We start from the raw sequence: 72,089 nt of genomic DNA on the forward strand, positions 1-72,089 counted from the left end.
AGTACATGGCCAATTTTTGAGTATGTGCCATGTACTTTTGAGAAGAAAGTATATTCCTTGTTATCCCCATTCAGTTTTCTCCAGAGGTCTATCATATGTGCCTTTTCTAAAATTCTGTTTACCTCCTTAACTTTTTTCTTATTTAGTTTGAGGTTAGATTTATCAAGTTCAGAAAGGGGGAGGTTGAAGTCTCCCAATATTATAGTTTTGCTGTCTGATTCTTCCTGTAACTCCCTTAACCTCTCCTCTAAGAATTTGTATGCCTTACCACTTGGTGCATATATGTTAAGTAATGATATTGCTTCATTGTTTATGGTGCCTTTTAGCAGGATATAATGTCCTTCCTTATCTCTTTTAATTAGATCTATCTTTACTTTTGCTTTGTCTGAGATTAGGATTGCTACACCTGCTTTTTTTACTTTAGCTGAAGCACAATATATTTTACTCCAGCCTTTTACCTTAACCCTATGTGTATCCCTCTGTTTCAGATGCGTTTCTTGTAAACAGCATATTGTAGGATTATGGTTTTTAATCCATTCTGCTATCTGCTTCTGTTTTGTGAGAATGTTCATCCCCTGCACATTCAGGGTTATGATTTCTATCTGTGTCTTTTTCTCCATCCTAATTCCCCCTGTTTATGCTTTTATTTCTCCCTTTCCCCTTCTCCTCCTCAACAAAGTTTTGCTTTTGACCGCAGCTTTCCTCAGTTAACCCTCCCTCTTTATTCCCCTCCATTATCTTACCGTTACCCACTTGCTGCTTCTCCTCTCCCTTCTGACCACCCCCCTCCCTTTTTCCCCCCTTACCCTCCCACTTCCCGTAGGACAAGTCAGATTTCTAAACTTATCAGAGTATGTTATTACCTTCTTGAACTAGATCAGATGACAGTAAAGCTCAAATACTGCTCTTCTCCCTCCCTTCTTTCCCTCTACTATAATATGTTTTTGTGCCACTTCATTTGGTGTAATTTACCCTTTTCTACTACCTCCTTACCACTTCCCTTATAGCCCTCCCTTTATATCTCTTATTAATATTTTATATCTTTACATCAGTTAATTTATATCGGCATTCACAACCTATGTATATACCTTTCATTTGTCATAATAGTTGTACCATTCACAAGAATGACTTATATATGTATATGTATACATATATATATATACACACACATATGTATATATATATATATATATATATATATATATATATATATATATATATATATATATATATATATATATATATATATACATAAAAAACATACATAAGATGATATAATCCCACATAAAGATGTAAACAACCTGCCCTTATTGGTTAATAAGGTTTGTGGGATTTTTCCCCCTGGTTACCTTTTTATGTCTTTCTTGAGTTTTGTATTTGGAGATCAAATTTTCCATTGAGTTCTGTCCTTTTCATCAGGAAGGTCTGGAATTCCCTTATGTCATTGAATGTATATCGCCTTGCCTGGAAAATTATGCTTAGTTTTTTTTTTTATTTATATAAATTTCTTTATTTATTTTTAGTTTACCACACATGGTTCTACATAGTCTTGAGTTCCAGTTTTTCTCCCCTCCCTCCCCCCTCCCTCCCCAAGATGGCATGAAGTCTCATATAACTGTCATGTATAACTTCGCATTGAATTAATTTATGCACTAGTCAAGTCGTGGAGAAGAACCTTGACTACTGGAATGAATCATGAGAAAGAAGAAACAGAACCAAAAAAAATATACAGGGAGCTGAGCCAAATATATAGGAATACAAGACATTCCCCAAATGAGAAATGGTCAAAGGATATGAACAGGCAGTTTTCAGAGGAAGAAATTAAAGCTATCTACAGGCATATGGAAAAATGCTCTGGATCACTGCTGATTAGAGAAATGCAAATCAAAACAACTCTTAGATACCACATCTCTCCTGTCAGATTGGCTAAAATAACAAATCAGGAGAATGATAAATGCTGGAAAGGATGTGGGGAAATTGGAACATTGTTACATTGCTGGTGGAGTTGTGAGCTGATCCAGCCATTTTGGGGAGCAATTTGGAACTATGCCCAAAGGGCTATAGAAATGTTCATACCCTTTGACCCAGCAATAGCACTTCTAGGGTTGTATCCCAAAGAAATCATGCAAGCGGGAAAAGGACCCATATATACAAGAATATTTATAGCAGCTCTCTTTGTGGTAGCCAAGAATTGGAAAGCAAAGGGATGCCCATCAATTGGGGAATGGCTGAACAAGCTGTGGTATATGAAGGTGATGGAATACTATTGTGCCATAAGAAATGGGGATGATGCAGACTTCATAACAACCTGGAAAAACCTACACGACATAATGCTGAGTGAGTGGAGCAGAGCCAGGAGAACGTTGTGCACAGCCACAGATATATGGATTCCGTGAGGACCAACCCTGACATACTGCACTTTTCTCAGCAACCTAAGGGACAAGGACAATTCCAGGGGACTCACGATGGAGAATACTATCTTCATCGAGACAAAGAACTGCGAAGTGTGAATACAGATTGAGGCACACTACATGCTCGCCTTTTCTGCTTCTCTTTTGTTTTTGTTTTTGTTTATGTTTTTGGGTTTTTTTTTGGTTCTGTTTCTTCTTTCTCAATTATGCTTAGTTTTGCTGGGTAGTTGATCCATGGTTGTAGTCGCAGCTCCTTTGCCCTTGGGAATACCATATTCCAATTTCTCCTGTCTTTTAATGTGGAAGCTGAGAGATCCTGCGTGATCCTGACTGTAGTTCCCCGATATTTGAATTGCTTCTTTTTGGCTGCTTGCAGTATTTTCTCCTTGAGTTTATAGCTCTGAAATTTGGCTATAATATTTCTTGGTGTTTTCAGTTTGGGATCTCTTTCAGGGGGTGATCGGTGAATTCTTTCAATGACTATTTTGCCCTCTGCTTCTAAGACCTCTGGGCAGTTGTCTTTGATAATTTCTTCGAAGATACTGTCAAGGCTCTTTTTTTCATTGTGGATTTCCGGTAGACCAATAACTCTCAAATTGTCTCTCCTGGATCTATTTTCCAGGTCAGTTGTTTTGCCAATCAGATATTTCACATTTTTTTCTATTTTTTCATTCTTTACATTTTGTTTTATTACTTCTTGGTGCCTCATAGATTCATTAGCTTCCACTTGCTCAAGTCTAATTTTGAATAAGTTAGTGTTTACATTTTACTTTTGAGTCTCCTTTTCCAATTGGTTGATTTTGCCTCTCAGGGTGTCCTTTTCTCTCTCTAGATTCTGAATCTCCGTATCGTTTTCACCAATCTTATTCTTTAGGGACTTGATTTCATCAGTGATTTTTTTTCCTTTTTTTCCATATTTTCTTTTAGCTCCCTAATTTGGTTTTTAAAATCCTCCTTTAGCTCTTCCAGCAGTGCTTTTTGGGCTGGAGACCAGTTCATATTAGCTTTTGAGGTATCAGATCTACAGTGTCATTGCTAACCTCTTCTATGTTGATATTTTGATCCTGCCTGTCTCCATAAAAAGAATCTATTGTCCTCGGTGTTTTTGTGTTCTTCTTCATGTTGGTTTGCCTTTTGCTAGCTTTACAACGAATTTCTATCTGTGGGTCTCAGGGTTTCTTATTCTGGGGGTTTGTATCAGGAGGGCAGAGTTTATAATCTCAAAGAGGATCATAAACATGTCTGAAAGGTTCGGAATCGCCGGATATAAGAAACTCTCAAAGTAGAAGGCAGAAGAATCAAAACATTTATTTAGGCTCCACAGTAACCAACCCATGAACCAGCAACCCCATTTTGATATGTTGATCCAAATCTTCCAGGCCCAATAAGTACGCCTTGCAAGAGTAACCAGGAGGCTACAGAGAAGCATGATTGCGTAAAGCAAAATCATGTTTCCCCCTCGATGGTAATAAGATTACCCACTGGCCTGAAGTCTTTGTTCAGCTTCCTCCCGTAGATCAGCTCTGCTACTGGCAGCTCCTGCCTCAGCTGTGTCTGTGTCTGTAACTGTAACTGACGTAACTGTCGTAACTGCCTCTGTAACTGACGATGTAACTGTCGCTGGCTCAAACCGGAAAAGGAAAGAGAAGAATCTTCAAGCTGTCCTCTCCCCTCTTATAGGGTTTTTGACATCATCAAGCTCCGCCCAAATGACCAGGGCCGATTGGTTCCTGAGTTGGCTCCTCCCCCTAGGGTAGACCAGGTTCTGGAGCTAACACCTCCCCTCAGCCAGCCCCATGACTCATCACACAGGAAGTTCTGGTCCTGCCCCGGAAGAGCAAGCCCCAGCGTCCAGGGAAGCTCAATGAGGTAAACTGAGTCATTCAAAGAAAACAAAGGCCATTCTGGTTACACTCCACCCCTTGTTATAGGATACATAATCTAATCAGCCATGTATCCTAGAACATACATTGTGATCCAATTACAAAGGAAACTAAAACATATCATTCATTATAAAGCAAAACATATCATTCAGTGACATTCCCAAACATTGGTTAACGATTCAAATGCGATCCACCCCTAGATCCCAGCAAAATAATCTCTTCAATCAATCATCCCCAAAATAATTATTAATAATTCAAATGTCCACCCCTAAATCCTTGTATCCATTACATAGGATCAATAATATCATAACAATAAAACAACACAGCAAGGATAACACAAAATAAGTAAACAGAACACTATCATCATTTCCACCCCCCTTGAACGATTGGGGCTCAAAATCTTGGGGTGAGGGGTGAAGGTCTCATTTTCCATAGCTTCTTCATGCTGAAATTGGATGTAGAGATGGCCCTGCCCCCAAAAAGTCCCATTCCAGAGGTCATTTCTTTAACGAGCTGGCAGGAATTCCAAGAATGCTACATGCTTAGGCAGTCACCGGAAAGTGCAGGGTGCTTAAGCCTGAAGGAAACAAAACTAGCAACAAGGTTAGCCAAAACAAAGGACAAAAAGAATAGATAAGTATGGACTATAATTCTTCAAATAAAATCATCTCAAGTTTGGTTGAGATTTCAGTTATGCAAAGATCCAACATCAGAGCCAAACTCAGGTGGGAAATGTTTCTTTTCAAAAGGAACATAATGAGGAAGCCAAGAGGATCCCACCCTAGATATAGACTAAGATTGTCCTCCCAGCCTTTCCCCAAATGTACAAGTTTTCATCCGTTGATCACACAAGGTCACCTTCACTCTGAGTGGCTTGTGGGCTTGCAGGAGCAGTTCTTATTTCCCTATTTCTCGTGTTATCAAGTCCTCTATACATTCTGTATAATTCATTGGTTGGAATTCCATCTATCATTTCAAAACCTACCCCTGCTCTCAATAAAGTAGTAAACATTTCTTTCCTTGTTACTCTCCTTTGGCGCCAAGTTTGCTGGTTATTCACCCTTCTCTCTCGAGGAGATCTATCCCTTCCCCAGTCACCTAAGTCATGTAACTGTAAAATCTTATTTATCACTGTTGTAAGACGGCTCCCTACTTCTCCAAGTAATAAATTCAAAATTAGTTGTTTATAAGCAGGGGGAGCTGTCCTAATTATTAAATTCCTATGAGGCAGTTCCATTGAATCATTGTAATATTTGTCTGCAGTTCCTGTCATAATGGCAGTCTTCATTACCTCCTCCTTTAGTCTCATGATACAATCTCTAAGTGAATACCAGGGTCTGTGCTCAGTGGGCCACATAGAATCAGTAGCATATCTCTTATTGCATCCCACAGCGGCTAATGCCAACAGAGTAGTCCTGCTATCACCATCTCCTTGCTGATGATGTTCCCTAAAAGCTTGTTGAACTAGAGGATCATGGCTGATACCTATGAATCTCATGCAGTCTGTCCCATCTACTGATATTCCACCGGCCCCTTGATCACTGAGTCTTACCATCCAAGATATCAATGGTTCTCCTATTCTTTGGCTGAATCTACTCAAAATATCTGTGACCTCTTGCGGTGAGAAATCTTCCTGAATTTCCCTTGTAACTGAATCTTCACCTCGGGTTTCTGTCTTCCTCCTTTGTATGGGTCGAGCTCTTGTCTGATCATTTAACCATCTCCTATTCTCTGTGTGAGGCACATCCTGAACCCCAGTAGTGTTTTGTGCCTCAGCCCCTAACATTGTCTCATTCTCCCCCCACTCACTTCCTCTGCCACCATGGCTAGGACGAAGCAGGCAGTCAGGCTCTTTCTGGGCTGGGTTGAAATGCACTCTGGGCTTTTTTGGTCTCCTGTTGCTCTTAGCCACATTAATAGAAAAGTTCTCATTTGAGTCAGTTTGGTCTCCTGCTATCTGAGATTCCTCTTCTTCCTGTGGGGTAGGAGTGCCCCCATGTCTTTCACTTAATCTCAATCTTTCGTATACTAGCCGGTAGGCTGATAACACTATCCAGCTTTGCCTAGATAGTGATGCCCCTGACTGAATCCCAACTTCTCGTAAACACTTTTCCAAATCCCTAGGATCTCCTCTCCGTAGCCTTGGTTCCCAGTTTTCACAGGGTCCAGCTTTTTTAGCCAATTCTTTTGCTAGGGAGGAATAAAATGGATCCTCCCATCCTGGGATATTCATCTCTTCCTCTGAAATTGTTCTGCTTCTAAATAGAGATCTTATACCTAGCGATCCTGTTCGTGACGCCAAATGTATCAGGAGGGCAGAGTTTATAATCTCAAAGAGGATCATAAACATGTCTGAAAGGTTCGGAATCGCCGGATATAAGAAACTCTCAAAGTAGAAGGCAGAAGAATCAAAACATTTATTTAGGCTCCACAGTAACCAACCCATGAACCAGCAACCCCATTTTGATATGTTGATCCAAATCTTCCAGGCCCAATAAGTACGCCTTGCAAGAGTAACCAGGAGGCTACAGAGAAGCATGATTGCGTAAAGCAAAATCATGTTTCCCCCTCGATGGTAATAAGATTACCCACTGGCCTGAAGTCTTTGTTCAGCTTCCTCCCGTAGATCAGCTCTGCTACTGGCAGCTCCTGCCTCAGCTGTGTCTGTGTCTGTAACTGTAACTGACGTAACTGTCGTAACTGCCTCTGTAACTGACGATGTAACTGTCGCTGGCTCAAACCGGAAAAGGAAAGAGAAGAATCTTCAAGCTGTCCTCTCCCCTCTTATAGGGTTTTTGACATCATCAAGCTCCGCCCAAATGACCAGGGCCGATTGGTTCCTGAGTTGGCTCCTCCCCCTAGGGTAGACCAGGTTCTGGAGCTAACACCTCCCCTCAGCCAGCCCCATGACTCATCACACAGGAAGTTCTGGTCCTGCCCCGGAAGAGCAAGCCCCAGCGTCCAGGGAAGCTCAATGAGGTAAACTGAGTCATTCAAAGAAAACAAAGGCCATTCTGGTTACAGGGTTGTGAGTCTAGAATTATAATCTTCAATTTCCTGACGTGTGGGGGAGGGGTCTGGCTCCCTGGCGTCTCACTCCCTATGGGTGCTCTCCAGCACTTGCTTTTCAGCAATGGCCTCAGCTGTTTGTTGTTTGAGCTGATGTCTGGCACTTCCCCTGGGGGAGCAAGGTTACGTCTGGGCTCCTGGCGTTGACCCCTGCCGACTCTTCCCCTCTGGGACTAATGAACTTCTGCTATTTAACCACTGAAGCCCCACTACTTTCTGCTGTTCTTTTTTTCCCCCCGAGGGATTCTCTGGGTGGGGAGGGGAGGGATTAGAGCTGTTTACCTGGACATTAAGAACTCCTGGAAGTTCAAGAAGTGGCGTTTATTACGTTTGGGCTGCAAACTTCTGGAGACGGTGTGTCATGGGTGGCTGCCTCTCATCGCTTCCACAGACTGCCGTCCTGTGTTGGGAGTCCTGGGGATCTCCACCAGTTTCGGGTGCCCAGCTTTCTCCCAGCCCGTCTCCCACGTGGATTTCCCGGCCAGTCGCTTCCGCCTTGGTCTGGAGCGGCTCTGCACCGAGCACTCTCCGAGCCTACAGGTTCGTGCCTCCGGCCTTTCAGACTCTCCCGGCTCGGAACTTTGCCCCACGCAGACTGCTCACTTTTTCTGACTCTCTCAAATCTGCTCAAATTCACTTTTTTATAGGAATCTGACATACCTTGTGAGAGAGCTCCGGTAAGACGCTGCCTTCACGTGGCCATCTTGGCTCCGCCCCAAGATATTTGACATTGTCTTCCATTTTTTCATTCCTTTGGTTCTCTTTTATAATATCTCAATTTCTCATCAAGTCACTAGCTTCCACTTGCTCCAATCTCATTTTTAAGGTAGTATTTTCTTCAGTGGTCCGTTGGACCTCCTTTTCCATTTGGCTAATTCTACCTTTCAAGGCATTCTTCTCCTCATTGCCTTTTTGAAGCTCTTTTGACATTTGAATTAGTCTATTTTTTAAGGTGTTGTTTTCTTCAGTGTATTTTTCAGTGTTTCTTTGGGTCTCCTTTAGCAACTCATTGACTTGTTTTTCATGGTTTTCTTGCATGCTTCTCATTTCTCGTCCCAATTTTTCCTCTACTTCTCTTACTTGCTTTTCCAAATCCTTTTTGAGCTCCTCCATGGCCTGAGACCAGTTCATGTTTTTCTTGGACACTTTTGGTGTAGTCTCTTGGACTTTGTTGAGTTCTTCTGTCCGTATGGTTTGGTCTTCTTTGCCACCAAAGAAAGATTCCAAAGTCTGAGACTGAATCTGGGTGCATTTTCGCTGCATGGCCATGTTCCCAGCCAATTTACTTGACTCTTGAGGTTTTCGTCAGGGTATGACTGCTTGTAGAGTACAGAGTACTTTGTTCCAAGCTTGAGGGGATGCACTGTTGATTTCAGAGCTATTTCCATAGAGCCAATTCTGCCACCCCAGCACTCTTCCTTCCTCAAGAACCACTAAACCAGACCTGACACAAATCTTCAGCAGTCTCTGCACTCCAGCTCTGATCCGCCACTTAATTCCTCCCACCACGTGAGCCTGGGGCCAGAAGTAACAGCAGCTGTAGCTCTGTAGCTGCACCTCCCCCACTGCCCCTGGGGCAGTGGCCGAACTGCAAACTCTGTGCCCTGCAGCTTTTCCCACTAATCTTCTCCATTGTCTTTGGTGTTTGTGGATTGAGAAGTCTGGTAACTGCCACAGCTCACTGTTTCAGGGTGCTGGGGCCTGTTCTGCCCGGCTCCTGGTCTGGCTGGTCCTGCTGCCTCCCACACTGAGCTCCACTCCCCTCCACTCTGTGCATGATAGACCTCACCCAGCAACCATCCAGGCTGTCCTGGGCTGGATACCTTCTTCCCTCTGCTATTTTGTGGGTTCCACAGTTCTAGAATTTCTTCAGAGCCATTTTTTATAGGTTTTTGGAGGGACATGGTGGGGAGCTCAGGCAAGTCCCTGCTTTCCAGGCTCCATCTTGGCTCCACCCCCAGAAGTCCCCGTCCTTTCTTTAGTAGATTGTTTTTAGGAGTTGCTTTATGCAAAGACATATTCATTACCAAATGCCTAGCTTTCTGATAATAAACTACTTGTAGTTATCTGGTTATTATCAGTTATTAAACTACTATTACCAGAGGTAAACTATTTGGAACTTGGCTATGTGAGTCATTACATCACATATAACCAATCTGTCACTTGTTCCACACTATGGATTTGAACCATTTGGTAGGATTTAGCACAGCTTGATAGAATCTAGCAGACAATTTCTTTTCATTCATGACAGTTGTCAATAAATTCATTTGCACATTGTATAACCTGATTGTGTTGATATTCATTAAGTAAGACAATGTAGTCAGCCTTAGATGTGGGATTTCTTACTCCCAAACCTGTGTTAGTTCATCCACACCAAGGTGTTTTGATACACGCCTAGAACTGATAATAGATGAATTCTTTATATGTTCATCAGGACATCTAGTTTCATGGTTGAAATTCAGATCAAATCTGAAATGGCAAAAATTATGACAAATGCCAGAAATTGTATATATTTGTGGGAATAAATGTCATTATCCAAAAGAGAAAATAATAGTAATTCACTGTATAATAGGTGTTTGTTAAAATAAATGATAATAATGAGCACTTACCTAATGCTTTAAGGTTTGCCAGGGACTCTATATCTTTTATGTCATTTGGTCCTCCCAACATCCTTTTGAGGTATTATTATGAAGTCCCATTTTATATATGAGGAAACTGAGGTAAAAAAGGTGGTGTGATTTGCTAATGGTCACACACATCTAGTAAGTGTCTGAGTCTGGCCACGTAGTCACGTCTTCCTTTCTTAAAGTCCAATAACCACTGTGCCATCTTACTGCCTATAACAAGTATGTGTGAAATGAAACAAAAGCACTCCATTCTTTCTCTTATACACCTTTTTAAAATATCCCTGAACTCTCCTCCCACCAATTATGCTGTATGAAGTGTAGAGGAAAATAAGTGAGGAATTCAAAGAAAAAATGGGATTAATAAAATGATGATAAAGTTGATAGCTAATATTAATATGGCACTTTTATTGGCACACATGCATACATTGTATGCATGTTATATAACATACACATGTATGCATGTTACACATATGGCCAGGTGTGTGTATGTATTCTCCTCATAGAACCACTGTGAGGAAGGTACTTTTATTACATGAGATAGGAATGTAGGTGTAAAGTTAATTTATGCAACCAGGCTAAAAAGAAATTCAATTGACATATGTATTTCTTAAATGGAATGACAGTAGCTAAGGACAGATACATTTCTCTGACTGCATTGGCAAATTAAAATTCTGAATCACAAATAGGAAAAATTAGGAGAGTAATAAGAACCAATTTCTTAATAAAAAGGCAATTAAGCAATATAGTAAAAGTCCTACCCAATGAACTAAGTGCCATCTTTAGAAGTATTCATAAGCATATCTTTCCTCAGGCTGAGATATTAAGTACCTTTGAGCTTGATATCTATTTTTCTCAAGTGAAAATAACCTAGTCAAATGAGTTATTTCAGCCCCTTCTGGATGTCATACCCTTCTAACCTCATTAGGTTCATTTTAGCCCTTTTCCTCAATTGTTATATTCCTTTCAAATATCTTCAAGGGCATTCTCACTTTCCCTGTATCTCCCTGTCAAACTAAAAAGGAATCTAAAAAATTTACCCTTTGAATGAATTATTTGTCTTGTGAATTATTTTCTTTTTTGGATAATGACATTTATTCCCACAAATGTATTCAATTCATGGTATTGTCATGATTTTTGAAATTTCAGATTGGATCATCTTGCAGGTACTTGTGTGTGTGGTTTTTTTGGGTATCTAATTGCATAATTAAATGTTCTAGTCATGGAAATTTTAGGAAATAAGGGCAGGTGAAGAAGAATTGAGGGAGCAGATAGGACCATGAAAAATGTAGTATATATTGGAAAACATATAATTGCTTTTGGCATCAGAAGACTTAGGTTTAAACCTAGACTTTATTCTTTATTAACAGTGCTAACTTTTACAAGTCATTTATGTTCTCTAAGGCCTCAGTTTTCAAATCTAAAATAAAGGAAGTGGGATTGATTGATCTATAAGGTTTCTTTGGTTTCTATATCCTGGGATCTGACAACTTTACCTTGCTTCTAAAATTTTGCTGTGACTAAATTTGTGGCCTTGAAGGTAAACTTTCTTTCCCCCAGATAAGACCTGTACCAGAAAGGATACTAGAAACTCTCATACAACCTTTCCCTTGTAATTTTTCCTTTTCCTTAACCATCACTCCTCTACATTTGTACTTTTCTCCCAGGTCACAGAAGCCAGCAATCCAGTGCCAGTTCTCATTGTAACCTTTCTCCATCACCCTTTGTCACCACCATATTTCTTTAGTCTTTTTTCTCCCTCACGTTAGTGATATGAGTCTGAGGCTTTTTACTGGTCAAAAAACAGCAACAAACAATTAGGCTTTGATGTTTAATAGATTCATAATTGTAACAGAAATGTAGGCCACATGTATTTCCTACGTGTACGTCTCATTTGCCCACTCTTGCATAATCCCCTTGCTTGCTCCTTGTCTCCTCTAATTTCATGTATATTTCTGGGAGAACATAGGCAACATTCATGGTAGGGATGAGGATGTTCTCATGTAAATCTATTTACTATACTATTTCATCAAAAAGTATTTTTTCCTTTCTTGAACTAATTGAGTCTTGGCTGACAAGAGAAACATAGACATATTTCTGGAGGCTCATGAGCTCTGGTTTGGAGTGGGAGTGAATGTAGAATAAAAGATAACTTTGTAACTGGAGAAGCTAGTATGTCAACACTGTATGAGAAAAGGAGGTAAGATAAGATCTATATTAAAATAATTCTTCATTAAGACCACAGGAACTCAGCCTACAGGAGTAAAAAGCAGTTGTTCAAGGATCTTTCAAATACTTACAATAGCAATTGAATACCATTAATCGTGTTGGTATCAAGATGGCAAAATAAACAAAGCACTTAATTGAGCTCTCCTAACATTTCCCTATAAACAACTTTAAAATAAGGCCTCTAGTTCAATTCTGGAGCAGCAGAGATGAAAAAAAAAAACATAGTGAGACATTCTTTCTGCCCAAAATAATGTAGGAGGACAGAAAGAGAGATCTCTCACATGGGGGGAAGAAACTGTCCAGAAGGCCATGTGGATGAAACATCAAGGGTGGGAGTAGATGGTGGTGACAGAAGCAACAGTAGCTTCAGAAGCTTTCAAGCCAGGGATCATAAGGAGAACTGGCAACTGGTCAGAAAGCAATTACAAGGAACCTCAGAGCTTGCCCTAAGACACAGAATCAGATTCTGGTTGGCAGCTCCATTGTCTATATACATTTCTTGTTTATAATTCAAAAGCAGAGAGGAACAAATTTGGTCAAAGGGAAATGGGAACCTTGAGAGGTAGTATCACTTTTGGCTCCAAAGGCTCAAGGAACTGAGGAACAGTTATCTCAAGAGAGGAGGGACTCTGAGGAGCAGTATGAATTATATCAAGAAATCAGGAGCCCTTCCTAAATAAGGATCAGAGTGTAGATTAAGAGAGTAGTTACTCCACCTCCCCTCAGATTACACCATCTTGGAAGCACTAAAAACATGCAAACCCATAGAATTAGCTCTAAAATGGCAGTCGAAAAGCCTGAAGGTTCATAAAGAGCCCTTCTTCCCCCACCCCCACCATGATGGGAGCAGAGGTGAGTTGTCATTGTAGGGGGGAGGTATTCATTCTCATAACATAAAGTTCAAAATAAAGAAATAGGATGGAAAAGGAGCAAAGCACAAAAGGAGACCAAAAAAACAACTATGGTGACAGGGAAGATCATGATACAAACTGTTAAAACAGCTACAATCAAAGGCTCAGAGAAAAGGTGTGAATTCCAAAAGGAATTCATGGAAGAGCTATTTTTTATTTCAAAATTAGAGTGGTAGAAGAAAAAATACCTAAATAAATAAAAGCAAAGGAAGAAAATTATGAAAAAGATGATTAATAGTTTTGTAAAGAAGGCACAGAAAATATTAAAGAAAATAATCCCTTAAAACAATTAGGCAAAAGAAAAATGAGGTATAAATGCTAACTGAAGAAAATAATTCCTTAATTGGAATTGGGCAAATGAAGTGAAAAAACTCTATGAGACAACAAGAAAGAATCAAACAAATTCAAAAGATTGAGAAAAGATAGAAGAAAATGTTAAATATCTCAATGGAAAATAATTATCTGGAAAATATATTGAGCAGAAATAATTTTGGGATTATTGGACTAATGCAAAGACATAATTAAAAAAAACTGAACAATATAACTCTCATATATATATATAAACATATATATGTTATACATATGTCTATACATGTGTGTATATATGTGCATATGTGTATACATACATATATATGTATATATTTGTGTATACACACATATATCTATATGTGTGTATGTATATACACATATACATATATGTGTATATATGTATGTATATATACATATACATACATACATACATATACACACACACACACATATATACCCATACATATATAGGAAAACTCCTGGTATCCTAGAACCAGAGAATAAAATAGAAAATAAAATAATCTATGAATCACTAGATGAAAGAGATACAAAAATTAAAACTCCTAGCAATTGTATAGCCAGATTTCGGAGCTCCCTGGTCAAAGATAAAACGTTTCAAGCAGCAAGAAAAAAAAATATCCAAATGCCATGGAGGAACACACGCATTTAACATTTGCCATGTTAAAGAAATGGGAGAATTGGAATATAATATTCTGTATGGAAAAAGGAACTGGAATTTAAATCAAGAACAACCTACCAAGGAAAACTTAGTGTAATCCTGCAAGGGAAAAATGTAAATTTAACAGAGGATTTCCAAGTATTTTAATGAACAAAAACAGACCACAATACAACATCTGAAAATTCAAATATAAGACTCAAGAAAAACATAAAATGTTATACATGAAAGAAAAACCTTAAGGGACTCAAAAAGGTTAAATTGTCTGTCTCTCTATATGGAAAGATGACACATGTATCTCCTAAGAACTTTATCATTATCAGGATAGTTAGAGTAGAACAAGGGTACAGGAATGAATCAATTATATTGAGAAGATGTAAGAAAAATGAAGTGAGAAATAGAAACACCCTAGGAGAAGGAAAAATACAGGAAGAATGGGGAAAATTATCACAAATTAAAAAGGTGTACAAGGAAGATCTTTTACTGTGGAAAGTAAATGATTGGATCAAGTCAGACAATGCTTAAATCAAACACAGCTAAATATGTTCCAGTAGTCGAAAACAGGTAGATAGACAGATAGATACATAGATACATAGATAGATGGATAGATAGACATATACACACATACATACATATCAACAATTGCTAATTGAAATCTATCTTACAAAACAGGCAAGCAGGAAGGGAAGGAGAAAAGACAAAGGGGAGAATGAAAATCAAGGGCAGAGAAAAGAAAGCAGTGATCAGAACAAAACTAGACTTTAGAGGAGGGACATGATAAAAAAAGAGAGAAAGGATAAATGGAAGAGAGTAGGATTGAAAGAAATTCACACTTCATAATAATAACTGTGAATATGAATGGAATGAACTCTCCCATCCAACAGAAGTGAATAACAGAACGGATAAGAAACCAGAAACCAACAAAATGTTGTATAAAAGAAGTGCACCTGAAATAGAGAGACATACAGAGTTTAAATGAGGGCTGGAAAAGAATCTATTGTACTTCAACTGAAGTAAAAAAAGGCAAGAGAAGTGTATAATGCCAGACAAAGCAAAAGAAAAAAATACATCTAATTTAAAAACATAAGCAGGGAAAATGCATTTTGCTAAAAGGTACCATAGACAATAAAATAATAGCAATTCTAAGCATATATACACCAAATTTTACAGCATCCAAATTTTTAGAGTTAAATGAATTACAGATGCAAATAGACATTAATATAATCTTAGGGGGGACCTCAAATTTCCCCTTTATAAAATAACTAAGAAAGAAGTCAAGGAGATGAATAGATCTTAGAAAAGTTGGCTAGAATAGATCTCCAGAGAAAACTGAAGGGGAACAGAAAGGTCCATAACGTTTCTTCCCCATTGTACATTGCACCTTCAGAAAAATTAATCAAACATTAGGTCTTAGAAATCTCACAACCAAATCCAGAAAAAGTAGAAAGATTAAATTCTGCCTTTTCAGACAATGATGCAATAAAATTGTATTTAATAAAGGGCCATGGAAGCATAGACTAAAAGCTAATTGTAAACAAAATAATCCAATCCTAAAGCATGAGGGCCAAATAACAAAATATAGGAAGAATCAATAATTCCATTTTATTATTATTTTATTTTCTTTCTTTAACTTATTTTTTTAATTTTTAGTTTACAACAATCAGTTCCACCAGTCCTTGAGTTCCAAATTTTCTACCCTCACCCCACGCCCCCAAAGACAGCATATAGGTTCTATCTATACCTTCACATTAAATTTATTTTCACAATAATCAAGTTGTAAAGAAGAGATATAACCAACGTAATGAACCATGAGAAAGAAGAAACAGAACGAGAGAGCGAGAGAGTGAGAGAGAGAGAGAGAGAGAGAGAGAGAGAGAGAGAGAGAGAGAGAAGAGAGAGAGAATATAGTTTGCTTGAATCTGCATTGAGACTCCATAATTCTTTCGCTGGATATGGATAGCTTTCCCCATCATGAGTATTTTGAAGCTGTCTCAGAACCTTGTACTGCTGAGAAGAGCGAAGTCTATCAAAGTCAGTCATCATGTGTGTCTGCTTTCATGTATAATGTTCTCCTGTTTCGGCTCTCTTCACTCAACATTAGATCATATAAGTATTTCTAACTTATTATGAATTACTCCATTCCTCATTTCTTACAGCACAATAGTATTTCATTACATTCATATACCACAACTTTTTTGGCAGTTCCCAATTGATGAGCATCGCATTGGTTTCCAATTCTTCACAACCACGAAAAGAGCTGCTTTAAATATTTTTGTACATAGGAGTCTTTTTCCCATTTGTTTGACCCCTTTGGGACTGGCCTAGAAGTGGTATTGCTGGGTCAAAGGGCATGCATATTTTTAAAGCCTTTTGGACATAGTTCAAATTGTTCTCCAGAATGGCTGGATCTGTTCAGAACTCCACCAACAATACAATACTGTTGCTATTTTCCCACATCTTTTCCAACATTTATAGTTTTCCTGTTTGGCATGTTAGCAAATCTTACAGGAGAAATGTGGTACTAAGAGTTGTTTTGATTTGCATTTTTCTGATCAATAGTGGTTTAAAGTATTTTTCACACACACACACACACACACACACACACACACACACACATCTTTAAATTCTTCCTCTGAAAACTGCCTGTTCATATTCTTTGACCATTTATCAATTGGTGAATGACTTGTATTCTGTTTTTATTTTTTTTATTTTTAATTTAAATTAATTTATTTAACATATTTAGTTTTCAGCATTGATTTTCACAAGAGTTTAAATTACAAATTTTCTCCCCATTTCTACCCTCCCCCCCACTCCAAGATGGCATATATTCTTGTTGCCCTGTTCCCCAGTCAGCCCTCCCTTCTATCACCATACTCCCCTCCCATCCCCTTTTCCATTCCTTTCTTGTAGGGCAAGATAAATTTCTACGCCCCATTGCCTGCATATCTTATTTTCTAGTTGCATGCAAAAACTTTTTTTTTGTTTTTGAACATCTGTTTTAAAAACTTTGAGTCCCAAATTCTCTCCCCTCTTCCCTTCTCACCCACCCTCCCTAAGAAGTCAAGCAATTCAACATGGGACACATGTGTATCATTATGTATAACCCTTCCACAATACTCCTGTTATGAAAGACTAAGTATATTTTGCTCCTTCCCGACCCATCCCCCTTTATTTAATTTTCTCCCTTGGTCATGTCCCCTTTAGAAAGTGTTTGTTTTTGCTTACCTCCACCCCCATCTGCCCTCCCCTCCATCATCCTCCCCTTTTTTTATCTTCCTCCCTCTTCTTTCCTGTGGGGTAAGATACCCAATTGGGTATGTATGGTATTCCCTCCTCAGGCCAAATCTGATGAGAGCAAGGTTCACTCATTCCCCCCTCACCTGCCGTCTCCCCTCCTCCCACAGAACTGCTTCCTCTTGCCACCTTTATGTGAGATAATCCACCCCATTCTATCTCTCCCTATCTCCCTCTCTCAGTATGTTGCTCTCTCATCCCTTAATTTCATTTTATTTCTTTTAGATATCTTCCCTTCATCTTCAACTCACCCTGTGTCTGCTCTCTCTCTCTCTTTTACATATATATATATATATACATATATATATATATATGTATGTATACACACACACACACACACACACACACACACACACACATATATTAGGAAGGCAGACTTTATGACTTCAAAGAGAATCTCATATGTGCCTGAAAGGTTTGGAACTGCAGGATATAAGGAATTCCCTAGGCGGAAGGCAGGGGAACTAAAGTATGTATTTACACTCCACAGTAACAGGCCCACAAACCAGGGTCCCAATTTTGATATTTTGATCAAAAGCTTCCAGGCCCAATAAGTCCACCTCACAAGAGTAACCAGGAGGCCACAGAGAAGCAAGATGGTATAAGACAAAATCGTATACATGCTTCCCCTCTACGGTAAGAAGATTACCCAGTGGCCTCCAGTCCTTACTCAGCACTCCTTGCTACACATGGGTCAGCTCTGCACCCGCAGCTCAGCTTCGGCTGTAGGCATCTCTGGCTCCAACCAGAAAAGGAAAAGGGGTCTTAAAACTGTCCTCTCCCGTCTTATATATATATATATATATATATATATATACACACACACACACATATATATGTGTGTGTGTGTGTGTGTGTATGTATATATATATATATATATATATATATATATATATATATATGCATATTCCCTTCAGCTACTCTAATACTGAGGTCTCATGAATCATACTCGTTATCTTTCCATGTAGTAATGTAAACAAAACAGTTCAACTTTAGTTAGTCCCTTTCAATTTCTGTTTCTTCATTACCTTTTCATGCTTCTCTTGATTCTTGTCTTTGAAAGTCAAATTTTCTATGCAGTTCTGGTCTTTTCACTGAGAAAGCTTGAAAGTCCTCCATTTTATTGAAAGTCCATATTTTGCCTTGGAGCATAATACTCAGTTTTGCTGGGTAGGTGATTCTAGGTTTTAATCCTAGCTCCATTGACCTCTGGAATATCATATTCCAAGCCCTTCGATCTCTTAATGTAGAAGCTGCCAGATCCTTGGTTATTCTGATTCTGTTTCCACAATATTCAAATTGTTTCTTTCTGGCTTCTTGCAGTATTTTCTCCTTGATCTGGGAGCTTTGAAATTTGGCAACAATATTCCTAGGAGATTTCTTTTTGGGATCTATTTGAGGAGGCGATCTGTGGATTCTTTCAATTTCTATATTGCCCTGTGGCTCTAGAATATCAGGGCAGTTCTCCTTGATAATTTCTTGAAAGATGATATCTAGGCTCTTTTTTTGATCATGGCTTTCAGGTAGTCCAATAATTTTTAAATTATCTCTCCTGGATCTATTTTCCAGGTCAGTGGTTTTTCCAATGAGATATTTCACATTGTCTTTCATGTTTTCATTCCTTTGCTTCTGTTTTATAATATCTTGATTTCTCATAAATTCACTAGCTTCCACTTGCTCCAATCTAATTTTTAAAGTAGTATTTTCTTCAGTGGTCTTTTGGGCCTCCTTTTCCATTTGGCTAATTCTGCCTTTCAAGGCATTCTTCTTCTCATTGGCTTTTTGGAGCTCTTTCGCCATTTGAGTTAGTCTATTTTTTAAGGCGTTGTTTTCTTCAGTTTATTTTTCAGTAATTTTTTGGGTCTCCTTTAGCAAATCATTGACTTGTTTTTCATGGTTTTCTTGCATCCTTCTCATTTCTCTTCCCAAGTTTTGCTCTACTTCTCTAACTTGCTTTTCCAAATCCTTTTTGAGTTCTTCCATGGCCTGAGATCAGTTCATGTTTTTCATGGAGGTTTCTGTTCTAGGCTGTTTGACTTTGTTAACTTCTTCTCTCTGTATGTTTTGGTCTTCTTTGTCAACAAAGAAAGAATGCAAAGTCTGAGACTGAATCTGGTTGCTTTTTCACTACCTGGCCATATTCCCAACCAACTAACTTGACCCTTGAGGTTTTCAGTGGGTTATGACTGCTTGTAGACTAAAGAGTTCTAGGTTCCATGTTTGGGGGGGATGTGCCAGCTCTGCCACACCAGCACTGTTCCTTCCCCAAGAACCCCCAACCCGGACTGGTCTTAAATCTTCAGCAGGTTGTGCACTCCTGCTCTGATCCACCACTTAATTCCTCCCACCACGTGGGCCTGGGACCAGAAGCAACCGCAGCTGTAGGTGCCCCACGTCTGCTGCCCCCTGGGCTGGTAGCCGAACTGCAAACTCCTTCCACTCCCGCAGCTTTTCCCACTAACCTTCTCCACTGTCTTTGGTGTTTGTGGGTTGAGAAGTCTTGTAACTGCTGCAGCTCACTGATTCAGGATGGTAGGGCACATTCTGCCTGGCTCCTGGTCTGGTTGGTCTGCGCTGCTCACGCTGGGCTCTGCTGTGCTCTGCTCCCAGCTCCCAGCTCCCAGCTCCATGTGGGATAGACCTCACCCAGAGACCATCCAGGCTGTCCTGGGCTGAAGCCCTGCTTCCCTCTGCTCTTTTGTGGGTTCTGCCATTTTAGAATTGGTTCAGAGCCATTTTTTATAGGTTTTTGGAGGGACTCAGCAGGGAGCTCATGGTAGTCCCTGGTTTCCAGCTGCCATCTTGGCTCCACCCCTCTTCATGACTTGTATTCTTAAAAAAATGACTCAGTTCCCTGTATATTTTACAGATGAGGCATTCGTCGGAGACACTAGTTATAAAAATTCTTTCCCAATTTTCTGCTTCATTCCTAATCTTGGTGGCATTAACTTTGTTTGTACAAAAACTTTTCAACTTAACATAATGAAATTTATCCATTTTGCATTAAGTAACTCTCTTTATCACTTGTTTGGTCATAAGTTCTTCCCTTCTCCATAAATCTGACAGGCAAATTATTACCTTCTCTCCCAATTTGCTTATAGTATCAGCATTTATATCTAAATTGTGACCCCATTTTGACTTTATTTTGGTATTCTGTGTAAGATATTGGTTTATGCCCTGTTTCTGCCATACTATTTTCCAGTTTTCCCAGCAGTTTTTGTGAAATAGTAAGTTTTTATACCAGAAGCTGGACTCTTTGTGTTTATCAAAGAGTTGATTACTATAGTCCTTGACTATTGTGGCTTGTGTACTTTACCTCTTCCACTGATTTACCACTCTATTTCCTAGGCAGTACCAAGTAGTTTTGATGACTGCTGCTTTATAATACAGTTTAATATCTGGTATGGCTAGGCCACCTTTCTGAGCATTTCTTTTCCTTAGTTCTCTTGATATTCTGGACCTTTTGTTCTTCCAGATGAATTTTGTTATTATTTTACCCAGCTCTGTAAAATAATTTTTGGTAGTTTGCTTGGTATGGCACTGAATAAGTAAATTAATTATTGTAAAATTGTCATTTTTATTATATTAGCTCAGCCCAACCATGATCAACTGATGATTTTCCATTTATTTAGATCTAAATTTATTTGTGTGACATGTGTTTTGCAATTGTATTCATATAGGTCCTGTATTTATCTTGGCAGTTAGAGTCCCAAATATTTTGTAGTGTCTACAGTAACTTCAAATGGGATTTCTCTTTCTATTTCTTGCTCTTGGGCTTTGTTAGTAATATATAGGAATGCCAAGGATTTGTGTGGGTTTATTTTATATCCTGCAGCTTTGCTGCAGTTATTATTTCAAGTAGTTTTTACTTGATTCTCTAGGATTCTCTAAGTAAATCATCATATCATCTGCAAAGAGTGATAACTTAGTTTCTTCTTCACCTAATTCCTTAAATTTCTTTTCCTTTTCTTATTGCTGAAGCTAACATTTCTAGTAGCAAATTGAATAATAGGGATGATAATGGACTTGTTTCACACCTTGCTTCACCCCCATTCTTATTGGAAATGCATCTGTCTTATCCCCATTACATACAATTCTTGAAGACAGTTTTAGGTAGATACTACTTATCCTTTTAAGAAAGATTCCATTTATTCCTATGCTTTCTAGTGTTTTAATAGGAATGGGGGTTGTATTTTATGAAAAGTTTTTTTTTTCCTGCATGTATTGAGATAATCATATGGTTTCTGCTAGTTTTGTTATTGATACAATCAATTATCCTGATAGTTTTTCTAATATTGAACCTGCTTGCATTCCTGGAATAAATCCTACCTGGTCATAGTGTGTCATTCTCATAAGTTGATGTAATCTTTTGCCAATATTTTATTTAACATTCTTGCACCTGTATTCATTAGGGAATTTAGTCTATAATTTTCTTTCTTTCTTTTGGCTCTCCCTGGTTTAGGAAGTATTACTATATTTTTATCATAAAAATAATTTCTCAGCATTCCTTCCTCACCTTTTTTCCCAAATAGTTTATAAAAGATTGGAATTAATTATTTTATAAATGTTTGATGGAATTCACTTGTAAATCCATCTGTCCCTGGCTATTTTTTTTCCTAGAGCGTTCATTGATGGCATGTTCAATTTCTTTTTTTGACGTGGAGTTATTTGACTATTTTATTTCCTCTTTTGTTCATCTGGGAAATTTATGTGTTTGTAATTATTCATCCATTTACCTAAGATTGTCAAATTCATGGGCATGCAATTAGACAAAATCATTAGTAATTATTGTTTTAGTTTCCTCTTCATTGGAGGTGAATTCATCCTTTTCATTTTTGATATTGATAATTTGTTTTTCTTCTTTCTTTTTTTTAAATCAAATTGACCAAAGGTTTATCAAATTTATTGTTTTTTTTTCATAAAACCAACTCTTAGTTTTATTCATTAGTTCAAGAGTTTTCTGGATTTCAATTTTATTATTCTCTCCTTTGGTTTTAAGTATTTCTAATTTGGTATTTAATTGGGAATTTTCAATTTGTTTTTTTTCTACCCTTTTCCATTGCAGGCCCAATTCATTGATCTCCTTTTTCTCTATTTTATTCATGTAAGCACTTAGAGATATAAAACTTCCCCTAAGAAATGCTTTTCCTGCTTCCCATAATTTTTTTTTTATTTTTTCCCATTATTGTCATTCTCTTGAATGAAGTTATTGATTATTTCTATGATTTGTTCTAAGATCCATTCATCCCCTAGGATTAAATTATTTAGTTTCCAATTAATTTTTATTCTATCTTTCCATGGTCCTTTATTACAAATAATTTTATAGTGTCGTGATCTGAGAAGGATGCATTGACTACCTCTTCCTTTCTGCAGTGGATTGTGAGGTATTTATGCCCTAGTATATGGTCAATTTTTGTATATGTGCCATGTACCACTGAAAAAAGTGTATTCCCTTATATCCCTTCCCTTCTCCAGAGGTCTTTCATATCTACCTTTTCTCAAATTCTATTCACCTCTTTAACTTCTTTCTTGTTTGTTTCGAGGTGAGATTTATCAAGTTCAGAGAGAAGGAGGTTGAGGTCCCCCACTAGTATAGTTTTGCTGTCTGTTTCTTCCTATCAGTCACTTAGCTTCTCCTCTAAGAATTTGGATGCTGTACCACTTGGTGCATACATGTTAAGTAAGGATGTTACTTCATTATCTATGGTGTCTGTTGCCAGGATATAGTTTCCTTACTTATCTCTTTTAATTAGATCTATCACTGTTTCTGCTTTGTCTGAGATTAGACTTGCTACCCCCGTTTTTTTTAACTTCAGCTACAATATAATATATTCTACTCCAGCCTTTTACCTTCACTGCGTCCGTATCCCCCTGTTTCTTGCAAACAACATATTGTAGGATTATGGTTTATAATCCATTCTGCTATCCAACTCCATTTTATTAGAACACTCATCCCATTCACATCCACAGTAATGATCACTATCTGTGTCTATTTCTCCATCCTTTCTTCGCTCCCCTGCTTATGTTTTCATTTCTACCTTCTCCCTTCCCCTCCTCAAAAGACTTTTGCTCTTGACCACTGGCTCCCTCAATTTTCCCTCCCTATGTGGCCTTCTCCCTTATCTTATGCTTTTCCCTTACTTCTTCTTCCCTCTCTTCTAAGTACCTCCCCTTTTCTTCCCCTTTCACCTCCTACTGTCTCTGGGGAAAATTTGATTTCTATGCTTAACATTATGTTATTCCCTCCTTGAATCAAAACTGATGAGACTAAAGCTCAAATATTGCTCTTATCCCTCCCTTCTTTCCCTCTACTATAATATGTTTTTATGCCTCTTCATGTGATATATTTTACCTTTCTGTGCCTTTCCTTACTTCTTCTACCATTACAGTCCCTTTGCACCCCATAATTATTTTTTGTGTATCATCACATCAGTTAATTAATACCCACATCCTCTGTTCCTCTGTATATATGTGTGTGTATATATATATATGTATGTATGTATATATGTATATGTATATATGTATATATATACATTTATATATACACACATATATATACATATACACATATACATATACACACACATATTTATATGTATACACACATATGTATATATGTATGTATATTCCCTTCAACTACCCTAATACTTAGGTCTCATGAGTTACAAATATCATCTTTCCATATGGGAATGTAACCAAAACAGTTTAACTTTAGTAGGTCCCTTATGATTTAAATTTCCTGTTTACCTTTTCATGCTTCTCTTGATTTTGTTTTGGAAACTGAAATTTTCAATTCAGATCTGATCTTTTCTTTTTCATGAATGCTTGAAAATCCTCTATTTTATTGAAAATCCATATTTTGTCATGGAATTCTATATTCAATTTTGCTGGGTAGGTGATTCTTCATTTTAATCCTAGCTCCATTGACCTCTAGAATATCATATTCCAAGTCCTGCAATCCCTTAATGTAGAAGCTGCTAGATCTTGTTTAATCCTGATTGTGTTTCCACAATACTCAAATTGTTTCTTTCTTGTTGCTTGCAATATGTGTCCTTGACCTGGGAACTCTGAAATTTGGCTATAATATTTCTAGTTTTCTTCTTAGGATCTTTTTCAAGAGGCGATCAGTGGATTCTTTCAATTTCTATTTTACCCTTTGGTTCTAGAATATCAGGGCAGTTTTCCTTGATAATTTTCCCACTGACCTGCTAAGATGTCTTTGGTGTTTGTGGATTGAAAAGTCTGGTAGCTGCCATAGCTCAGTGATTCTGGGGCTTCTGATTTTTTTTAATGTAGAAGCTACAAAGTTCTGTGTGATCCTGACTGTAGTTCCACGTGTATTGGTAAACAAAGTGGGCTCTTAGCACTCAGTTCAACCAAGTGCCTTGAAGAATTTGGCCTTTGTTTCCTTGATTAGATTTGGGAGTCCTTGGTGACATCCTTTCCTCAGGGGAGGGCCCAGCTTACACATGAGTTTAAGTGACATGCTTGGGACTTCAGAGGCTTTTAGACCACATGGGTTTAAGTCGCCTCTTTGTGACGATCCTAAGTCAAGTGGGTGAGTCGCTGTGGCAATTCTAGGTCATGTGGGTGTTGCATGTGTGACTCACTGTTGACCCTGAAAATGATAGGGTTGGCTTTCTCTGTTTTGGAGATCTTACCCACAGCAGTGGTGGCATCTGTGACTCTGGGGCAGCCCTTGTCATGTACTCCCAGGCTGAACCTAGATATTGGCAACTATGAATTGTATTTGGTCTGTCTGTCTATGTTTGTAATTTGTTTTCTCCAAAGTTCAGGGTGCTGGAATTTTCCCCTGAACTAAGTGAATGGTATTTGTATGCTGAATTAAAGCAAGCTTATCAACCCCTTAACATTGCTTTCCTTACTAAAGCAGATCAAAAGAACCTGGGATTTTGCAGCATGTTGCTAAGATGCTAGTAGTGTGCTTGTTGTTGGGCTTGTGTTGGTTTTTCACCACCACAGCAGCTGCTAGCTGGATTGTTGAAACACCATGATATTTGTTTTGTTTCTTTCTGGCTACTTGCAATATTTTCTCCTTGACCTGATAATCCTGGAATTTGGCTACCATATTCCTTAGAGTTTTTAATTTGGGATCTCTTTCAGGGAGTGATTGGTGGACTCTTTTGATGACTATTTTGCCTTATGGTTCTGGGACCTTAGGACAGTTTTTCTTGCTGGTTTCTTGAAGGATACTGTCCAGGCTCTTTTTTCATCATGGCTTTCTGGTAGATCAATAATTCTTAGATTATCTCTCTTGGATTTGTTTTTAGGTCACTTGTTTTTCCATTGAGATATATAGATTTTCTTCTATTTTTTTTTCATTCTTTAGATTTTGTTTGTTGGCTTCTTGATGCCTTAAAGAGTCATTAGCTTCTGCTTGTCCAATTCTAATTTTTAACAAACTGTTTTCATTGATTAGCTTCTGTCCCTCTTTTTCTATTTGGCTGATTTTACTTTTTAAGGAGTTATTTTCTACCATTAGGTTCTCCTTACGCATTTTACTTTCTCATTTTCCATTTTACTTTTTAAAGATTTGTACTCATCACTGCTTTTTTTCCACTTGGTGCACTGTATTTTTAAATTTTTCTTTTACCTCTCTAATTTGGCTTTTAAAATCCTCCTTGGGCTCTTTTTGGGCTTAATACCAGTTCGTATTCCCTTTTGAGTTTTCAGATGTGGGTATAGTGTCAATATTGTCCTTTTCTGAATTCATATTTTGTTCTTCCCTGGTCCCAAAGTAATATCATATGGTCTTTTCTTTTCTAGTTTGCTTTTTCATACTGATTTCATTTTCCTTGCTTTTAAAGTCAATCTCTGCTTCTGGGGCACAGGCGGCTCTGTCCCAACTTCTTGTGCTGGGAATTAGGAGCCTGCTTACTGGCTTTATGTGCTATGGCCTCTAGAGTCAATTTCATCAAAGAAAATGATAACAATGATTTCACATAGCAAAATTCACATGAATCAACCAAAGCAATACTTAGGAGAAAATTTATTTCTCTAAATGCATATATGCATCAATAAAAGAAAGGAAAAAAAATCAATGAATTTGACATGCAACTAAAAAATAGAATAGGACAAATTAAAAATCCCAAATTAGGGAGAGAAATGGAAATTCTGACAATCAAAAAAGATATTAAAGAGCTGAAAAATAAAAAAAAAACATTGAAATTATGAATAAAACTAGGAGCTCTTTTTATAAAAGACCAACAAAATATGTAACTATTGGTTAATTTTATTAAAAGAAGACAAAAACAAAATGTATAGTATCAAAAAAGGCAAAAAGGTAAATGAACCACTAATGATAATGAAATTAAAGCAATTATATCTAAATGAAATGGATAGATTTTTTTTTTACAAAAATATAAACTTTTTATATTAACAGAAGAAAAAAAGAGAATACTTAAATAACTGTATCTTAGCAAAAGAAATTGAATAAGCTGGGGCAGCTAGGTGGTGCTGTGAGTAGAAGACCAGCCCTGGAGTCAGGAGGACCTGAGTTCAAATCTGGCCTCAGACACTTGACACACTTACTAACTCTGTGACCTTGAGCAAGTCACTTAATCATAATTGCCTTGCCTTCCTCTCTCAAAAAAAAAAAAAGAAATTGAATAAGCCATCAATGAGCTCCATAAGAAAAATTCCACAGGTCCATATGGATCTACAAATGAATTCTATCAAACCTTTAAGGAATATTTTATCTTGGTATTTTATAAACTACTTGAAAAAATAGTAAATAAAGAGTCCTCCTTAACTGCTTTTATGACAAAATTTTGTTTTGATACCTAAAGCAGGAAGAGTAAAAACAGAGAAAGAAAACTGTAGAGTTATTTCCTTAACTAGCATCCATTCACAAATTTTAGAGGAAACATTAGCAAGACGATAACAGCAATATGTCACAAAAAACATACACTATGATCAGGAGGAAATTTATACCAGGAATGCAGGTCTGATTCAATATTAGAAAAATCATCAACATAAATGACCATATGAATAAAAATAATAACAAAAATCATAAGATTATCTCAGTAGTGCAGAAAAAGTCTTTGACAAAATACAACACACATTCCTATTTTAAAATCAATAGAAATCTTAGAAATGTAGAATTTTTTTTCTTTTTATTTCATTTTGGCTTGGAATGTATTTATTCCAAAGATAGTATGTTTATGTTTTTTTTTTTTTATCCAGCAGAAAGAAAAAAATTTTATTTAATAATTATCAGTGTGACTTTGATAATATATACATATATATATATATATGTATATATATCTTGTGGACATAAGACTGTATAATATAATAGAAAGCTGGCTCTCAGGATAATAATACGTAAGTTTAATTCTTGTCTCTGACTTGCTGGTTTCATGAATCTGCTGATAAAGTCACTTTACCTGATGAACTGAACTGGTAAAAGGGAACTTAGTCATATGGAAATTCCCTACAGTAATGAAACCATGGATGATGAAAAGATTGCCCAGAATTGAGCAGGCAAGACCCAGTCACCTTATGATTAAAAATACCATAATAAAATATAAAATGGATAACTCAATTATTTATAACCAAAACCTGTTCACACATTACTGCCTTTTGTATTAAAAGATAATGCTGACAGTATCATTCCCCATTTGTATTAGAAAACACCAGTATTCAAACTTCTCTGAACTGTCACTGTGACTTCAAGGAAGAGTACCTACACAGATCCCACTACTTGAGGCTCCTCAAAATGGTATCACTAATTGATACCTCCCATAAAATGAGTCTAGGTGGGTTTAAGGGACCACCATAGATGAGTAGAAGTTCCAAATATTTTTCTCAAGCTGGATTCTACCCTTGAAAAAATATAAACCCTATTACTTCTCCCAAGTTGGTTTCTTTCTTTTGGGTCTCTCCAGGCTTTCTTTGAGCTGTGGTGAGTTGCAGAGCATTGAGTTTCTGGATGGTGACCTTTTCTAGGATCTTGAAGAATATGTCCAATTTGAGAGGCTGGCTGCTGAACTGCCACAAGAAGCTCACTGGCATGGTGCAGCTCAGCAACGTGGACCTCTCCCATCCCTCTGTGTCCCAAAGTCAGTTGCATAAGTTGGGCTGATTACAGCCTACTTTAGGGGCAATGTCTCATCTCCAGCTCTCTCTAGGAGCCTCATGTCTCCTACTGTCATTGCTCACAATCATTATCTGGAGAATCTTTCTTAAAAATCAAAAGTAACAGCTATTTAAAACAAAGAACAAGCATTATTTTTCATGAGGATAAAGTGGAAGCCTTCCAAGTAAGATCAGTAATGAAGCAAGTATGTACATCTTCACCAATATTATTGAATATTGTAGTAGAAATTCTAGCTATAGCAATAAGACAAGAAAAAGAAATTGAAAGAATAAAACAGGCAATGAGGAAACAGCACTATGCCTCTTTGTAGATTATATGATAACCTAGAGAACACAAATAATTAAATAAAAACTGGTTGAAAAAATTAATAACTGCAGCAAAGTTACAGGATATAAAATAAACTCACATAAAACAATATTTCTATGTACTACCAATGAAAGAATGAGACAGAAAGAGAAATTCCATTTTTTAAATTTTTTTTCATTTTTTTTATTTTTATTATTATTTTTTATTTTTAGTTTACATCACATGGTTCTACATAATTTTGAGTTCCAGATTTTCTCCCCTCCCTCCCCCCTCCCTCACCAAGATGGCATGGAATCTCATATAACTACCATGTATACTTTCGCATTGAATTAATTTATACACTAGTCAAGTTGTGGAGAAGAATTATGACCAATGTAATGAATCATGAGAAAGAAGAAACAGACCCAAAAAAAACCCCAAAAACAAAAACAAAAGAGAATAAAAAGGTGACCATGTAGTGTGACTCAATCTGCATTCAAACTTCACAGTTCTTTCTCTGGTTGTAGATAGCATTCTCTATCGTGAGTCCCTTGGAGTTGTCCTTGCACCTTGTGTTGCTGAGAAGAGCGAAGTCTGTCAGGGTTGGTCCTCACGGAATCCATATATCTGTGCTTGTGTATAATGTTCTCCTGGCTCTACTCCGCTCACTCAGCATTATGTCGTGTAGGTTTTTCCAGGTTGTTACGAAGTGCGTATCATCCCCATTTCTTATGGCACAATAGTATTCCATTAACTTCATATACCACAGCTTGTTCAGCCATTCCCCAATTGATGGGCATCCCTTTGATTTCCAGTTCTTGGCTACCACAAAAAGAGCCGCTATAAATATCTTTGACCATATGGGTCCCTTTCCCTCTTGTGTGATTTCTTTGGGATACAACCCTAGAAGTGGTATTGCTGGGTCAAAGGGTATGAACATTTTTATGGCCCTTTGGGCGTAGTTCCAAATTACTCTCCAATATGGCTGGATCATCTCACAACTCCACCAGCAATGTAAAAATATTACAATTTTCCCCCATCCTCTCCAGGATTTATCATCTTCCTGCTTTGTTATTTTAGCCAATCTTACATCTAAAATAACTGCCGACAATATAAAATACTTGAGAGTCTCCCTGCCAAGGGAGGAACTCTATGAACAAAACTAGAAAACACCTTTCTACAGATAAAGACAATTCTAAACAATTCAAGAAATATTAATTTCTCATAGGTAGACCAAGGCAATAAAATAAAAATGACAATTCTTCCTAAGTTTATTTGTTTATTCAGTGAAATGCTAAACTACAAAATGATTATTATATAATGCTAGAAAAACAATAACCAAATTCATCTGGAAGAACAAAAAGTCAAAAATATCAGAGGAATCAGTGCAAAAATAAGTGAAGGGAGGAGGCCTAATGCTTCCAGATTTCAAACCATATTACAAATCAATAATTATTAAAATAATCTGGTACTGACTAAGAAATAGAGTGGTGGATCAGTGGAATTGATTAAGTACAGACTATACAGTAGCCGATGACCATAACAATCTAGTACAGGATCAATACAAAGATCCAATCTTTTAGGGTAAAAACTCAACATTTGACAAAAAAATCTGGGAAAAAATGAAAGCAGTTTGTCAGGAACTAGGTAAGGCCCAACATCTCACACCATATATTAAGATAAGCTTGAAATTGATCAATAACTTAGAAATAATGAGTAACATAATAAGCCAATGGGGGGGCATGAAAAATGTACCTTTCAGAGCTACAGATGAGGAATGAGTTGATTAACAAAACATAGAAATAATCACAGTGAGTAAAATGGATAATTTTGATTGCATGAAATTAGAAAAAAGCTTTTGCACAAACAAAATATATGTAGTAAAAATTAGGAGGAAAACAGGAAACTGGAATTTTTTTTCAGCACGTTTATCTGAAAAAGCCCTCATTTATCAAACATGTAGGGAGCTGAGCCAAATTTATTAAAAAATCAGTACTGTGATCTTCATATAAGGAAAATGAAACCACCAAAAGAGATGAAGTAACTTGCATCTGCTCATGTCAGAAATAAAGAGAGGTCTATTTAATTCTAGAAAAACTTGCTTTTTAAATTCTAATTGGAGTCTTTAAGGTGATTAAAATAATATAAATTATGGTTTGAATCCCCATCCCATGGCATGCTCAATTCATGTTCCATGCATTGAAGAATCATCAATGAAAAAGCAATATATTTGAGACAGGTAATTAAAACAGGTGAAAATTGAAAATTTTGAGACAGGTAAATAGCAAAAGAAAATAATTGATTAAAAATCATTCTCAAATCTATCTGTAAATGAATGTCACCTCTTAAAATATCCCACGAAGTTTTTGTCTAAGGGATTTATACATACTCACCTGGCAGATTAATGCATGTGTAGGTAACAGAGTTGGTTTCAGTGGTATATATCTCTAGGCTATCTTAAAAAGCATCTATATTAAGTTTTTTTGATACTTTTTATATTGTGGATGTCTTTGGCAAACTTTGAAACATTTTGATATCTTCTCAGAATAATGCTTTTAAACTAATAAAAAATACATAGGAGTAAAGAAGAAACAATATAGTTATTATTTTTTAAAGGTTCATGGATTCCAGGTTAAAGACTCCTACAGTCTAGGGTATGCTAAAGTATCTTAGAAAACAGGCTGCCCTTCTTCTATGGACATTCACATAGATCCAGAATCATTAGTATTCTACCAGTATTACTTCTTGTTGTTCAGGCGGTCAGACACGTCCAACACTTCATGACTCTATAGAGGGGTTTTCTTGGCAAAGATACTGGAGGAGTTTGCCATTTACTTCTCCAGTCAATTAAGGCAAACAGAGGTTAAGTGACTTGCCCAGGGTCACACAGCTAGTGAGTTTCTGAGGCCATATTTAAACTTCATCCTTTCTGACTCGAGGCTGAGACACTATCTTCTTAGCCAGTATTTCTAGGTTTGGGGAAATCATTTCTTTTTACTCCACATGTTGTTTTTCTCTATCCTCTCTCTGAATACATCCATGTATATCAGAGACTTTGCTCATGTGCGTATCACCTAACATGGAGGTACACTATGTCTGGGAGAAGACATCGTGCATTTCCCAAACAGAAGGGTGGAAGTAGCCTCTTTCAATCGGCTGCATTGTTGGAACTGGCTATGACTTTAAAATTGACAGATTGGGAGAATCAAGCTCTCTTTCTTGCCTATTTTCTCTTTCTTCCAGTAGTGGTCAGAGAAAGTAAAGGTTATATGGTAACATGAACTGAACAGGTGAGGGAGACAAGGGTTTTCTTCTCCTTCCTCTGTCTTCTTTACCTGAGTAATGGGCTTAGGGTGTTTCTCTTTGGATTGTTTCATTTCCCTTCTCAGTTTCAGGTGCAGGAACTAGAATTTCCACTGAACCCAGAATTGTGGAGCAATGGCAATCTCTAGGCTTGGTTCCCTGGCCAATGTTTCTGCCAGACAACCAATCAGGGAAGTCTTGAGAAGCCAAAGTGTCTGGGACTCAAGCCCACTGGAATTTTGGACTTGGGACTAAGTTATATGAGAAATTAGTTATGCTATGATTCTAATCCCTTCCATTTTCCAAGATATTAAGGTGACATAAGGAGTGGGTGGATTATGTCTGACATGTTGGGAAATACGTTAATATATTTCTTATGCCTTTGAAGTAAATATTCCTTTGTAAAAGCTAATCCAACTGTTAAAATTTGAAATAAACTGGGGTTCATGGGATACACCCCCCTGCCACACACACCCTTTTACAACTGAAGAAACACTATTGGTAGGGGCTGGAGCCAATGGCAGAGAACCTGAATGACCCAGCCCCATAATGGTTTTGGAGAACCCAGTAGAGGGTTGAAATGTAATATACTTGACCTTAAGCACTGAGGCCAAGACAATCCCAGTTACCTGCGGTGCTTCTTTCTAGCTCCACTGAGTATAAGCATCCTGTATTGGCCTACTGCCTGTTAGTCTTCCTGACATCTGTCAGACTTCCGAACAATGGAATCCTTTCTTATGTTGCAGCTGTGACTGCACCAGACATGTGGTCTCCTGTGAAATCTTGCATATTTCTCTCAATGAGAAACACCATATAGATCTTAGGTTTGATGCCAGTCTTGTTGAAAGTTATAATGTAGTTAGCAAGCGGCATAATTGGAATTTTAACCTACATCTTCTGACTTCATTTTTAATGTTCTTTCTTGCAGCTTGTAAAAATGCCTTATTAACTAACTCTGAAAATGCCTGTTTATGAAAGGCAACTGGCAAGATGTATACAATAAAACAAGGGTTTAATTTCATTTTTTCACTAAAAAATGATTTATACATTCATTAACATAAATGCAATGTCATACTTTGAAGAGTATTCACAAGATAACAATTTAACAGACTACTCCTTTTAATTCAAGAAAAATGTTTTAACCTTCTTCCTAAACAAAGGACAAATGTTTTGATATATTAATATAATTTTTAGGTTCATAAGGGATTTATTCACTAATGAAGTCATTTGAAAGAAGTATTTTTTCATAAAATTTTTGTTCTTTTCCTGATTTTAGCAATGGGACTCCTGAGCTTTAATGCTAGTGTTTCTAAAATAAAATAAGATCTCTAGAAAGAAATTAATTTAATTTTTAGAGGAAAATAAAAATCATGTTATTATACTTTCCAATAAAAATTAATACTTTCATAGGTCTCAGTCCCATGAACATCACACTCTACTATTATGCAATTTTTTCTTTCCATTGCAATTCTGCTTTCTAATCATTAGAGTAATTAAAAGTTAAATGGAATTAAGGTTATAGCAACACAGATTTAAAGCTGGAAGAGACTTCAATGACTGTTTCATTCAAGCTATTCATTTTGCAAGTAAGAAAAGGAAGGCCCAAGGAGGCCAATTGACTTGATCATGTCAGACAGGTAGTTGACGGTAAAAGTAGGAATGAAGTAATGTCTAGGCATTCAAATTTATTCTTACAAAGCATTTTTTTACAAAGGGGCCAGACATTTAACCCGCCAAATGTTTTTAACAGGCACCCTAAAGTATCTATTCCTTTGTGAGTCTATAACTGTTTCAGGGATTTCTTTTTTTTTTTGAATTAGAATTGTTTTTATTTATTACTGTTTCAACACCAGAGAGAAATTTCTATACATAAAAACATGCAAAAATAGAACTGTATATGAAAATATGAATTCTGCATCATACCATTTGCCTTAAATGTAATTCTATACTTTCATTTCAAAACAGTTCTGCTCGTCATCTTAGCTGAATTTCCCTCATGTGAATTTACACATATTAAAATGGCCCTTTAAAACATCATTTTTACTATTATCACATCACTTAACTCCAACCACCTTTCATTAACCTCCCTTTCTTCCTCCCAATTAAAAACACAAAAAGGCACTGTTACATTGTTGGTGGGGTTTTGAACTGATTGATCCAACTATTCTGGAGAGCAATTTGGAACTATGCCCAAAGGGCTATAAAAATGTGCATTCCCTTTGACCCGGGGAACACCACTTCTAGGGCACACAAGGGGAAAAGGGGCCTGTATGTACAAAAATATTTACAGCAGTTCTTTTTGTGGTATTAAATAATTGCAAATGAAAGGGATGCCCATCAGTTGCAGAATGGCTACACAATTTGTGGTATATAAATGTAATAGAATGCTATTGTGCTACAAGAAATAGGGGAAGATATGGACTTCATAATAACCTGGAAAAACCTACATAATAAAATGCTGAGAGGAGCAGAACCAGGAGAACATTGTACACAACCACAGATATATTGATTCTGTGATGACTGACCTTGATAGACTTGGCTCTTCTCAGCAATACAAGGTACAAAGACAACTCCAAATGACTCATGATGGAGAGAGCTACCTACATCCAGAAAAAGAACTATGGGGTCTGAATGCAGATTGAGGCAAACTATTTGCTTTCCTTTTTCTTTCTTCTTTTGGGTTTTTTTTTTTGGTTTTGTTTATTCTTTCTCGTGATTCATTACATTGGTCATAATTTTTCTTTACAACTTGACTATTATGCAAATAAATTTAACACAAAGTTATATTTAGAAGTTATATCGGATTCCATGCAGTCTTGGAGAGGGGGAGGGGGAGAAGAAAATCTGGAACTCAAAATTATGTGGAGCTGAATGTTGTAAACTAAAAATAATAAATCTTAATTTAAAAAAGGAACAAAAAAAGGAGGGGTGGGGAGGGGTGGAACAGGGTAGAGAGTTGTAACAATAAAATCCACCAAGTGATCATGCCTTAAAATGTATGCTTTTTCCATCGTGTGTCATCTTCTCTCTGAAGGATTATTTTCAGGTCTTTCTGGAGAGTTGCTTTGTTTCAAAAGTTGTTTCTCTTTGCATTGTTGTTGTACTGCTTTAAATTCTTCTGATTCTGCTTATTTCACTTTGCATCAGGCCATACTACCCAGGATTCCATGAAATCAACTCTCATTTCCTTTCTAGATTTCTCTGAACTCATGTGTTTGTATTCCAAACTTCTTACTCAGCTCAGGTCTTTCCATCAAAAATTCTTCAAAATCTTCTATTGTGTAAAATGTTAATTTTTTCCCATATAAGATTATACCAAGTTTTGCAGGGTAGCTTATTCTTGGTTGTAAGCCCATCTCTTTTGCCTTTCTAAAAATTGAATTTCAAGATTTCCTCTCATTTATGGTTGAAGCTGCTAGGTCTTGTGTGATTCTGACTGTAATTCCTTGGTACTTGAATGGCTTCATTCTGGATTCTTGTAATATTTTCTCTTTGACATGGGAGTTCTGAATTTTGACTATGACATTCCTGGGAGTTTTTATTTGGGGATTTATAAGAGGAGGTGATCTATGGATTCTTTCTATATTTATTCTGCCTCCTGGTTCTAATAAACCTGGGCAATTCTCTTTTATGATTTCTTGAAATATAGTATCCAAGCTTTTTACTATATCAATATTTTCAGGGAGCCCAATAATTTTTATGTTATCTCTTCTTGACCAGTTTTCCAAGTCAGTTGTTTTTGTTACCAGATATCTTACATTTTCTTCCTCGAGCTTTTCAATCTTTTCATTTTGTTCTAATATTTCTTGCTGTCTTACGGAGTCATTGATTTCTGTTTGATCTATTCTTGTTTTCAAGGACTCCACTTCTTCCATAAGGCCTACCATTTTCTCTTCTAAATTATCTATTCTACTTCCAGTTCTTTCCTCCAGGTCTTTTATTTCATTTTTTATCTCTTCCTTCATTTCTTCTAAGAATTCACGTAGTCCTTGTGGAAAATCCATTTTTTCCTTAGAATCTATGTTTAGAGTTGTTATGGAATTGACTTCTTTTGGAGGATCTCCAGATTTGATACTGGTTGATGTTTTCATATTTAATGTATTTACCTCTCCAGGTTTAGGTTCTGAATTGAAGCTTTGTACTAGGCCCAGGCTATGACCCCTGGTGGCATAACCAACCACGCCCAGGCTCCTTCTTATCTTCAATTCCCTGGGTTCTTGTACAGACTTAAACATCCTGGGTTTAGGCCTCTTCGGATTTTTGAGGTTTAGAGCTGAAACCTCAGCACCCTGGCAGTTCCAAACTCGCCACCCCTGGGATTTTGCAAAGGAAAAAGTACTTTTGTGGGCTACAGTCTACATGAACCCCTTGATTAGACTGGGAGATGTAGACCCTAGTTTTATTTCCAGGCCCCTGTTTTCTATTGTCTGTAGTTCCTTCTTTTTTTTCTGTTGTCAGGTAGAAGAAATCACTTTTAGTTACTCACTGGATCTCAACTTAGAGAGGACTTCATGGATTGGAGTAGATATGCAGGAGGTAGGTGGTCTGCCTTGAGTATCAAAGCCCAGACAGCTGATCCCAGATGCTAACTTGTTGGAAATATTGGAGAAGGAATTCTTGTCCAGAAACGAGCTGGCTTAGATGACCTCTTCGAACTAGGAGACTCTTTAACTTCTCAAAAAGAATGACCTCATAAAGTTCCTCTTCTCTCTGATGTCACATGAAGAATTCCTAGTTCCAAATTCAGTTCCCCCAAGGAGTCAGCATGGAGATTTTCTGAGACAAGGAAATGGTCTAACTATAGAAAGACTTAAATTTACCTCATTGCCACCCTAGACCAGGTAGGTAGGTGTCTCTCTCTGCCTCTCCGGAAAGGATTCGCGTCCTGTTTCAGGGATTTCTTAAGAAATAGTCATTAGAAACACAATAAATGAAAAAAAATTCCTAAAACTCTGGGTAGATAAAGCTAGCTTGGGCTAAATTCTACCCTAGGGTAAATAAAATCATTGCATATAAGAAATTGTAGTTGGGTGAGACTAAAAGGAAAGAGATCAATTAAAAGGTTAGTCCAATAGGCTAAAAAAATATATATATATATATAATCATGGCATATCCTAGGAAAGTGACCCAGGGAATTGAAGCACCAATACTGTGAGGGAATGCTGACAGAATTCAATGTAGTAAACAATAGGAAGAGGAAGGAAAAGAAGGGATAGGAGAGGATTATAAGTTTTTGTTTGTTTTCTTTTCTTTAACATAGGAGATTGGAAGTTTAGTTGATATTTCATAAATAAAGTAGTTAAGAAAGGAGTAAGCATTTTGGGGGGAAAAAATTTTTGTATTTCATTTGTTTTTTCCATGTTTTGTACATGAGGTGATAATGCCACATAGGGTTGTAGATACACAGCAGAGAGTTAGATGTGTAGCTGTAAATCTCAAAAGAGATAGAAATGTGAGAGTCTTCCAAATAATTTGTAGTCTGGACCATCACTGGACAAACAAGGAGAAAAGATAAGGCACTCAGGGAAGAAAATGAAAATGTTTAAAGTATCCGTAGGTCACACTTGGACAAACAGGGATGAATCAGAGACAATACTAGCTCAGGATTTTCACAGGGGAAAATATAAGGGTAAAATGGGAATTTCCTTTTAAGAGACAGAGATTTTAAGTTTAAGAGTCAAGAAATAATAAAGGGTCAAAAGAACCAGACCAGAAATTAGCAAAAAATAGAATTAAGTTAGGACAGCATTATCTATGAAGGTAATTTTAAAAGTGAGGAACCACAATGAGAGTTCTGTAAAAATTAAACATCAGTTGGTTCTAAAAGGCAAACAGAAAAGCCTTCAGATGCAAAATAGACATCTCCGCACTCTAGGAAAAAAAAGTTTTAAAATATTAAGTCCATATGAAGAGACTAGAAAGAAAATACTATACCTCCAAGGCATATACTTTCATCATAACTTTACTCAGAACTAAGGATAATTGCCTTATCATTATGGTTACTAATGCCAGTAGTTACAGTCAGGAAAATAGAGGATAGTACCACCATCCCAGACACTAATTAAAGGTAGAAACAGACTACAGTGGCCTATTAAATAGCAAGACTGGAAGATCTCCCTGTCCTTCAGAGATGCTTCACCTTAAAAAGAATTCAAACACTACGTAAACTTCCTGGCCCAGCCTGGAATTCATTGCCACACCACAACATGCTCCGAATGGTACCAAATCAACTGGACATAGAGTAGCCCAATCAAGGCTACCTGTAGTAGTAATCTGTAGTAGTAGTACGTGTAGTAACAGTGAAACCTAATGAGAAGGCAGTACAGATCCCAAGCCACCTTTTCACAGTATAGTTCTCCATGTTCTGGTTACAGATTTGCCCATACAGACAAGACACAATACTGAGAAGGCACAGGCCAGCTTAGCTTCCAGTGTAGTGGATACACTGTGAAAAAGAACTAGAGAGAAGATGAAAGCTATCTAGGGAGAGAAAGGGCATGGAGGAACTGCACAGTCTACGTCATGTCAACCAAGTCACATATATTCACTACACATGTGCCTCAGTATCATGGTACTCTAAGTTCATGCCCACTCCTCTCACTACCTGGATACTAGGTACAATTCCTGGGATATAATGTTTGTGTGGAAGCAAATATTCCCATGAAAGTTCATAAATATGAATCCCCTGAAATTTAACTAAAAGCCTTTGGGAGGTCTGTGGACCAGAGATTACGAACAACTGAATTAGGAGGATAGTATTCAGAGGATACATTGCAAGGTTACCCTAAATCCTAGGAGTTATAAATGACCACCTCTCTGGAAAACTACATTGCGAGGGGTTGCGGGAGTTTAAAAATTGAGCTTTAAGGCACTTACTAGCTATACAACCTTGGGCAAATCAGTCAATCTCTCTCAGCCTCAGTTTCCTTATTTGTAAAATGAAGATAATAATAATACTGCCCTCACAGCATTGTGATCAAACAAGTTACATGTAAAGTTATTTGTAAATCTTAAAGTTTTATATAAATGCTATCAGCACCATCATTTTGTCTAAAATGTCTGAGACTCATCTAAGTTGCCTCTTTTAACTGTGAAGTCTCCTGGTCACAAAGGAGAATAGAAAATTATACTCCAGGGTACCAGGATTTCCTCTCCCTCTGCTGTGTAGGTAAGGGCACTTTTGTTTTGTTTTTTGTCTCTGTTTGTTGTCTTTTTCTTTTTCCCTTAGAAAGCAACAAATCTGTCCCTGAAAATTGATTGATCCAGGAAGCTAAGACTCATGTAACTATTTTATGGCTAAGTAAACCTCATTTTGGTACCTGTTGAATGGCTAATGAATTTCTATGCTGAATCTTAAACTAAAAAGGGATAAACCTCAGTCAGGACTGCTTATAACAGAAGTTGTCTGGACAGAACCAACATTAGATCTAGAGGAAAGAATTACAATGATGAGCTAATGGCAGTATAGAAATAATTCTGAAGGAAATGGAAAGGAAAATTAATTAAATAGTTTTGAGATGGTATTAACATATATAGATGTGTTTGTTGACAGAAATAAATCCTGCGGCTAGATTTCAAGCACATTTAAGGGGTTGAGTCTCCTATAGATTAGGTGAAAAGTGATTTTCCAGTGTCCTAAGATTGTCTTTTTCCTTATTCCCTGTGCACCTGCCCTAGGGTAAGAATAGAGACCTTAGGATCCAAGCTAAAAAATGCTTTATTGGCATTTTATGCTTATTATATTGTACACTTTCAAGTCCTGGAACCAGTGATTGTGATCAATTAAAAAACTAATTGTCTCACCAAATACCTTTTCTAAGCATGTACGTTTTATTTTTTTCAATAATGGCATTTTATTATTTTCCAATTGAATGTAAAGATAGTTTTCAATATTCTTTTTTGTAAAATTCTGAGTTCTGAAATTTTCTCCCTCCTTACTTCCCCTCCCCCCTCTCCAAGACTGCAAGCAATATGATATTTGTTACACATGTACAATCATATTAAATAAATTTCCACATTAGTCATATTGTAAAAGAAGAATCAGAACAAAAATGAAAAACAACAAGAAAGAAAAAAAAGTGAAAACAATACACTACAATCTACATTCAGACTCCATAGTTCTTTCCCTGGAGGTAGTTGGCATTTTCCGTCACAAGTCTTTTGAAATTCTCTTGGATCATTTTTGAAAAGACCTAAGGCTATCATGCTTAATTATCACACAATATGGGTGTTGCATTGTACAGTTTTCTGCTGGTTCTTCTCCCTTCATTAATCCTCAGTTCATCTAAGTCTTTTCAGGTTTTTCTGAAATCTGCCTATGTATCATTTTTAGAGCACAACAGCATTCATATTTCACAACTTGTTCAGCCTTTCCCAAATTGATGGACATCTCCTCAATTTCCAATTCTTTGCCATCACAAAAGAGCTATTATAAATGGTTTTGTACATGTGGGTCATTTTCCCCTTTTTATCATCTCTTTGGGATAGAGCCTTGGAGGTGCTATTGCTGGGTCAAAGGGTATGCATAATTTTATAGCCCTTTGGTCATAGTTCCAAACTGCTCTTCAGAAATGGTTGGATCAGTTCACAACTCCACCAACAATGCATTAGTGTTCCAATTTCCTCACATCTCCAACATTTATCATGTTTCCTTTATGTCATATTAGACAATCTGATAGGTGTGAGTTGGTACCTCAGAGTTGTTTTAATTCGCATTTCTCTAATCCATAGAGATTTATAGCATTATTTCATGTGACTATAGATAGCTTTAATTTTCTCCTCTGAAAATTGCCTGTTCATTTCCTATGATCATTCATCAGTTGGAGAATGACCTATGTTCTTATAAATTTGACAGAGTTCTATATTTTAGAAATGAGTCCTTGATCAGAAACACTGGCTTTGAAAATTATTTCCCACCTTTTTGCTCTCCCTGGTCTTTTTGAATGAGTTTCATCATTCTGTTATGTTACCAAAGTATTTAAGCTTCAGTTTCTACATACAAACAAGCTATATAGAGGATAAATTGGAGCGCTTCAAAAGAGAAAAGTCACTAGAACAAAGATTTCTGATTGGGAAATACTTCTTACAGAATGTAGGATTTTACCTAAAGTATGAAGGAAAGCTACAAATCCAGGAAATGAAGAAACCTGAAGCTCAGTGAGGTTGGCAATCAACAAGCATTTATTGATTTCCTACTATGTGCCATAGATGGTGGTAAGTATTGGAGATTATCCTGGGAGTTTCTCAGACTGGGTTCTTTGAGAGCTTAAGACAAATATCTTCTACCACGAAGTTTGCAAGCCTGGAAGTAAAGAAGTGAATAACCAGACTGAAAATGAATTAATTTAAGAAGGAAGAGTACTTGAACTAAGAAGGGCTTCAGGTTTTTAGAGTACATGTTGTGCTTTTATAGCTTATTAGGACTGCTTAGAGTACATAGCTAACCAGTGACTTTACTCAGCAGAATGGAAAATGTTAAAATGAGAGAAAATGCATTTGGAAGATTTAGTGTTAGAAAGATTTTTAAAATATTCAACAAATATTCTCAAAATTATTAGACCAGTATGGGAATTACAGAAGTCAAAAATGTATTCAGTTTCCCCAATGAATTGAATTATTGCATAAGGCTCCAAGAAATTAAGATATTCAACTTTTTCAACTCCTATTAAAATAGTCATAAACTGAGAAACAGAATTCTTTTAGAAATGCCTGGAATGACTTTATTATGTTTCTTCTATCTTTTGTCTTTTACAGAAGAAAATAGATTAACACTTAGGAAGATGTGCCTTTTCACAGGGCTTGTGTGCATGTTTTTAGGTCATAGGAGTTGGTAAAAGGCAAGTTCGTTTATATGGGATATTCATTGTTTCTGAGGTTAGTCTTATCAGAATGCCGTGCATTGGCAGAAAGTTTGGTAGAGTCCCCTCTTCGAATAGTATCTTTCTTATTCATCTCCCTGTTGTCAATAGGGAAGGAAGTTAAATGCAATCCCCATAGTTTCCTTGGTCTCAGAAGTTACTTTATCTGGGGAATAATATTTACCCAAATTCACAATCATTCCATTCCTCCCCTGGAAATGTCAATAATAATATAAAAATCTTTGCTTTCAAGTATCTTACAGTATGCGAATGAAGGTTGCTGTTAATTGGGGGGAAACAAGACATGCATTTTAGGCCTAGGGAACAATGCATGCAAAGATACAGAGATGGACAATGGAGACAAAACTTGCTAAACTTGATGCTAAAACCTGAATCCTGATTTTTTTCCCAAATTTAGAGTCATAGTACTATCAACTATATCATGCTGCTTCTCTTGCAAAAATATTCACCTCAGAAAGGCCAGAATGAAAAAGATAGGTTCAGCCAATTAATAAAAGCAAGGGATAAATAGATGGGCAGAGAAATAATTCACTGACATGCATGAAATGACCAAAGATCTAGAGGAAGTTTTCCAGACCTAGAGAGTTTTCCAACTTTCTATATAATATTTAGGAGGAGACATAAACAAGAAAAACACCAAAACATAAAGAGTATATTTTTTGGTGAGGTAGAATACCTTGGTTCCTTGTCCATGGGTTGTTACTAGGATATGCACAAAAATCAAGCATCTATCAGCAAAGTTTCTACCTTGGTCTCTATTCTGATATACATGTAGAGAATTCATAGGATCATTGATATGCAATTAGAGGGTACCTCACAAGTCAGTTAGTACAGCTCCCTAGTTTTGTAACCAAAGAAACTAAGTCCCAGAGAGGTTGCACAATTTACCTCTAGTCTCACAGGTAGTAAACAATAGAGTAGATAAATGAAACCATGTGTTCTGACTCTAGATTCTGGTTTTTTTTTTCCTTGTATCACATTCATTCCCATTTTTTTCAAGCACACTCGGGTCTTTGGTCTTGAGATTTCCACAAGGTGTGATGATTGGCTACTACAGGTTGATTAATGAGGCAGCATAGCATAGTAGATAGAGACATGGCTTAAAATCCTTACTCATGTGCTTACTCATTTTCTCACTTGACCTCAATTCTTCAGCTATAAAATATGAGGTTGCCTTTAACAAATGGTCAAAATATATGAGTAGGAAATTTTGAAAGGGAGAAAACCAAGTTATCAATGGCAGTCTAAAACAGAGAAGTGTTTATTAAAATAATTAGGAAGTTCCATCTCATGAAAATTGGTTTAGCAAATATGAATAAAAATGAAATTGGTAGATGAGAGATAGAACAAACATTTGTTAGACAACTCCGGTGGGCAAGTAACTAACTGCTAAAGACTTAAAAATATTTTATTTCTTCCTTATAATAATCCTATGAGATAAGTTCTATTATTATCTTCATTTTACAGTTGAGGAAACTGAGATAGATGGACAATAAGTGACTTGCCCAAGGTCACACAGCTAGTAAGTGTCTAAGGACATATTTGAATTCAAGTCTTCATGCTTACAAGGTCAGAGCTCTACCTACTCTGCCACCTAGCTCCCTGAAATAGCAATTATTGGAGGATCTTTGGGGAAAAGAGGCACATTGGTGTGCCATTGTTTTTATTGTGAATTATTCCTGTCATTCTAGAAAATGATATGGAATTATGCTGGCAAAGTTGCTAAACTATGCATGCTAAAGAGACTCAAAAAAGTGAATACTGGGCCAGCAGCCCAAGGAGATTAAAAAAGAGCATATGGATCTATATACACACACACAGACACAAACATAGACACACGCATGCGCGCGCACACACACACACACACACACACATGCCACTCATGGCAGTTCATTCTGTAGCGGCAAAGAACTGAAAGCCAAGGAGGTGACCATTTTTGGGGGAATGGTTCAAGAAAATATGGTATATGAATATTACAGAATACCATTATGCCTTAAATAACAATAAAAAGGACAATTGCAGAGAAACTTGGGAAATACTAGTATTAACTAAGGGGGTGTAAATAGAAAAATATCAAGTGAATATTATATAATAAAAGTATCATCAAACAACAACAAACTTTGAAATACTTGAAAAATCAAATCAACTCAATGGCCAACCATCATTTCAGGGGACCAATGTTGAAGAACATTCTGGGGAGTAGACTCCACTTGGAGAATGAGGGATGCATTTTCAACATGGTCAATGTGAGACTTTATTTTGCTTAAAGATGCATATTTATTACAAAGGTTTTCTTTTCCTTTATTTTTTTTTCTTTTTCAGTGGTGATGGAGTGGGGAAGAGAATGACTTAATTGAATTTTTTTATTAAAAAAGAAAAAAAAAGGAAATTTATATTTGGTCCCTTTAAGTTGCAAAATAAAATAACTATGACTTTCAAATTATTCATTTTAAAATATCTGATCCCAAAGTGTTAGTCACTACCAATATATCATTTGTTGTTTAATTTCTAGTTTCTAACTTATTTTTGCACTTCATTTCCTGATACTCACCTTATAATTCCAATATAGTGATCATTCGCCTTTAATTTGACTATGACCTAAAATGGCATGAGTACCAACTTTTCTCATTCACTTTCTTGGAAACTGATACTACAGGCCAGGGATGAGGAATGATATTTATCTTTAGTAACCTATGGGAATGAAGAGAAAAACAAGAAGCCAAATAAAAATAAAAATCACAAGAACTGAATCTTTATATGAAATGTTTTATTTCCTGAATTTGAAAAATAAGTCATGGAAGCATTTTTAATGATTTGGTGAATTTAACAAAAAAGAAATCACACATTTAGCTCCTAAATTATGACCATTTTGCAGAAGAAAATTAGGGATAGTCAAAAGGTAATAGGGAGAATGAAGAAGAAAAGAAAAAAATAAGAGAAGGGGAAAAAAGAAAATAACAGAGAAATATGGATATGTATAAAATGATTGAAGAATTGAAAATTATGCGAAGTACTGTGCTCAACAAATTGTTAAAATATATTTTGATTTTTTCTATAATTTTATTTCACTGTACATTTCCTCACTTTTTAGCCAATGCATTTTAAAAATGGAAACTGAAAATATTTCATTATAAATTATCAACTATAATATCATCTAAATATCTCCTCATACTTTTTTTTAAAGTTTCTAGACAACCAAATAACTAAACTATTATGCAACATTTCTGTCTTCTAGACTGTGTGCCTTCTTGTTTAATTTCTCTCCATGAAATGGCCGAGGTTTCAGTTTGCTTACAGCACTAATTCTAAAAAGCTTTTTGATTTTGAAACATGAAAATATTTCTAATACCCTTCCTTTTCATAAATGTTCCTAGAGCTTCTAGGAGAGGAGTAGAGAGTAAATTGTCTATACTTCTGAAATTAAAATTTCCATTTCTCTCCCTGGGAATACCTCTTCTTTCAAAATGTTTAATTATTTATTTGCTCTCTGTGGAGAACGTAAGATTCAAAATTTAATTTTAGAAAGACAAGCTTCTAGATGTTTTTCAGTAATCATGTCAGAAAACAAGGAAATTGATCAGGCATCAAGATCCTCTAGAGTTTGTTCTTTACAAAATAATTTCCTTGCCTGATTGAACATGATGTGAATTTCCCCATTGCTAGATGTAAAATACAAAATGTTCATATTTAAATGGAAGTACAAACATTAATTTCAAAAGCCAAGTGTAAGTGACTTGGGAATATTGGCTCCACAGGATATCTCCATTACTAAGCATAATCAAGAATTAAGTGCTTTAGAAAATAGCTTCCTTTGCTTTTAATAGGCAACTTTCAAAGAAAATGAAAATGAACAAACAATTTAGTAAATGTTAACAGCCACAGTATTCAACACCCTCCCACTATCCCTTCATCAGTCTACATACACATTCTAAACCAGGGCAAGCAAAATGTTTCATATCTTAGTCCTATTGAAATTAGCCAATTTACTTTCCCTCTTTTTGGCTCAGATTTTCATATATAAAATGAAAATACCATTTTGGTAGGATATAAGATCACATTCAGCTCTGACAATATATGCTTCCATTATTATAATAGTTTTATTAATAGAAGTGTCACAATGACATCATCCTTTTTCATTAATTTTTTTCTTATTTATCAGAGGTTTCTTGTTCTTGACATACATTGATTTAAGTGACTACAAATACTTGTTAAAACATAAACTAAGTGTGTAGGACAAAGGAAAAGGGAAAGATAAATTCAATTACTCTACTCTTCTTAAAATAAGTGGCAAGTTAGTACACTGATATTTTGTTAGATAACAATACCTCCACTGAATAAACCAATCAGAGATAGCAACTGAATGTAAACAAGGTCCAGACTTTCCTATTGAATCAAAGGATTTTGATTAGATCCAAAAAGAATTGGTCAATTCAGAAGTAATACTAATGTTACTGTAGTAATGTCAGAATCAAGCGCTAAATATATAGTAGACACACTTGGGATGGCAGCTTCATGACACTTTTGAAGGAAGTCTACATATGACCTAGGGGCAATTTTATAAGTATGCCGAGAGAGTTATGAATGACACTTTTGCCACATGTGCTCTTTAAACTTGATCCCATTATCCCCTGAACTCTCCATGTACTTTTATCATATTTCCTTTTTTTGTAGGGAGAAGTTTAAATGCTATACCAATATTTACTACTATACTCCCTCAGAAATCAGATTTTTAAGAGCAAATTAAGTCTGTGTGACTAACTGAAATTAACTGATGAAACATACTGGTGGGAGAGAAGGGCTTATGAGTTTTTCCAATACAATACTTGTCTATTTTAGGTTGCCCTTAACATCCTTAGAGGGAGTGATAGTAGCCACCCTCTGAGGACATAGATTGTCAATTAGAATTATGGTTCTGATATTGAGCTCTGTGCATATGTTCACAATTATTACCTTTTAAACAATAATAGATCATGATATTCATTCCCACAGAAAAAAATTGAACTTGAAAGCCTGTATGTTCCAGGCTTTCTTGAAATGAACATTTATTGTTACATATTTTGAATCCTCTCCTATGTTCTGCTATGCACATGACACGGCTTTTTTTTTCTTTCTTACTGTATATTTAAATTTCAATATTTAAGTTTATGATGTGTTTTTGTTTCTTTCTTTCTATTTTGTATTTGTGTTCTGGTAAAATAAAATTTAAAAACTGTAAAAAAGAAATTGAACTTGAAAATAATGTCACAATCTATGCAATATTGTTATTTTAATAATGATTTGGAGTTGTATGAAACTGGATCCATGATTTAATCACTGTGGAGAATTCTGCATATCAAAACTCCCTCTACTAATTCAGATTGGTAACCAGTCTAATTTATAGTCTTATAAAGTTGTCTTAAGCTTTGGGATATGAATGTTTTGTCCACAGTCATAGCTAGTATGTATCAGAATCAGAACTTGGAGTCTCTCATTTATTAGGAAATGCATACACACAGAAAGACACAGACACAGACTCAGACACAGACACAGACACAGACACTGTATGTGTCTGTATATATATATATATATATATATATATATACTCACATTTTCAAGTTCATGGAATGGTTAATAACCTGTGGCATATAATAATAACCAAAAAATCCCTGCACATTCTGCTTTACATCCTCAAGTTTACCCTTCTAAATCATTCTTTCAGGCAGATAGCCAAAAAAGTGGGAATGGAATAGGCCCATATAACAGGGCAGGTAACTTCTAGTACATAGCAAACTTATCTGGTTGGCCATGAGTGTCCCTTGAAAACAGTGAAACTTCCTCTAGGCACTGTGAAACTTAAACACTTACCTTATTAATATAAGCACAATTTTCCCCCCTCCTTTAAAGTTAAAAGATTTAAGTTTAACCTCTCCACTGAGCAGATTACAAATACTGCACACTTAGGAGAGAATTTCAATAATTACTGAAGCCTAACAAACTCATAACACGCTGGACAAAATATTCTAGTAACGAATCTCACCAAATTCATCTAGGCTTGGTCATCTAGATAGAATTTAGGTGAGGAAATAGAGGTATCATTGAATGAGGTTTACACTTGGTGGAAGGCCTCCCATTGCACCTAGGGCCATCTCAAGTCATCCTGATCTGTATCTTGCCACTGGACCAAACTGGCTCCAGAAGAGTGAGTGAGGTTCCTGACTTTGCACAGCCCTGACTCACTTAAATCCAATTCACTTGCAAGTCAAGACATCACCCTCCTGATGTCATTGGTCCTCTTCTAGAATGAAAGACAACACTTGGTATACATAAGCTAAAAATATTCAAGAAATAGTCATTTCTTTAGTGCACACATTTATGCCAACCTTACAGAAAGAACAGGAAAGAATTGACCAAAACAGATAAGAGAATAGTTTATACTGGAGTGGACTGAAGCAAAATGGAATGGAAGGAAATAGAATGGAATAGAAAGGAAATTGATCAGATTTTCATTGAAAAAGAATAATATTATGGTGTTAACATCACCTTAGAGAGCCAATGGATTATCAAGTAGTCTTGTCTAGTTAATCTAATGTCTATTACTATATGATATGATATGGCATGGTATGGTACAAAATGATATATGATATAACATAATATATTATATGTAATAATACAGTAGACAGTTGCACAGTAAAAATAACAACAAAACTGGTCATACTGGAAGATCTGGCCATAAGGTCAACTTCCATCGTTTGTTTGAAGTTAAACAAGCAAGTCAATCTGGAGATGTTCATTTTCTTCAAATGACATAATGACATAATGCTACATCTTTTCTACCCTAATTTTTGATATTGAATGTAGATGAAATCATTTTGTAAAACATAAAATACTACACCAATGAGAGGTCTTATATATTCTGAAATCTTTTACTTGGATGGGGGAGAGGGGGAGGGTGCATCCAGAAGACTTCTCTTTCATAAATAATAGTTCAGCTATGGAAACCTAAAGGACGACTACCTATAGAATTACTTTTTTTTTTAGACATTTTGAGTATCTACATGGTATCTTACTTGAATGAGAGTCATGCCACCTGGGTCATCCACAGATTCAGAATTGAGGATGTAGGATCAATAGGTCTAACAAGAGCAAGCACAATGAACGGGCATCTGGCCAAAACAGATGTAGCAGCATTACCTATGCAAGTTGGCATATTATGACTCAAGGGTAACAGGAGAGTAGACTACATTTTTATCAATATTACAATATCTAATATAGTCCATATACATACGTATTGCTTAAAACCTCAACATTTAGTTTCGTACACTACATATTACATATATTTCATACATTCCACATTAGAAATATTTGTATATGCATGCATGTATGCATACACATACATATATATGTACATAGCACATATATGTATATGCACATGTATGTACATATACTATACATATACACACATGTATTTATGCATGTATACATTTGCATATGCGTATATACACATACATAGATGTATACATGTACATATACATATATGCATGTACATACATACATGTATATATACACACATGGCTGGATTTGTACTCGAGTGTTATTGACTCTAGATCCAGAGTGAGAGAGAGAGAGAGAGAGAGAGAGAGAGAGGGAGAGAGAGAGAACAACTGTGTGAATTATATGGCCAAAGCACCCAGGGTTATCTCTCATAAACAATGTAAGGATGGTTTTCAGCTCTTCTCTGGCCATAGGAATCCAAAGAAAGGTGCTCTAAGAGAGAGCTAGAAGTATTTACCACTTAGCTCATGAGTTTTTGAAATTATAGTGTTCTTCCCACACACATGCTGTACTCTGTGCTCAGGATCAATGAAGATTAAGGGAGACTGAGCATATAATGGCCCATGGGTACAGGACATGGTGCCCTTCATGTATGTACACAGAGAATGTTTTACTTTTTATTTCACTTTCTTGTTATTTATGTTGTCTCATGTCCTACTTGAATGTTTTTGCTTTTGGATTAATATGAGTGTGGTTTTTATACTCTATCAAGATTGAGAGTTTACAGAAGATGGAATCTCTGGAGAAGAATTGAATATTTGTATGAAGTCACACACTGAATCTGGTTGGAGTGAAAGAGATTAATATTTATAGTTTAATGGTGAATCAAATTGTAGTGCAAATCATGGGGCTTGAATTTTTTATAGGCCATGTGGAGTCATCATTTTCCCCCACTAGTAGTAATGTGGATTGTGGAGAGGTGACTTGTTAAGGAAAGCTTAATTTTGAACCCACCAGAGCTTTTAACATTATGTCATATAAGGATTATGGTATTAATCAGTTTTCAAGGAACAATATGATAAATTATACAGGAGACCTTTTGTTTACTTGCAATCAATATTCGTGCTTTAAGATACTTACTGTGCCAACATGTACTCTCTTCCACAGAGTTGATACTATTTGTAAATAAACTCCCCTCCTAGAGGTTTGGTGGTGCTCGCCAAGGTCAGGTTGATCTCTGTGTTGTGTGACAATACCTATGACTTAATAATTCTGAAGTCACAAATTTTATTCACTGGTGAACTATTAGTGGAGGAAGTTCAAAGATGCTGCCTGGAATCAGCTAGGAAAACTCAGAAGACCACCTCCATAACAATATCTCATTAACATCAAACACTACTTGGATATTCAATTATATATACAAATCCCTAATTTGATGGTGTAATGCCTACTGAAGCGTTAAGCTTATAAAGGAATTAAAATAAAACTTAATTGGTAAACTGAAAAAGAAAAAAAATTGAAAATAGAGTATGGTCAAGGGGAAAAGAACAATCAGAAGATATGGGATTAAATTCTGGCTCTAATTGTTGTTGTTTGTTGCTCATTCTTCATTCTCCTAAAGGACCAATGATATCACAAGGTTGAGGTCTTGACTTGCAAATGAATTAGATTTAAGTGAGGTAGAGCTGTGCAAAGTCATCAGCTTCATTCTCTTCTCCAGAATCATCAGAATCCAGTGGCAAGGCACTGGCCAAGAGGACTGGTGATGTCCCCATAAAGGCTCTAGTATGTGTTTGATATTGGATACATCACTTAACCTGACTGACCCTCAGCTTCTCCAGGTGTGAGATGAGGGATCTGGATAAGATTATTTCTCATATCCCTTCTGGCTCTAATCATACAGTTTAATGTTGCAGTGAGTGTATGAAAATTGAATTTGTTGCTGTTTTTATTACTGAAAATATAATTATTATTACTTCTCAAAAGTTAAGTTTTAATACCATATTTTGGCTTGTGAAATATGTAGCTCCTGTAATCAGACTACAACATCATACTAAGTAGAAACAAGTCAAAAAGCATTTATTAAGGACTTTCTATGTGCCAGGCATTTATCCCAAGGAGTGGCATAAAATATATAATCAAATATATTTATGAACAGAAAAGGAAATGCAATGGTCATATCAAAGGGTTGTATTGCCTGGTATATATTATGTTAAAGGAACCAAAGGATGGATTCCATTGTACTTGGAAAGATTCACTATAGAATATCCTTGGAAAGGAATTGGCAGGCATTCACCCAGCATTAAGTTCTTTCTATGTGGCAAGTGTTGTGGTAAGCACCACAGATTCAAAGAAAGTCAAAACTATGGCATCTGCCCTTAAGGAGCTCACATTCCCATGGGGAAAACAACATTTAAACAGTTATGTATCTGTTATAGCCAAAAGACACATACTAAAAATGTATAGGTGGATTGCAATCTGAATTGGTGGGAGGAAAATGTAAATAGCAAAATATCTAGCTATTTAATTGGCATTCACATTTTAATATTAATTTCCTGGGTCACATCGATAGCTACTGGGGCTATCATTTATAAGTAAGGTTTTTTTAAAGTTATTTGGAAGGTGAGAGGGAAGGCAACTAGGGAGAAAAAAGATATTTGCGGGTAAAGTTTTTCAGAGAGTATAATGACAGGAAAGGGACCACATTAATCTTAAAGGATCATCATCTTGCTTCATTAGATTTACATTGGAAAACTCAGAAAAGCTGTACACTGTACCCCTCACCACTCAACTCTATTTACTAAGACCAATTTATCCCTTATCAGCACACAGTTTAAAATACTGTATGAGAAACCTTTCATCAAAAAGGATGGAACACAGAACAGTGGATTTTTAATGAGCAACCATTTGTACAAAAGATGTCTATAAATCACCATAGCTACTTATATCCAAACATTAAAGTTTCACTAGCAATGAACCTCATCAATTCTGTGTCCTAATAGTCTCTGCCCTAACTTGAAAAAATTGTATGGACCCTGAAAGTTTCAAAGAAACTTCCCTATGTTCTTGTCAGCCTCTCTATATCCGTTTTTCTCACTGCCTGTGTTTGTTTCTCTGGCTTCCTGTCATTCTTCATAGCTCTCTAGAGGTCTGAAGTGTGAACATCAAATCCAGTTTTTCAGTCAGAATGAGAATGAGTTTTTATGGTTCACTTTTTAAAGTGTTATTCCCTCTTGGTGATGGGAGGTATGGAATCTGAGCAAAGGCTTCATCAATTCTTTTTCTCTCCTGGTACCATTGTTCCCTTATTTCTAGATCCTTCTTTCTCTCTTCTTCCTCTTTCTTCCTTCACTTATTCCTCTTCATTATCACCACCATCACCATCACCATCTTTCTCCTCCTCCTCCTTCTTCTTCCTTACCTAAAATGCCCATCATACTTGCCCTCTGTCACTTTTGACTTCTGTCATTTATTTCCCTGGATTCTCACTGGATGAAAAAGGCTGGAGGAAGAAGGATAGAAATCCCAACCAATGGCTTTTCTATAGACCAAATGTATATTCTTGCAAAATTTTTCCTTTGGGTCTCCTAAGACATCTCTCTTCATCTTTTTTATGTGGACTTAGTGATGATTTTTACTTTCAGATACCTCCTTCATTTATTCTCCATAAATTCCAAGGATCCCCTGGTGATACACACACACACACACACATACATTTATATATATATATATATATATATACAGAGAGAGAGAGAGAGAGAGAGAGAGAGAGAGAGAGAGATCTATATCTTTGTAATACTTAGATACAAAGAGAAAGATGCTATATCCCCAAGGAAATCTTAGAGCATATATTCTATAGTAGCAAATTTCTCAAGAAACTCAGGCAAACATGGAACTTTTGACTAAATCTTCTAAGAAATTGCAGCTATTTATAAAGTGGTCTAAATCAGAAAAAAAATATTGTACATGAGAAATATTTTAGAATAATTCCTTATTTGTTTACCTAGAGAGGGGTGTGGGTTTCAGGGAACTGATTATGTTTCTGGGGCATTATTCTATGTATTTTTATGAATATGTTATGGAAGTAGTGGACAAATTACCATTTTCTTGTCTTATATTTTCTGTCTGTTACATATTTGTCCACTCCTGTACTATCTACCATTGGGTCAATCTGTAAGAATGATGATTGGTGCAATGACTATCTTTGAACTGAATTTTAATGAACTGGATATTTTAAACTAATACAAGTTCATGCCTTTCTTCATTTTCTCTGTATCTCACTGAATTATTTTCTACTTCACTGATTTATTAGCCAAATAAATGCTCCTTTTCCTTTCCTATGCTAACTCCTTCTCCTGTGTCCTTGTTCTTTTCTCCTATCAATGCTTCCATTTTTGTTTGTTCCACCAGCTTTAATTTATTTGAAAAGTAACCAATTTATTGATACCCTGACATCTACCAAGAGACATTTTTGGATTTCCTTTATTAAAGGAAAAATCCCTCCTTTTAGCCTCTTGTCAAGCTACCATTCCATTTCTTTTCTCCTCTCAACTGCCAAATTTTTAGAAAGTATCATTTACTAACATTAGCACCTTAAAATGACTTTGGGAGTTCTAATGGAATTATTATCTCTAATTTATGGATGGAGAAATTAAGACTTAGAGACAACAAGTGATTGATTATTATTATGAAGCTAGTGAGGGTCAAAGGTAGGATTCAAAATCACTTAATATTTTGGTTCTCTAGGCATCTTTCTCAGAGTATAAATTGCAGAAAACCTGTCAAATACTTGAGGTAGAGAAAGTTTTCTCATTGACAAGAAAATATGAATGAGGAAAGTATAAATAAGGATAGGGATAACACTTTGTGTATGTTTTTAATCTGAGATTACCTTAAAACACCTCTTTTCCATTAGAGATCCATTATTCCCTGTAGGGTTCCCTCAGCTTTGCAAGATACATATTCTTTTTCTTATTTATAACTGTATGTTTTTGCCTTTTGGAATATTGTATTCCAAGTTTTCCTTACAATTTAGTAACTGGTATTTCTTGTATGATCTTCATGGTAGTTACTTATGACTTCAAATCCTTCCTTTGGTAATATTTTCTTTTTCCCATTTTAATTACATTTTTGTCTTTGATACAGAAACTGTGTAAGTGAATTCTGATACTCTTGGAACTTCAACTTTTGATAATTCTTTTAGGATATTATGAATAAATTCTTCCTAGCTTCATTTTGCCCATTGGTGTTCATTGATCTAAGAAGTTTTCATTTAAGGTTTCTTGAAATATAATGTCCAGCATTTTTTAAATAATTATTTTTAGGGAGACAGTGATTCTTAAATTATCTTTATTTTCCTGTTTTCCAAGACACCTTATTAAAAAAATTATATATATCTTAAATTTCCTTCAACACTTTCAGTCCTTTTATTTGGATTACCAAAACTTTTTCCAATTTTCTAGATTATTATTTCTCTTTTTTAATCCTCCTAGATATCTTGGTAAAAATCTGACATTTTTGATTGATTTTTCCTTCTTTAATTCTATTACAGAAGTGAGTGGCAGTGAAACATGAAAAGTCCAGTTATATAATGTCTTTTTTTGGTAAAGGGATTAATGCAATTCCACAAAATCAATACTCATATCATTTTCCTTCTGGCTTTTTCCAACTACATGTCTTTATTCATGGTGTCTGAAATGTCTCGTATAGACTCAGACATCTATTTCCATTTTTTTTTACTTCTCTCCATGCCTTTAAGGCCCAAGTGAGTTTCTAATGCTACTCTCTCTTCTTTCTCAAGATTTTCATGGTACTTTGCCTACATATTTCCTTTGAATTTATCATGGAGTTACATTACAGCTATTTCAATACATGTGTCTCATCAAATCCTACTAAATTTTAAGGAGCTCTTTGTATCTTTATAGTATGTATCATCGAATTCTCCAGAAATAGCCTTAAATACCATATGTATATATCCTCATGTATATTTTTAATAGACTTGATGGGGAAAAAAGGGAAAATAATAATAACAGACATGGTGCTGCTATGACAAAAAATATAATTCTAATGATATTTTTGAAGTTTTTAATTAATTAATTAATGTTATATGACAGCAAAGGAAAAGAAAAAAAATGTATTTGTAATTCCAGTTTATTACAAAGTAACATAGTAGCTATAAAAAAGGAAAAAAAAAGAATTAAAATTATGAGTATCATACTTAAAGATATGTTCATACTGAGTTATGGCAAAAACAACATTATTGACATTTGAAGTACTTTTTGCACCATAAATTAAACTGTCCTCTAATTCTTGAATGGATTTCCCCCAGTTATATGGAAGGAAAAATAGCATTTTAATTAATTTTGTTGATTTAGTTCACAACACTTAGGTCTACATGTTCTTGATTTTCAAATTTTTCTTCCCTTCCCTCCCCTCCCCTCTACAACCCCAAAATGGCATGCGGTCCAATATAGATTTTACATAAACCTTCACATTAAACTTATTTACACAATAGTCAAGTTGCAAAGAAAAATTATGACCAATGCAAGTAATCATGAGAGAGAAGAAACAAAACAAAAAAAGAAGAGAAAAAAGGAGAGCGAATAGTTTGTCTCAGTGTGCATTCAGACTCCACAGTTCTTTCTCTGGATGTAGCCAGCTCTCTCCATTATGAGTACTTTGGAGCTGTCTTTGAGCCTTGTATTCCTGAGGAGAGCCAATTCTACCAAAGTTAGTCATCACAGAATCAATATGTCTATGGCTGTGTACAATGTTCTCATTCTGTTCCTCTCACTCAGCAACGTATCATGTAGGTCTTTCCAGGTTATTATTAAGTCAATATCTCCCACATTTCTTATAGCACAATAGTATTCCATTATATTCATATACCACAACTTGTTCAGCCATTCCCCAATTGATGGGCATCCCCTTGATTTCCAATTCTTTGCTACCACAAAAAGAGCTGCTTTAAATATTTTTGTACAAACAGGTCCTTTTCCACTTTTGTGATCTCTTTCAGATATAGGCATAGGAGTGGTATTGCTGGATCAAAGGGTATGCACATTTTTATAGCCCTTTGGGCATAGTTCTGAGTTGCTCTCCAAAATGGCTGGATATGTTCAAAACTCCAAGAACAAGGTATTCCAATTTTCCCACATTCTCTCCATCATTTATCATTTTCTGTTTTGTCATGTTAGCCAATCTGAGAGGAGAGGTGAGGTCCCTAAGAGGTGTTTTGATTTGCATTTCTCTAATCAATAGTGATTTAGAGCTATTTTTCATACGCCTATAGATATCTTTAATTTCTTCCACTGAAAACTGCCCGTTCATGTCCTTTGACCATTTCTCAATTGGGGAATGGCTTTTATTCCTATAAATTTGGCTCAGTTCTCTGTATATTTTAGATATGCGGCTTTTATCAGAGACACTGGTTGTAAAGATTTTCTTCCAGGGTATAAAATGTGCATACACTTTGACCCAGCAATAATACTCCTAAGGCTACATCCCAAAGAGATCACACAAGTGGGAAAGGGACATGTATGTACCAAAATATTTATAGTAGCTCTTTTTGTATTAGCAAAGAATTGATAATCAAGGCGATGCCCATCTATTGGGGAATGGCTGAACAAGTTTTTGTATACAAATGTAATGGAATACTATTGTGCTACAAAAAATGGGGAAGACACAGACTTCATAATAACCTGGAAAGACGTACATGATATGATGCTGAGTGAGAGGAGTGGGGAGGGAAGGGATGAAAATTTGAAACTCAAGAACATGTAGAGCTAAGTATTTTAAACTAAAAATAAAAAAAATCTAATGAAAAAAAATTTAAGAACAAAAATATTCTTGCCAAATATGCACTAGTTTGGAGAACATCCATAATTCTGAATTATTTCTCTAGATAATAGATTATATGAAGAGTGTAGTAGTAGTAGTAGTAGTAGTAGTAGTAGTAGTAGTAGTAGTAGTAGTAGTAGTTGTAGTTGTATTAGTAGTAGTAATGGTAAGGATGGTGATGATGATGATGATGATGATGATGATGATAATGATGATGATGATTAACATTTATATAGCACCTTCTTTGTGGCAGTAAATGTGTTAAGCACTATGCTAATATCATCTCATTTCATCCCCACAACAACTATTGAAGGTAGATTATACTATGATTTTTTCTTATTTGCAGATGGGAAAATTGAGGTAAACAGGGATAAAATTTCTTGTCCAGGGCCACACAAGTAGTATGTGTCTGATTATTTAGGATTGGTAGCTTTAAGGTTCATAAAAGAAGTCACTAATGTTTTTTTTTAAATTCTTCATCTAATTGTTCAAAATGGTGGTGCATTCAAGTGACATTAGTTGAGAAGGTCTTTCCTATTTCTATGACTTTTGTTTTTCCTTATTGCATTCACTGAGAAAAGAGAAACAATGTTTTAATGGGAGGGGCCATCAGCATCACCATCAAAGTCTATGTTGTCTATGAAAACAAGCTTTGATAATTTGCTTTAACCTTTGTTCCTTTTTTTAGATGAGATACAGTGAGTTTCAAAAGGTCAGAAGAGCTATGTATCAGCCAACTGGATCCAAAATGTACTTCATGCAAGAGTTGAAAACCAGCCAGTCTGAGTCCTTGAGGAGTGAGGTCTAAGTCTAGAAGTGACAGAGAAGGGTATTCATCTAGAAGCTATGCTACATTTGGATGTAAATTCTGTAGGACCCCTACTATATAGAAATTGAATTAAGATTGAACTCACTATTTTCAGAGAAAAAGATGGTACATGGAACATTCATACATGAAGTGTTGGTGAGGGAGGTACTCTATTTATACTTTCAATCTTGCCCTATCTTCAAAGTCTACAGAGCCATGTTGCTGACCTCGTTGTATGCCTGTGAAACCTGGACGTTATACCAGTGCCATGCCAAGAAATTGAATTGCTTTCATTTAAATTGTCTTTGGAAAATTCTGCAATTCACCTGGCAGAATAAGGTACTGGACACTGAGGTCCTTACTTGAACTGAACTGCCAAGCATTAAAATTCTGCTTCAGAGAGCACAACTCTGATGGACTGACCATGTTGTTCAAATGCAAAACATATGCTTGCCAAAAAGACTTTTATAGAAAACTCACACAGGGCAAGTGTTCGCATGGTGGTCAGAAGAGGCAATACAAGGACACTTTCAAGATCTCTCTTAAGAGCTTTGGAATTGATCTGTGACATGGGAGACATTGGCACAGGATTGCTCAGCATGGTGTGCCCACATCAAAGGAGGAGCTGTGTTCTATGAGCAAAGCAGAATTGAAACAGCTCAAAGGAAATGCAGGATGTGAAAGTTTTGTGTATCTACCCCAAATGTTCACGTGGACTATTTGTGCCCAACCTGTGGTAGAGCATTCTGATCTTGTATTGTTCTGATCAGCCACAGTCAGATGCTTTGAAATTTGACTCTGTCATAGTGATGTCATTTTGGTCCTCTTTGAGAAGAAAGGACAACCGCCAACCAACCAACCAATATTCAAAGTAAACATACCTTTATAAAAGCTAATTGATGTTAACTGGTTACATGGGACTTGGACACTAGTCATTAGTTGCTAAAAGTAAGAATTCCCAAAGCAGATTGAGGGCTTGAGCTAAAAGAATTTGAGAAGAGAAGACCAAATCTGATAGATGCTGGTAGAATGCTAAGGAGGAGGTGTAGCTTGCTTGTTTGTAGGAAATGAACACAGAGATTACTCACTACTCAAGAGAATGACAAAAATAAATCAGAAATGCACATGGATAATATAGCTATATATTTAAATTCTAAATCATCAATATTATGCCAACTATAATATAGGAATAATATAGAAAAATAGTGTATTTGTATATTTTTAAAGTATGAGTCATTTACTTAAGCAAATGATTTCACTACTTCTAAAGCAAATGTCAACAATGAAACTTTTTCTCTAATTTAATATTTATTTTTCTCAATTACATGTAAAAACAATTTTAAGATTTTTTTCAAATTATGAGTTCTAAATTCTCACCCTCTTTCACTCCCCCATTGAGAAGGCAAGCAATTTGACAGCTTATACATGGGTAGTCATGCAAAATACATTTCCATGTAAATCATTCAGTGAAAGAAAATACAGACAAAAAATAAAGAAGGTAAAGAAAAAGTATCTTTGATCTGAATTCAGGCTCTACCTTTGTTTTCCTGTAGAGATGGACAGCACCTTCAATCATAAGTGCTACAGATGTGTGTTGGATCATTGTATTATTGATAATAGCTACATTATTCATAGTAGATCATCATATACTAATAGTGTTGTTGTGTGCGATGTTCTCCTGCCATGTCAATTTTTATATCAAACTCTGTCAATGAATTATATTTTTAGGAAAATAAATACCACTTTTGATTAAGCTACTGTTTTAACTGTTTTGTTTGTTTATTTGAAAACTAGTTTCAAGACATGGAAAACAAATTGTTTTATTAATGAAAGTGAAATTAACAAATTACATTCAACCAAAAGGACAACATACATTATCTAAGTTCTGTCTTCAAAATATGTCCTCAGATATTGGTGTCAGTTGAATTTCATTAATTTTCTTTATAGCTTTTAGAAGCTATATATTACAGGCCTCCACAGAAATATTTGTAATAGAAACAATGTAAATAAACTCTACAAACATGAGATTGCAAAATAAATACATAAAGCAAAATCAGCCAGCTCGTTCCAAGTAAAGCAAAAACAGATGTAGAGCAATCTGTTTCTAGAATTTACTCCCTTAATGACCTTGAATATATCACTAAATGTCCCAGTAACTAAGGTGTATCATCTTATAAATATGGTCAATATTGACACAAACTAATATCTTCAAGATCCCTATACCTTAAAAGTATGTCTTTTGTTCCTATTATATTCTATCCAGAAATAACCATAACATTTTCATCTGCTCAAAAATTGACAAATTAATTGTTTAGAATAAAATAATTTTTTTGAGAAAAAGTTGCAGGAATATTGAGTGTTTAATCTGTAAAAGAGAAGAAATCTAATTATTTAACAGTGAAACAGGCTCAGGAAAAGCCGATCTCTTTGCTACCGAAAGCACTTAGACAATGCAATATAGTCTTACAAGTGTATAAGTGTCTATCATTTGGATATTATTCTACTATGTGTTAGAGATACTCAGAACAAAAATTAGTGTCTGCCCTAAAGCACTTAAGTTTGTATATTAGAGGGGAAGATCCTTAAGGTCAGGGACCATGTTTCTATTTAATTTAATTGTCTTTGTACTCGCAGTACTTACTATAATGCCTGGCACCTGCTAAGTGTTTAATAAATGCTTGTTGATTAATTCATTGTGATATAACATATAAATAAACAAGTACATATATAACATACTGAAGAGAGACAAATATAAATATAATATATTAAAGAAAGATACAGAATTATAGGAAGAGAGAGACAAAGAGAAAGAGAGACAGAGATAGAGAGCACCAATAAATTGGAGGACTCTGAATATGTTCATAAGTGAGGTAACACATGAGTTGAACAGTATGTGATAGAAGCTATGGATTCTCATAGGAAGAGATGATTAGGGAATGAATTTTAGGCATTTGGGGAGCTTGAGTAAAGGGATGGAATGAAGAGATGGAATCAATTTCTTGAACTTCTTTGCAGAAGTTTTTATACTTTTCTGTGTGTTTTGAACACAGGGTGAGATCCCTGCCTGCCATGGTAATCAAGCCAGGGTGGGCTAAGCAGAAAAATTTTAGGACACTTTTTCTAGCCCCTTTCTTACACCAGGAGATGACCATTGCAATCCTTAAAGAGCTGCTCAGGGGGCAGGTGGAACCAAGATGGCAAAGTAAAGGCAGAAATCCACCTGAGCTTTTCCCCAAACCCCTCCAAATTCCTTTAAAATGACTCTAAACAAATTCTAGAGCAGGAGACCCCACCAAAAAGCAGAGTGAAACAAATATTTATCCCAAGACAACATGGAAGGTTGACAGGAAAGATCTGTTACACCGTGGTGAGAGAGGAGTACAATACAGCACGGGTTAATGCCAGCATGGATTGGGCCCCATCAAACCCAAAGCAGGCTTCTGGGTGACTGAATCAGTGGTAGCAATGAAAGTTTCTAAATCTCTCAGCCCAGAGATACCAAAGAAACATTGATGGTCAGGTGGAATAGTCTGTCACACCTGGGTGAGAGTGAAGCCTAGTCTAGCTCAGGCAGCACAGCCCAAGCCCCAGAAAATCAGGAACAGGCCTTGGTAGTGACTGAATGAGCAGTATCAGTAGCAGTGGCAGTGGCTGCTTCTTGAGCTCTCAGTCCACAGATGATAAGGGGGTCAAACAATGGGGAGATTACAGGGGTCTTTTGCTAGCACTGAGGAATGACTCTATTGCCTTGTCAATACTCAGTTTTAGGTTGCAGTCCTGGTTGGCAGCCTCTGAGCAAGGAGGAGCACTAACATGGCAGAGCTTGTGGGCACAGTGGAGTGGGAACTCGCCTCACAGTTCCAGGACAGAAAAGAGTGCTTGTGGTCACTCACATACCAGAGCACAGGCCAAGAGAGGAGTAAACACTTCTCCTTAGATCATACCACCTTGGAAAGAACTAAAAACTTACAGATCCCTTTAAGTATCTCTGAAAACAGCTGCACAAAATGCCCGAAGCTTGGGACAGTGCACCCTTCATACTGGAAGCAGAGCCCTATTTTCACAAACAGTTAAAACTTAAGTAATAGCCTTAGAAAATGAGCAATCAATAGGAAAAAAATAACAAAAAACCCTCAGACTATAGAAATGTAATGTGTTGTCAAGCAATATCAAAACACAAACTCAGAAGACAACAAAGTCAAACTTCCTACATCCAAAACCTCCAAGAAAAATATGAATTGGTCTCAGGCCATGAAACAGCTCGATTTTTTTTTCAAAATCAAGTAAAGAGGTAGAGGAAAAGTTGGGAAGAATAATGAGAGTGATTTTGCTGCAAAACAGGGGCCTAATGGGAATCATTCATATAGAACTGAGGTGAAATGTGAAATGCTAATTTAGCAGTCCCACACATTGCTGCACTTTATGATGTTTAAGTCTATGTCTCTCAAGAGAAGTAAAATTAGTTAAAGTTATTTTTGCTGCTTGTTTGTTTTTGTTAATGTGCTCTCATTAATTTTTCAAGGTAAACATTCCTTTTGTGTGGTAGAAATAAATAGCTGTTGTATACCTGAAAAAAAATGGGAGTGATGCAAGAACAAGTAAACAGCTTGGTAAAGACAACACAAAAAATATTGAAGAAAATAAATCCTTAAAAAATAGATTGTTTTTGGCTTTGGCAGCCATAATTGGGATAACCCAAGATGTAGCAGCTTCTATATTAAAGGATGAGAGGGCTTGTAGTATGATATTCTGGAGGTCAAAGGAGCTGGGATCACAACCAAGAGTCACCTACCCAGCAATACTGAGTATAATCCTTCAGGAGGAAAATGGTTTTTCAATGAGATAGAAGACTTTCAAGAATCCTTGCTGAAAAGATCAGAGTAATAGCGTAGGTAGAAGTATGTATGCATATATATATATATATATATATATATATATATATATATATATATATATGTATGTAGACAGAGGACACAGATCTGAATGGAATATGAAGGGATGACATTTTAAAAATAGAATTAATTGTTGAGAGAGGAATGTACGGGAACAAAGAGAAAGGGAGAAAAGCAATGGGGTAAATTGTCTCACATAAAAGAGGTAAGAAAAAGCTTTTACAGTGGAGGTGAAAGAGGGGATGTGAGGAGGAGAGTATGAACCTTTCTCTCATCAGAATTGGTTCAAAGAGGGAAAACATAAACACACAATTAGGTATACAAATCTATCTTAGCCTATCTTACTATAAGAGAATGGAGGTAGTGGTGATAGAAGGAAAGTGAGATTGGTAGAGCTGGTAGTCAGAAACAAAACACTTTTGAGGGGGGACAGAGCAAAAGGAGAGAGGGAATAGAATAGATGGGTCCAAGAGGATATAAGTAAATATATTTTACATGGTTTTTCCATTTTGTTCTGATTCTTCCTCCAGAACATAACTAATGTGGAAATATGTCAAATGGGATTTTACAAGTATAGCCTTTATCAGTTTACATACTGTCTTGGGGATGGGGAAAGGGAGGGAGTGAGAAACAAAATTAGAACTCAAAATCTTATAATATGAATGCTGAGGGGGCAGAGCCAAGATGGACACATGAAAACAGTGTCTTAAAGAGCCCTCTCACAAATTCTGTCAAATACCTCTAAAAAAGTGAATCTGAGCAGATTGGAGAATTAGAAGCCACTAATAGACTGGGTGGGGCAGGAGCACCAGGCAAGGAACAGTAACAGACCACACCAGAGTGGGAGGAGCAGAGGAACCCAGCCAGTATGCCAGTCTGGGAGAGTGCCAGGCACAAGAAATTTGGGAACAGGAGCAGGCCCTGGGCAGAAGTACTGGTTATAGCAGTGATCCCTAGGTATCTCAGCCCAGGGCAGGAGTCTTTTGAAACCAATGGAGACACCAGTGCAGAGTCTGTGGCTGAGGGAGCAGCTACCCCTGAGGCCTCCAGCCTTCACACAGTCTAAGGGTTTGACACCAGATTTCTTGAACTTCCAGGAGCCATGATGGCCAGGTGAAATGGCTCTCCCTCCCTTCCTCACCCAGATAATACTCCCTCAGGAGGAGGAGCCAGAAGTGGGGCTTCAGTAGCCTTATAGCTTGGGAAGCTGGAGAGTCCCCCTGTTGTGGGGGTAGAAGGAGGCTAATGCAGGAAGACAGGTGTCCCAGGAGGCCCCACCTCAGTAGAACAGGGGGAGGTCCTGAGCCCCAGAAGGGTGGAGCTAGAAAACTTCAACACCAGGACCCCAGACATGCCTTTCCACAGTCAGGGGAAGTAGCAAACACCAGCACAGACAATGGCTGAAACCAGGCATGCTATATAGTGCAGCTGCAGAGGAAGAGGAGACTTCCAGCAGCCAGACCACCCCTGCCCCACACCTCACAAAACCAGAAGCCATAGCATACAAAGTCAATAACCCCCAGAAGCAGAGATCTACTTTAGAAGCCAGGAGGAAAAAACAAACACTATGAAAAAAACAAACTAGGAAGCCAAAGACTATTGATTCCAGTTATGGAGACAGGGAAGATCAAAATACCCATTCAGAAGAGGACAGCATTGACAACATACCACATCTGAAACCTCTAAAGGGAATGCAAACTGGTTTCCAGCCCACAAAGCATTCCTGGAAGAACTCAAGGAGGACTTTAAAAACCAAATTAAAGAGGTAAAAGAAAAAAATGGAAAAAAAGGAAAAAAAATCACTGATGAGAAACTGCATATCTCTCCCTCATGTAATCCCCATTCCATCTCACATAGGACCAACACTCTTTAAAAACAAAGCAAATGACAACGATCAACCAAAAATTTGTTTTATTGCTCTTAAAAAGTCATGAAAAATCAAAACAATAGCTCATAAAATAAGCAAAAAAAACCACATGAATTCTTGAACTTTATTTATTAATATTAATTGTACTTTATGAACACCTGGCACATAGTGCTTGCCTGTTTGATATCTCCAAACCCATTGTTACCTCTTAAGTACTATGCCTCCGTTTGGATTCCATCAGCTTTCTGTTCTCTCTTTGATACCTGGTACACACCAAAAAAAAAAAAAAAGTCAGAGCTGTCTAGGTGCTAATATCCTTTCAGAAGGAAGGCTGTTTCCCTAAGTTAAATGTTTATCCCTGTGCTCAATTGTTTAATCCCAAATGACCCTTTTCCTCCTTCCTCACATCATTAATCTAACCATATTAGAATGCATATTAAAAACTATAGCTTATGGGGGCCTGATTACATGTAAATCACTTAAAATGAATATGAGGTTTTTGTCTGAAAATATCTTCTTAACTTATCAGGATAAAGTAGTTAGAAGATGGTATTTATAGAAAGTAATTTATAGAGTGACACTAGTTTAAACATTTGGGGATTAATTCTTGTCTTGAAGCTAAGAATATTTCATTTCCAAAATGTATGTTTTCAATATATCTACCTGTATGTCACCATATTACCTACTATAATCTGTAGGTAAAAAATTAGCATTATCATTTGTCATCCATCTTCATATATTTACATGCACACATTCTAATTTTGATTGATTGTTGGTTTCATTCATTTGGGTACTCAGGGAATCTTAGAATCCCAAAGGCTATTGAGCCCAAATCATAGGAGGAAAAATAATGTCTCTTACAATTTTCCCAGAGTGGTTATCCAGGTGTGACTTGGAGAGTGTTATTGAGGGGTATACTCACTCTCCCTAAGGCAGCCCATTCCACTTTGGGATAATTAAATGTAAGGGTGTTCAAGCTTAAGTCATCCTCTTTGCATCCTCTGTCCATTGCTCTTAGTTCTGGTCCTTTTGGCCTTCCAGAACAAATCAAATGTCTCTTCTTCATGACAACACATACTTGAAGGCAGCTCTCATTTCTCCTTACTTATAATCTCTAGCTTCACTGCTAAATATCTCTAGTTGTTTAATTGATCTTCAGATTAGGTGATATCTCAAGGTCCTTGGTACTGCTTATTCTCTACTAAATATTCCTCAGATGATTAATGTCCTTCCTAAAATGTAGAAACCAAAACTGAAAACAATAGTACATATTTGATCTGAATAAGGCAGAGGAAAATGAAACTATCAGCTCCCTAATCCTAAATACTGTGTCTTTCTTAACATTGCATTAAAATTGTCATATAATGCTATAGATTAATTTTGATCTCTCTAACTACTAAAATCTCTGCCTCATTTTTTTGGATATGATTCTATCTAGCCACATCCTCTCCATCATCTTCTTTTGAAGCTTCATATTTTTATATTCTGTGATTTGTAGAAGATTCTTTCCATGTAAATTCCTTAAACAATCATCTGATATATTTGAGACCTTTCATTCCTTTAATAATGTAATGGCACCAAAGTAATTCTTGAGAGATCTATCTGTAGTCTCTTGCTTTTATTATAAATTTGACCCACCACCTTTTCCTCTCATATATGTCTTCAGTTATGTATTTTATGGGACTTATCATCTTTAAGTCATGAATGAGAGCAATGTGTAACCTGCTTATATTCACTGTGCTGTTTCCATTGACCTTTGGGTCACAAGTAATTTGATTTTTTTAAGGTCTGAGCATTCAATGATTCATAGTTATGGAGCTTCACTGAGACAATACTAGTATTAAAGAGGGGTCTGCAAAATTTCAAGAAACTCGAGGTCATTTAAAGTCTTAATCTAGGATATTTGGTCTGAGTAACAGAACACTATCTCTTCTCACATTGCCCCTCTCCATGAATGACACATATGTGCACACAAGAGTAAGATTTAACAATAGGAACCAACTTATGATGAAAAAGATATAGATTACATCCAATACAGTATGACAAAACCTAAATTATGGACTTTGGAGCTCTTCCTGGCTTTTGCTTCAGAAAGCAATTATCTAGACCTAACATTGGAAAGCTGGGATACAATAACCTAGGTTGTTGGGTAGTGCCACAAAGACAGGATAAATGTTATTGAGACAGTGGTAAGATATTTTACTCCAATGAGTCAATGCACTAATAAATTAACTAGTGTTTGCTAAGTGTTTACTATGAGCCAAAAACTGCCTTCAGTGCTGGTGACAGAAATTAAAAAGAATGATATAATACCCAATCCCAAGTTGCACACATTCTATACAGTGCATAGAAAGAATCCAGGTAAAAAGTAAAATGAATAATGCTGGAAATTTTAATTCAATCTCTAAAACAAACAAGCTGAATCATTGTGTTTATGTTTTAAAATACTTCTTTGTTTTTTTTAGTTTTATTTTAAGCCTTGCAAATAATTTTACCACATCTCTCTTTTCTTTTTTCAATTTAAAGAACGATTACAGTAGTTCAGGACAGTATTAACTGAGTAAATGTTCCAAATTAGAAAAGTAATTCCCCATTGGAAAATAATTTCCTTGAAGGCACAGAAATGTTTTGTTTTGTTGTTTTGTTTTCATTTAATTTTTCGTCCCTAGTATCTTGTATAGTATCTTGCACTTAATAGACATTTGATAAATGTGATAAATGAGAATTATTGAGAGTTGAACTATTTTGATAAGACAGTTCATTTTTTAATGAGTCATCTGAAACTAACTAGGTATATAGCCTTAGAAAGTCATTTAATCTCCCTAAGACTCAATTTCCTCAAGTTTTAAATAAGCATTTCATCTTAAGTATAGATAAGGCATAAGCTGGGACACAGAATACTACAGTGGCTATAACCCATAGTCAGGAAGACCAGGATTTGAATCTGCTTCTGATGACTAGCAAGTCTATGACTTCAGATAAGTCACAATCTCTCTGAGGCTTAGTTCATCTGAGAAAAAAAAATGGGGACAACAATACATATAGTTCCTGGTTTACATGATTCTAATGAGGTCTAAATGAGCTAATACATACATACATATACATATATATATATACATATATATATATATGTGTGTGTGTGTGTGTCTGTGTATATATACATATATAAGTATATGTATATATCTATATCTATATATATATATATATTGTACTTTGCAATACACAAAACACTATATAAATTCATATGATCACTGATCTAGATCTGGTAGGGACCCCAGGAGCTTTTTGTTTAGCCTCTTTATTTTTCAGCTGAGAAAAGTGAGACCAAAGAAGGTTAAGTTACTATTGTTATTAAGGATTGATTTATTCTTAATATTCTTTTTCAATAATTGTAAATAAGGGGATTGTACAGTAATACCTTTTCAATGAAAAATATGTCAAATAACTTAGGCTTCATAGCTTGAACTATGTGGGATAACAAATAACCATTACCCTGTAGCAAGAGCACTATATTATATCTTGAAATTTTTGAAAGGTAAATAAAATCTTCTGGAAGTTGGATGTATAATCTTAATATAATGAAGAGACAGTAAATATAACCTACAGCATGTTACTGTAAGTGGCTTTGTGTTGAAAATTATATAAGCTATATCCAATATTAATAAGAGAAAGTTGAGCAACAAATCATATTCTTGAAATCCCTCCTTTCAGCCACAGCCTCAAATAGCAGTCAGCATGTAGCTCTCTCTTGGACACATGTACTTTGTCACTCTGTATATGTTACAATCCCCTTCCTCCCCACCTCAGATTAGGAACTCCATGAGGTCAGGAAATCAAATTTATTTAACTTAAAATAATCTCCAACACACATAGCAATGATTTATATAATATAGGTCATTAATCAATCCACAAAAATCAAGTACATTCAGAGGAAAGGACCTCAGAAGGCATCAAATGAGATAATATTTGCCACAGTGCTTAGCAGAGCCTGGCACATGGCAGGTACTATTTAAATACTTGTTCCCTTCCCTGTATCTAATCCACCTTATATCTGAAGATGAATTTATTCACATTTTCTTTATCTAGTCATTAACCTCTATGTGAAGACACAGGATGAGCAGGAATTGACTATGAACCAATGCATCACATTACTCTATTAAAAATAGTTTTTAGGAAGTTTTTGAATACTGCAATATTAAATGAATCTGTAACTCATAGATATTAAAGTTCTCTTGAAAAAAAAAAAGTTCTCTTGAATGATACAGTCAGGTAGTTTATGAGCCTAGATGGTGGAGTAAGACAAGAATTAACCTGAGCTCCCCAAAATTCATCTCCATACAATTTTAAAATAAGGCCCCAAAACAAAGTCTGGAGTGCAGACCAACAAAGAGACAGAGTGAAACAATTTTCCTGCCCAAGACAACTTATAAGGTTTACAGGGAAGGTCTGTTTCACTGAGGTCATAGTGGAGCACAGTTCAGCACAGAAGGCCCTGAAAAGGCAGAAGCTAGTCACTTTCAAGCTCCAGCTCTGACAGAAATCAACATCAGGCGCTCCCCCATGCAAGTTAGACCAGAGAATCTGGGCAACTGAATCAGCAACAGCAAGCCCTAGAAGTTTCATCCCACAGACTTTAAGAGAGTTTGACAATTTTTCACAAAAACTTTACAGTGGATATTAGCCCAAAGGGGAATCTGGGTAATAAACACATGTCATAGTCTTAGGTTGTTGAGTATCACTAGCACATCAGAGTATGTGGACAAAGGGGAGCAAGGATCCTGGTCACAGGTCCAGGGTGAAAGAGAGTGCTTATAATCACTAACAGACTATAAAACAGGCCAAGAAAACATACCTCTTCTTAAACTGTGCCACCTTGAAAGAATGAAAAACTTAGAGGTCCTCAGAATTAGTTCTGAAAATGGACAGCAAAAAAACCCTGAAGCTTGGGACTGTGACATCTTCAGCCCAGGAGAAGAGCCCAATCCTGACATAAAATTAAAGGTCAAGAAATGGGGTGGAAAATGAGGGAAACAAAACAAAAAAATCTGACCATAGAAAGTTACTATGATGACAAACACAAACTCAGAAGTGAACAATGCCCAAATAGATACATGAGAAGTCTCAAAGAAAAATATGAGTTGATGATAGGCCCAAAAAATATTCCTGGAAGAGCTCACATAGGATTTAAAAAGTCAAATAATAGAGGTAGAAGAAAATTGGGAAAACAAATGAGAGTGATTCAAGAGAATCATGAAAAAGGAGTAAATATCTCAGTAAAAGAACAAAAATAGAAAAAAAAAACTATACAAAAATTCACTGAAGTGCTAAACTTTTTTAAAAAAAGTAAAATTGTCCAAATCAAAAAGGTGAAAATTCATGGAAGAAAATAACACCTTAAAAAAGTAAATTGGCTAATTAGAAAAAATGAAGGGTACAAAACCTCACCAAAGAAAATATTTCCTTAAAAATTAAAGTTGGGTAAATATATGCTAATGACTCCATAAAACATTAAGAAATTATGAAACAGAAACAAAAGAATGAAAAATAAAATAAAAAAATGTTAAATGTCTTATTTGAAAAACAACTGACTTGACAAATAAATCAAGGAGAGAAAATTTAAGAATTATTGAAATTATGTTTGTCCTTTGCTTTCAAGGAAGACCATGGCACCAAGGGAATGATGACATGACTTGCAGTTGACTTTGATTTGAGTAAGGGAAGGCTATGCATGATCACAAGCCTCATTTTCTCCTCCAGAGTCATCTGGATCCAGGGACAAGACATTAATCAGGATGACTGGAGATGATCCTGGATGTAATGGGAGACTGTGGCTCTTTTAGGTTAAGGCCTTTTCATGTACTCACTTAGAGTGAGGTAATGCCCATTCAGTGAATAGACCTCTTTGAGAAGTGAGTCAAAGGATGGGTTCTTTTATTAGGAAAAAGAAAAAAATCAAGCTGGGAGGGGAAGACTCTCAGGATTGCTTTTTCAAAAGGGAAACAGTTAACATTAGCATTCACTTTAAGCTAGTAGGGCCCAAAATACAGCCATCAAGTGAAGTTTGGGCAGGGAACTGTTTTGATACAACTTATGAGCTTCAAAGTGAACTGGGCTAAAGGTTTTGTGAATGAAAGGAAGAAAGAAAGAAAGAAAGAAAGAAAGAAAGAAAGAAAGAAAGAAAGAAAGAAACAACACAGAAAGAAAGAAAGAAAAGAAGCACTGAAGCAAGGAAGTAAGGAAGGTAGGAAGGAAGGAAGTAAGGAAGGAAGGAAGGAAGGAAGGAAGGAAGGAAAGAAGGAAGGAAGGAAGGAAGGAAGGAAGGAAGGAAGGAAGGAAGAGAGAAAGAAAGGAAAGAAAGAAAGGAAGGAAGAAAAAAAGAAAGAAAGAAAGAAAAGTTCATTGTGAAAGTGTATGTAGAAAGAATGATAGAAAGAAAAAAGAGAACAAGAGAGAGAAAGAGAGAGACAGAGACAGAGACAGAGACAGAGACAGAGAAGGAAAGACATGACCCAAAGAAGACCGTACACATCAACTTCAAGAAATTATCAAGGAAAACTGCCCTGATATGCCAAAATCAGAAGGTAAAATAGAAATTTAAAGAATCTACCTACCAGTCGCCTCCATAAAGAGTTCTCAAAAATGAAAACTCCAACGAATATAACAGCCAGATTCTAGAGCTCCCAGGCCAAGGAGAAAATATTGCAATCATCAAGAAAGGAGCAATTCAAATATCATGAATCCATAGTCAGGATTACACAGGATTTAATAGCTTGTACTTTAAACTTGGCAAAGAAGCTAGGATTACAACCAAGAATCACCTACCTAGTGAAAATGAGTATAATCCTCTGGAAGAAAAATGGATATTTAATTAAATAGATAACTTTCAAGGATTTTTAATGAAAAGATTGGAGATGAAAAGAAAATTTTATTTTAAAATATAAGACTCAAGAGAACTACAAAAGGGTAAACAAGGAAAAATAACCTAAGACATTCAATGATATTAAAATGTTTACATTCCTACATGTGAAGATGATAACCACTTATAACTCTTAAGAAATTTATCACTATTAGGATGATTAGAAAGAGTATTCAGAGACAGAGGGCACAGGCGTGAGGCGATTATAATTAGATGATAGTAAAAGACAAAAAGTAAGGAATGAGAAAGAAAGATGCAGTGGGAGAAGGAGAAAGGCAGAGGTTGAATGAGGAAATTTATCTCACATAAAAGAGATAGAGAAAGGGTTATTACCTTGGAGTGTATATGAGTGGAGGGTTATCAGCATCTAGCATTTATATAGAATGTTAAGCATTTCAAAGAGGTTTGTGTATTATCCCATCTGATATGTCATCTCATTTAAAATATTTGAAGAAATTTGAAGGAATATTTACAAAATTTTAATATATTCTTGGAAGATAATCTCTCGTAAGTCAGACTTTATTA

Source organism: Trichosurus vulpecula, chromosome 9 (assembly GCF_011100635.1).
Source record: "Trichosurus vulpecula isolate mTriVul1 chromosome 9, mTriVul1.pri, whole genome shotgun sequence".
NCBI classification, from domain to species: domain Eukaryota; kingdom Metazoa; phylum Chordata; class Mammalia; order Diprotodontia; family Phalangeridae; genus Trichosurus; species Trichosurus vulpecula.